Raw genomic sequence first — 72,089 nt, forward strand, 5'->3', positions numbered from 1 at the left:
CTCTTCATACACAGGAAAGCACTAAAGTAATTTTCAGTTATTTTTGTCTCATTTATCCCCTTTAATATTTACTATAAATACATGTAAGCATACCAAAATATACTTAATACCCTTGTTCCCCCTCACCACCCTTTACATTTCTTTTTATGAAAGTAATAGAGTTTGTTATATTAACACTTATCTAGTATGCAAATAATATTTTTAGTAATAAACATTTCTTGACCTTTGCCATATCATTAAACTACCCAGATGCTTAATTATGTGCCACACACACACACACAGACACACACACATGCACGCATAGTGGATTTTGAGTATTGTAATATCTATTTGGGGTAATTTTGAGATTTTTGTATACAATAAAAGTTTTACCATTTCCAATGAATGAACTGAACAAGTGATGGTATTCCTTAGTTGGCCCACTACTCAATTTACTTATTGGAATTTAAAGCATTGTATTCATTAATTTATTTCGTGTTTACTCAATGAAATTAATTTCTGAAAGTTATATTGTAAACTGTCGAGGAACAAGGGTATGAGCTATCTGTTCTAATCTCATAATCAACATAACTCACTTTCTGGGTAGCTATACAGAACTAACGTCATACAAATATTTATGTTTCTTTTTATTGATAGTAATTTGTTTCTCATATACTATCATAATAAATGCTATGCTTGTAGTAGTAAGAATATTTGGTCTATATTATATCATAAATATTACCAAATTTTAATGTAAGGAATGTGGATAAATATAAATAAAAGACATAGTACTGGCAATTGTTGAGATTATGCATTTCCTAATTTTTAAAAGGTGCATTTCTTTTTTCCTAATTAAACAAAGGCTTACCCAAGGATATTTTCACTGGCCGTCCTCATAAGGATCCTGTGTTTTATTCACTGCACAACATAAGCCAAAATAAGTTTTTTATTCTTCATTCTAAAGAAGTACAAGAGATTATTCTATATAAGAGATCAAAAGGTTAACAAAAATTAATTTTTATAATTGTGTGTTTAAAGTTTCTCAAGGAATAAATGAGGCTGCTAATATTGTTAAATGCCTATGATAGATAACAAATCTGTTCTAATTTCACAAGTGAATAACCAAACCACTATCTTTAGTATGTTTATATTTAATTATTTTTTATTAATTTTATATATAATCATGAAGAAAGTGCAATTATTAAATATTAATTTTATATATGTATTGTCAGATTTTATATACTTGATGCTATTTTCCATTCTTAATATTATAAATAATTGCTACATAGTTACATATTTCTTATCTAATAATGTCTTAGAATATTTTTAAAAATTACTATTACATATAATATTTTTCTTTGCAACTGTGGTTATTATATGAGAATTTTTATAACATCTAATCTGCTTTTTTATATTAATGGTTTTTCTGTTAAATTTCTGCTAAATTTGTGATGTGTGGTAAGACAAACAGAAATAAACATATATGCTAATTTTTGAAATTAATTTAAAATTCTTTAGAAGCACAATCACAACCTCATCAATTATTTTAAAAAAAAAATGAACTGAGTTTATGGTTCATGCTCTATCAAAAAGAAAGGTTTTTTTTTTTTTTTTAACATAGTAACAAATCAATTAATTATGGCTCAGGTAAATGTCTGAATAAAATAGAACTTTTTCAACATGGCATTAAAAATGCTCTATTAGACCATAAAAAGAAATAATGAAGCAAGGAGAAATTAGCATTAGGCAGGGAATGGTGAACATTTATATATTGTTTAAAAATCTGAGATTAAATGAGATTCAATTAGCTTCTTTTAAATTATTATAGATATTTATTTTAAATAATTTTCCAGGGAAGACACTTCGGTCATTTATGTTCCCTTTAGTTATGTGAGGGGTGAGAGAGAGAAAGAGAGAATCAACTGTCTTCATAACTTTCGAATGGTGGTGCCTTTTATTTTTCAATCATCGAAGGATTTATCTTTATTTCCTGAATAAATTATTATTTAAATGAATATTTTATGGGTTCTAAATATTAATCATACTTTTTAGAATTGATTTACTGCAATGAATATGTTTATGAGATTAGATATCTTTATCTTGGGGTTGAAATGTATATTTTCATGTAAAAGTGTCATTAGGTATATTTGGAAGCAGTGTAGAATGACATAAGCACTTTGAAAAAATGATTTTTCTTGTTTGGAAAACATTTTTTTTAAAATGAGTTTCTCATAAAATAAAAATGTATAGATTTGATCACCCACAATTTTATTTCCAGGTATTCAACCCAAGAATAATAAAAATATATTTATTCAAAGGAATTGTATAATATGTTTATAACGGCTATTTACCTAATAGCCAAAAATGAAATAAATCAGTTGCCTGAGAGTTAATAAATAGATCAAAAAATTTATCTATTTATTTATACGATTTATTTATATAATTTATTATAACTCAAGAAAAACTAATGAATAAAATAGTGATATATACAACAAGATGAATCTTAAAATAATTTTGGTCAGGACAGGACAAATTAAACAAAGAATTACATAATCTGTGATTCAATTAAAATGAATTTTTAGAACATGTAAAACTAAGTTATGCTGATAGAAATCAGAGTAGTGATTGAATTGGAGTGAAGTTTTGGCTGAAAATGAACATGACAGAACTTAGTGATGAAGAGGAATTTTTCACTCAACTGGCTAACCTTGTAATCAGCTCTTTGTTCTGCTTCTGTAGTCATGCTTGCAGAAGCCAAAGGGCAGAGTGATCTTGAAATAAGCGTCTCACCCTCCTCTTTGATTGTTCTGTCTAGATAGCAGATGTATTGCCTTTGCTTGTTAACCCCTATAAAAATAAGGTTACCCCTGAGTGCTAGCTCTTCTGAAACCTCTGACATAATAAACCTGAGTTCTCCAACTCTCCAAGTGGTGCTTGATTTCTTGCTGGTATTGTTTCTGCAACAATGGGATGAGAGAAATGTTTTATATTTTAATGGTGATGAAGTTTACACTAATAGATACATAAGATAAAACTCATCAAACTCTTTCCTCGCTTTTTTCCTTTCTTCCTTTCTTTTTCCATCCTTCATAATTAGTCAGAAAGCTATTAAACATAAATAAGTGGGGAGGCATTCCAGTAAGATTCAGAGGTTGCTTATATGTGGAGGATTGAATGAATACATGAATAAACACAATGAAGAAAATTGGAGTCAAGCTTCACAGTTGAAGAAAAAACTTTCAAATATGGAAAGGGTGAATGCCAAAATGAATCCAAAGTATCATATTGAACTTTCAAGTATAGACATGCACTCACAGATATAGAAATAATTGTAGATAATAAAAACTATGTATGTTTGTGACCTATATATATAAATACACATACATATATTTCCCAACTTTATACATGCCCAGGACCTGGAACTAGCAAAACTCCAGTAGAAATAAAAATACATAGAACTCTGACTTTAGTCTATAAATAATTTCCACTAAAATGAACCACCTTTCCTTAGAAAAATACTTGATTGCAGAGCTAAGGCAGGGGAAGAACAAGCTAATTCTGGAAGATTTTGTTACACAAGAATGCAGAAAAGTGCCCAAAACATGAAGAAGCAATATCATAAGGAAGTCAGTTTAAAAGATACAACTGTCATTGGCTAAATTGAACACCTTAATGCCAAAATAAACAACAATAACAGTATGCATGTGTACATGCACATACACACAAGCATATGCATTATATTATATTCAATAAAATAAGATCCATAAGTCTACACTGATATACATAAATAAAAAAGGGAAAATAAAAATGTCTTTCTTACAGGATAATGTTTAGTAACAAATATACAAGAAACGAAATTAGGAAATTGCCCTTGACAACCACCATCATAGCAATTAAATTTAGTCAAGTAATATCAATGGATGCTAAAAGAGTAACTGGAACCCGTAGGAAAAATAGGGTATCTGCGTAAGCCCTACAAGTTTGTCCCAAACTATTTATATAAAAGAGAAAAGAGAAAAATTTACAATAAAGAATTTTTTTTGCTGATACCATCTCAAGTGATAAAATCAAATATCACAAATGATGGAACAAACTTATACTGCAAGTCACCTGTTAAGATGCAATAATTTAGAATACAGCAATACTCCTGTGATGTTTCTACCCAAAAGACATAATTTAAATATAATCATGAAGAAATATTAGATAGATCTAAATTAAAAAAGCATTGTATAAAAATACTATTCTGTAATCTTCAAAAATATGTAGGATATTAAATTCCAGAATGAGTGAAGAGTTGCTCTAGACTGACTGATATCTAAGTATATCATGTGAACTTAGATTGGCTCTTTTTGATGTAAAAGCTATTATTGGGATACGTATTTTTAATTATAAAACTAATTTTGAAAAAACTATATTTTGAGATAATTTTAGATGTATAGAAGAATTGCAAAAATTATACAGACTTCCCAGATATCAGACACCCAACTTCTTTAAATATAAACCTCTTACATAATAATAAAACAATTTTCCAAATTCAAATATTAATTTTGATAGAATACAAAATCCATTATTTAATTTGCCTTTGCATGGTATCATGTAAGTGAAACTGTGCAATATCCTCTTTTGAGTCTGTTTTGTTTTACTTACCAAAATGCATTTAAAATTTATTAGTGGTGTTGTGTGGATCCATAGCTGTTTCTTTTTGTTAATAGTATTCTATTGAATGGATGAACCACTATTTGTTTATCCATTCATAATTGAAGGACATCTTAGTTGTTTTAATTTTTGGCAATAATAAATGAAGCTACTAGATTCGTACATGTACAATTTCTGTTTAAACCAAAAAAAAAAAAAATGTCATTTCTCTTGAGTAGGCATCTTGGTGTGGGATTTCTCAGTTACATAATATCTATATTTTGGTTTATAAAAAATTTCCAAACTATTTTCTAAAGAGGGTGTGCCATTTTGCATTTCTTCCAGTAAGGTAAGGGAGATAGTTGCTCCACACTCTCACTAGCATTGGGTATTAGCAATTTTTAATTTGGGCTGTTCTGATAGGTGTATAGTGTTATCTCATTGTGGTTTTAACACTCGGTTCCTTCATGTTTAATTGTCGAGCATCTTTTCATATACCTATTTGCTACTTGTATACATTTTTTAAAAATCAAGCCTGCTTCTTAATTTTATTTATTTATTATATTTTTTAATTACACTTGACATATAATATTATATTAGTTTCTAATTATGACAATAATTAGACATTTATATACCTTATGAAGTGATTGTTTTTATACATCTAGTACTCATCTACAACATACACAGTTATTATAATATTATTGACTATATTTCTTATGCTATAATTTATATTCCATAACCATTTTCGTAATTACCAATTTCTACTTCTTAAGCCTTACTCCTTTTCCACTTATCTCCTTAAGCTCCCTCCCATCTGGCAACCATCAAAATGTACTCTTTATTTATGAGTTTGTTTCTGTTTTTTTTTTTTTATTGTTCAATTTGTTCTTTAGATTCCATATGTAAGTAAAATCATACGATGTTTGTTTTCCTCTATCTGACACTCCTTTCAGCACGATACTGTCTAAGTCCACCCAAGTTGTTGCAAATGGTGAGATTTCATTTCTTTTTTAAAGGCTGAGTAATATTATATTGTATATACATATCCTCCTCTTTATCCATTCATCCACTGATAGACACCTAGGTTGCTTCTATATGTTGGCTATCAAAATAACACTGCAATGAATATAAGGATGCACATGTGTTTTGGGTTTGTTCGAATAAATATCCAGAAGTAGAATTACTGGGTCTGTCTTTGTTTTTGTTATAGCCTTTGTTTTAAAGTCCATTTTGTCTGGTATAAGTATTGTCACCCCAGCTTTTTTGTTTGTTTTGCATTTTCATGGAATATCACTTTATTTTCAGTCTATGTGTATCTTTCAATCTGAAGTGAGTCTCTGGTAAGCAATTTATGTAAGGGTCTTGTGTTTGTATCCATTCAGTCACCCTATCTTTTGACTGATACATTTAAACAATTTACATTTCAAATAATTGGTGATAAAGGCAGAATTATTGCCATTTTATTATTCATATTTTGATTTTATCCTCTTCCTCCTCCTCTTCCTCTCTCTCCCCTTTCCCTCCTCTTCTCCTCCTCTTCCACTTTCTCCTCCTCTTCCTCTTCCTCCTTCTTTTTCTTCTTTCTTCAAGAAGTCCCTTGAACATTTTTTTAATACCAGTTTGGTATTAGTGAACTCATTTACTTTTTTCTGGTGTGTAAAGCTCTTTATCTGTCCGTCCTTCAATCCTAAATGATAGCTTTACTGAGTAGAGTAATTTCGGTTGTAAGTTTTTACTTTTCATCACTTTGAATATTTTGTGCCAATCCTTCATGGCCTGCAAAGTTTCTGTTAAGAAATTAGCTGGAAGCCTCATAGGAGCTTCCTTGTAGGCAACTAACTGCTTTTCTCTTGCTGCTTTAAAGATTTTTGTATTTGTCTTTAACCTTTGGCACTTTAATGATGATGTGTCTTGGTGTGGGCCTTTTTGAGTTCATCTTGTTTGGGACTCTCTGTGCTTTCTAGGCCTGTATTTCTGTTTTCTTCACCAGAATAGGAAGTTTTCTATCATTATTTCTTGAAATAGGTTTTTAATTCCTTGCTCTCTCTCTTCTCTTTCTAATATCCCTATGATGTAAATGTTGGTATGCTTGATATTATCCCAGAGGCCCATTAAACTATCATAATTTTTTTTTATTCTTTGTTCTTTTAGCTGTTTTGATTGTTTTCTGCTAGCTTATTTTCTAAATTCCCGATTTGATCATCTGTTTTATCTAATCTACTGCTGATTACCTCTAATGTATTTTTTATTTCAGCTATATTCTTTATTTCTGACTGGTTCTCTTTTTATGTTTTCTATCTCAATTTTTTTATTTTCTCTCTCTTGACATTTTCACTGAGATCATTGAGTATCCTTACAACCAGTGTTTCAAATTCTGCATCTATAGATTGCTTATCTCCATTTTGTTCAGTTCTCTTTCTGCTACTTATTCTGTCTTTTCAGTTGGGACATATTTCTTTGTCTAACTATTCCTGCTGACTGTCTGTGTTTCTTTCTATGTATTAAGTAGAGTTACTATGTCTCCTAGTTTTAGTAGAGTAGTCTTATGTAGCAGGTATTCTCTGGGGCCCAGTGATACAGTCTCCCTTGTCACCTGAGCCTGGTGCTCCAGGTGTATGCCATGTGTGGATTGAATGTGCTATCCTGTTGTAGTTGAGCCTTGGTTGCTTTTTACATGTAAATAAGAAGAATTGACCCTCAGGCTGACTGGATGATGACTGTCCAAGACTACAGTGAAAGGGATATGGCACAAGGTCTGATCCTACAGAGAAAGATTCACTTTAGAGGAGCTCTAGTGCCTGCTCATCTGCCTTTTGGATGTGCCATCTGTGGAGGCAGCCAGGTGGTACTCTGATGTGATCTGAGGCTAGCTGCCAAGTGTGTTCTTTTGGGGGCCTCTTGGGGAGAGCTCTGTTGCAGGCGAGGTTAGTTATTACCTGTTCTCTGCCAGAGGCCACTTTGTATGAACTATAGAGTGATCTGCTGTGGGTTGCTGCTTGTGCTAGACTTGGAGGTGCCTGGGAGAGGTTAAGCTCCAAACTGAGATGGGCTGATGTTGTTACCAGGCTTGGGGCTGCTCAGCAAGGTATAGGACATACTGAGGCCAGATGCTGCTTATTTTGGGTTTGTGAGCCTTTGAGAGATTTTAGGAAAGCCCACAGCAAGATCCAAGACAGTTTATTTGCATGAGAGTGGCTTGGTTGGACCCACAAGTTAGGTGAGCCAGTCTCAGGGAATCACTAGAGTAGGGATAACAGTGTTAGCCACTTTGATGGAGACTCAGATATGGTGCCACCTGCCTCTGCACATCGGGATTGGAGAGGGCTCAACAAAAGAACAATAGCTTCTGCCAGCACTTCTGTTTGGGAGAAAGCTGCCCCTCCAGTCCATGTCCTGAGCCAGACAATTCAGTTCTTCCCCATATGTCCCCAGCACCCCTCAAGCTGCTGCCACAGCACTAGAGCTCAGAGTGAATGAATCCATTAGCAAGTAAAGGGCACAGGACCTTTAAGAGAAATACCTATGACTTTAGTTGCTCTCCATCTCATGCAGCCACAGTCTTCACAGTGGCATAAAAGACCATGAAATATAAAACTCGAACAGTTAATAAAAATAGAAGACAGATGGCCAACAGAAAATGAAAAGATATCCAATTTTATGCCTGTTTAAAATGTCTGTAACACTTACTAGATTAACAAATACTTCAAAGTTTAAGAAAATTCAATAATGTGAGGGTTTGGATAAATAAATACTCATATAATATTGGTGAATATAATATGGACATAATTTATGACCAGTTGCCATTAGATTTGTAAGCATCTTTTTGTTTTACATTTTTTCTCCTAGTTTTTGTTTTGATAATGGCATTTTTTCTAATGAAGATATCTTTATTTCAGTCTCATCAAAATCATCAGACTTTAATTTTTTATTTTGTTTTAATTTAATAGTGAATTATAAAAATATTTTCCAGTGCCCAATATTTTCAATTATAAGAATCTTTTAAATTTAAATTATGATTGTGGATTCTGTCATTTATTCAGAATTCTTATTTAGCAAAACCAATAATACTTTTTATTTTCTATATCAATCTTTTTCTACCATATGATTTTTTTCTTATTTTTAATTCCATTGCTCATGTACTTTTCACTGTATCTTTAGTGATTTGATTTTCATAAAGTATTGATAATAGTTTCATTGCTTCCAGAAATAGAGAACAGAGATCTAATTGGTCTTACTTATTGAAAATGAATTCAATAAGATTTTGGTTGTCTGTGTATCTATATCTTTTATAGATAGATAGATAGATAGATAGATAGATAGATAGATAGATAGACAGATACATACACATATTTTATAGATATATAAAATTCCTCAGTCATCAGTTGTACATGTACTTAATGTGACCAAGTTGAGCCAGACTGCTCTTAAAGATAAATACAGTAGCAAGTCACCAGATGATCAACTTCTCAATATTCCAGCAAGACTTATCATTATCTAATTTGACAAGTTTAATGTGATATCAAATTATTTTCATGACCATTTATCTGATTATTAATAAGTTCCAAAATATATTCATATCCTTCTTAGTTTAGAATTTTTTCTGTACATTGCCATTCTGTATATTTCCTATTTGGATTGCTATCTTTTTCTAGTTGATTAGTTATCAGTTATCAATATATTTTAGAATCTAAATAGTAATCTATATGCTTAATAGTGACCATTATCAGTTTTATGCATTCTTTCATCTTTTACATTTTCCATTATATCTTAATTGAACCTTCATCATTCTTTTGTGTTTGTTTGTTTTGCTTCATGGTTAGTACTTTCAAAATCCTATTTAAGAAATTCTTCATAGTATCTTAGTAACAATGACAGTCTTTAATATATCTGTTTTTTGACTTTCTAGTTTTACTTTTCATTAAGTGTTTAAACCATCTGGAGTACATTTTTCTATGTGGAGTTAACTAGAGATCCAAGTTTATTTTTCTTCATGAAATGAATCAATTTTTTCAATTTTCCCTAATCAACAATATGTTTTTTACACATGCATTTGTAATTACATCTTTATAATGCAGTAAGTTTTTATATATTATATAGGAGTATATGTTATATAAGAATATGACTCTAAGGAACAATAGTAAGAGGTACTTGGAAAAGCTGGAAATCCAAAGAAAAGGAGGTAGGAAATAAATGTCTATGAATAACTACTCAGACCAAACCAGTTTCCATTAATTCCTAGCTTGCTTAGGGCATTGATTCTGACCTTATAATATTCCTGTTGCCTCAGATTACTAAAATAACAAATCAAAAGTAAAAAAAAAAAAATAGTGGTATTTAAAATGTTTCTTCAAAAATATTCTCTCTCTTTCTCTCAATCAAGTTCTGTAGACATCAGTTTCCCGTACACACTGACCCTAGAGAAAATTTAGTCTTCCTACAGATTTCTCAAATTGGTTATATTTGTTACCATTTATATTTATTTACTAGTTTTCGCATTTCCCTTTAGCTACCTAGCTACTCCAGGTTTTTTTTTTTTTTTTTTTTCCTCTCAGCTGATTGAGTTGGCTATTGATTTGGCATGACCAGAATTTCATCAATGGTCTCTTTATATATTTCACTTCCTCTAAAGTCTCCCAAACCATTGTATCACCCACCCTTCTATCTGTAGCCAAGGAGTTTCTCTTCTAAGTTTATAGAAAACCACCTTTCGTGATCCTTGTTTTTGGTAGACTTAGGCTTTTGGAAACAAATGTCTTCTAGGATCATTCTCTGAGATACGCAATCACAGAGTTAAATGGGAAATAGAAAAAAATGGGAAAAAGCTAACATTAAAAATATGACATTTTCTACATGTATATTAATGAGAATTAAGATGAATCTATACACCACGTTATGACAACTTCCACTTCAAAATATATTTATGTAATGCTCTATAAGTTACAAAATGCTTTTAAATTCATAGACTCATGGAAGGGTAGACTAGTAAAGTACATTCACTTGACTAATGTTCATATGTATGAAATGCAGTCAACATCTCACAATGTGAGACCAGTTGTATGATCCTCCAGTTTTTCCTTTCACACACAGTTAGCTTTCTTTATTATCAACATTTTTCAACTAACTCTCCACCTATGGCTCTACTGCTTAAGGAATTCTTCATGTTAAGTAACCAAAGTGCCTGCTTTTCCCTTATCACACATTATTTTACTGAGCTACCAATTATTGTACCCTGAGGAAAGAAAAACTAATTTTATTATTAGCATAGGCACAACACAACTAGGAAGTTAAATCTACTACAGAAAATCACTTCACATAAGTTCTCTTAAAATTAACTGTACTTTTAGATTATTCATGCCCTTACTTTGCAATAGCATGGATAAGTGAAAGTTGATGAAATTTCTAAATTGAGTTCTTCAGAACAGCAAACTGGAAAGTTTCCAGCAAGTTAACATTTTTCTTGATTGAAGATCAAATCATTTATTTTAAGGAATAGTCTCTTCACAGAATCACCCCAGAGCATTTGAACTGGGGGTTTGAACATCAAAGTTTGAAGTTTCTCATCTCACCAACTCCCACATCGAAGCTAGGGTCAAATATGTTGAAGTTATGAAACAATATACACTAAACTAAACCAAAAAAAAATGTTAAAGTGGAAATTGTAAGAAAGTCAAGCAAAGTAATCCTTTTTTTCCCACTTGCAGACTTTTAAACTTTAGAAGAAATAATGTCTTCTGAAATCTTTTTATTTTGTTACATAATCACCATTAAAAAAATCTAATGTTCTTTTTAGTGGCTATATTTATTTGATCATTTTGATGAAATTATATGAATTATTTTAAAATTTTGACTTGCAATATTGAAAAGACTGGTTTATTGATTGACTAGAAAAATTGATTGCATATTTTGAGTCTATATAGGCAATCAGATTTTAATGCTTTTTATTGGCTCTTCTGGTATTTCATAATACACATGTTTATTACATAATCTGCCTCCTTTTTTTTTTCAACATTTTAGTTCCCAAAGAATTTCGATAACCCAAATAATGTGTGTATTCTTTTGCCTTCTTGATAATAAACCCTAAATGCAACTTCTTGTTTGTTGATTTCCTAGTGGAGTCCATCTAATGGTCCAACTCCCTGGAAAGACATTTACTATCACTCTAGCAGGTAGATTTATGACTAGTTCTTGAGGATATTTTTCCGGAAATTTCTGCCAGTGGAATGCTAGTGACTTTACTACCCCTCAGTATACAAGATTGTGCTTCTCCAACAAGGTCTGGATCTACCCTTGGGCAGTCTTCTTCTGTGGGTGTTCTATCTTTGTCTTAGGGGCAGTAACTACACTTATATATGGTGTTCTTGTGCTCTTTAGAGTTCTCTCTTACTAACCAATTCCCCATTACTCTAATCTTCTGATATAGTTAATAATCATTCTTCATATTAAACTCTCCAAATTGCTGTGTGATTTTTATGTCCTGATTGAATTCTGATTAATACACCAGGAGATGATGACAGAGTGAAGTTGAATTCTAACTTTATGTTGATTGCTTACAAATAAAGATACTCACCTTAAAAATAACAAATGCTAATAAAATTTATTTTGGAAAATACAATCTCACAGAAAAATGATAGAACAAAATGGAGAAGGAAGGAATGGATGTCTATGTTCTCAATCAATCTAATAAATATACAGGTGGTCCAAAATTAACGACGATGATCAAAAACATGAGGAAATTCATATAGGTAAAGACTAGTCATTTATTTTTAAGATATATTCTCTTTACAATCTTATCTCGGACTATTTAAACTATATATCAAGAGCTCCAAAATATATGAATTTATAAGAGCAAAACTTAAACTTTGAAACTAAAAATACAGAGTTGAGAAAATACTGGTTACTAAATTTTCCCCTTTTCTACCTTTACTATATATGACATAAATAAATGTGAAAATTTTCACTAAAGATAATTTCAGAAAATTCCAAGAATTTATCAAGCAATTTTTTTATGTGTATAATAGCTTCACGTTTTTTGGATAATGTCAGATAATCTTGGATATGTAGTAAGAACAGATGGTAATGTAAAAAAAAGATACACTCCTATCTTCTTAAGTATAATCTTCAATTAATTTAACATATATGCAAATAATTAATATTGGTATTTCATTTAAAAGCAGTTATGGAAAAAATTGTGATCACCTCAAAAATTGCAACTACAAATACATACCACTATTAGGTATAATTTTTATATGTCTTCAAATTTATATTAAACTGCCAAGCAATCATAAGCCATGTAAATAGAAAATCTACAAATAAAGTTTGAAATAACCATAAGATAGTTTATTTGGTGGGATCTGAACTTAAGAAGAAAATCAAAGATTATATTTAATTTTACTTGAATTGTTAAAATCAGGTGATTTACAGCTAATACAAAACTAAAGTCTCATAAATAATTGAAAACTCCAATTCCAATAACTTCTCTTCAGTAAAAATGACAACTTTAAAAAAATAAGCAGATGTTTAAAAAATTTTTTTGGATAATTTCTAAATTGAAGATTTCCAAAAAGATTTCAAGACAATCCAATCTAAAAACTTATTCGTAAGTTAGTCCCATTGCCTTTAGATATACACTTTACTTAAATGGTCTGATGTACTATTTCACCTTAAATAATTTCCTGGCAATTAATATATAAAAATCTATAAAACAGAATATAATAGGCAATAGTGTTATCAATTTTGGTCCAAGATATTATAATTTCATTTTACAAAACAAATATATTGAAGTAGTTCTTACTATTCAGGCATTGTCTGGTATTTTAATTTTGCCCAGTTCCTCTTTAAAGGTGCCATTTGACCCACACCTGTGGCAAAGCCTAATTTTATCTTCTAGTCTTACTTTTCGCCTTGGGATACATTATGGAATTTAATTGCTGGCACCCTTCTTACTAATCTAACTGAAGTACAATTATGGTTTTGATAAATGCGCTTTTGTTTCCAATATGAACTTTGGCCATTCTTTTTAAGTAAATTTACTTCTATATTTTGGTTTTCTTCACAAGGACAGGTGGCCGAGCTTTCTTCAGAAAACTTCTCTTTTGAGGAACTCCTGCTGCCTGCTTCAGTGCCTCAAACATTATATTGAGTCCTCTTTGAAATTCCTAACGGTAACTCCTTTCCTTTGTAGGGTCTGTGATGCATTGAGTTACTGCCCAGATACAATGCTCAGTATGCTTCCTGGGTCTTCCTCCAACGAGAGAACAGAAGTTGCTTAGAAACCATCTATCATCAACCCCTAAACTACATACATTTTAGTATGTTGGTTCAACAGTTAGTATCAGTACCTCCCAGGATATTATTTACTTTTAAAATATGGAGTTTTAACAATGTAGCCATAGACTTGGTTTAATTAACTTTATCAGAGGGCAATTGATTAGTAAGGTTAGTAACAGATCAAGTCATTAAAAATGGCCCACTTACTTTTAGAATAGGCAACATCTATCTAAATAATCACTACTTTTTCAGGGTTTATTTTTTTCTAAGAACAAATTTAGGAACACATTTCGAAGAGGTACATGTATTTAAGAATCTGTAATTATTTAAACTTTATAGTTATAAATTAACATTAATTACTACTGATGGAATTTAACTGTTGCATATTATCCAAGAACAACTCAGAGTCTGATGCAGTCTTCAAAGAGTCCAATTCACTGTTAGTTTTTCTACTCTGTGTAATGATGTTTCAATATTAATGTGATTGTTTGGCTTTGTAAATTCTACTGGCCACTATGTTCTAACAAGTTTAATAGAACTCTTCCTAGAAAAAACTTCTCCAAACAATGTGGTTTCAGTGAGGATTATCCAATTGCCATCTCCTACTCTAATCACCAGGATGAACACATGGTGCAAGGGTCAAATAAAATTCTATTATTTTCATATAGATTATGTTGATATGAGTATGGACTTGCTGGAAAGCTTATCTCACTTATTATTCTTTTTATAGTTTAAGTTCATTTAAGTTTGGTTTCTGTCATTTATAATAAAAAAAAAACTTAATTGATGTAATATCTAGCACTTATTATCACCACTTCAATGTCAATAATCTTTGTTTCCACTATATCCTCTTTCATATTCTTACAGAATCTATTAATGTTAATATCATTGAGGGGTAATTGGTTTTAGTGCAGAACTGACAGGAGGTGGGTATATAATAGCAGGATATGAGCATTATACCTCTCAAGTGTGTTTCAGAAAGAGAAGCAGGTAGGAGTGTGACTCAGATTCACTGTAAGGTGGCAAAGTCCCTAGATGCACAGATAATTTAAAGAAATTTTAGGAAACACCATAGGCATAAGAAAAAGAGAGAAAACTATAGACAAGGGGATGATAAAAGTTTTTAATTACTCTTCCCTAAGCAAGAGGAAAAAACAGACAATATTCATTAATAATCAGTGATAAGCAAGGAACCACTAAAGAGATGATATATGATTATCTAGTCCCACTATATTTCCAGGTTGGTGGTTTTGCTAGGAGCAATATGTGCAAATATCATAAATAAAGGATCCTTTTTTAATCCCTCTCATGATTATAGTGGTTCCTAACACAGTAAAGATTAAGCATAACTGAAACTCTTTATATGTTATTATTCTGATTTGCTACACTGCTGTCATTGACAGTTTGTTGGCCACCTTGAAGAGTTAGTAAGTTGTGTAAGTATAAACCATCTTCGTATTATGTCACATATACAGGTATTTAAGGTATGTTATAAAATTAGGTATATTAGATAAAATTATATGACTTTATGACAATAAAATTACTGATGGCATTTCTTGAGTAGGTAAAACTATTGTATATTTAAGTGACATTCCTGGATTTTGGCAGTATTGCTTTTAAAACATACTTTTCTTCGAAACGTTCAATATATCTTTTATATTGGTTTTGTAAGTAATTAATATTGCTACATAGAAATGTTATATATTGTTGTGCCAAATTAACATATTCTACCATCTATCTGAAATTACATTTCATGTTTTTATTTTAATTTACATGACAATAAAATTATGTATATGGTTACTGGGAGGGAATAATAAATAGGGCCTAAAATAACTTGTATTTTTAGTAAGAATAATGTTTCCTAATAACTTCAGTTCTTGAGTATTTTCTTGATAAGTACTTATGATTTAATGCTAAAATTATTTACTAAGATGTAAAAAGTGGTTAAAGCAAGTAAGCAAATGCTGAAGCATATAGACTTCATTAAGATTATTTTGATTATTCCCTTAAGATACATCTGCTCTTTAATACTGTCTTGTTATTTTTGTTAGACACTAAAAACATATCTTTCATTTGCTTGTTACCATGTGTTAATTAATATTTTTCTTAGAATTGAAAAAAATTGAAGTGTAAAAATATTTAATAAAAATTGTCATAGGAAATATGAACCTAATAATTTGTATATTTACTCAATTAATTTTTAAATATCTGTGAAAAAAATTTTTGAAAATACACTAAAAGAAAATAGAAAAATGATTGATAAGGATGATTTTAGGGACTATACTTTTTATTAGTTAATTATAGAAAAATGATTTAACTCAAATGTACCTGTCATCTGAAGTCAACACAGAACCACAGGATATATGGGATTTATCATCTCACTTGTGCCGTGGGTCAGGAGTCCAGCACATTTTAGCCGGGTCCTCTGTTCAGGATCTGACAAGGCTGAAATCAAAGTATTGCCCGGGTGAATGTGTCCTCAACTGGAGTTTTAACTATGAAAGTTCTCCTTTCAAAACTGCCTCAGATTGTTGACAGAATATATTTTCTTGCAATAATACGATTGGCATTCCCATTTCTCAGTTATTGTAAGCAGGAGACCTCCCTGTTTCTAGAGATCATGCTCAGGTCTTGTCACATGGCCCCCTTCATAGGCCCTCTCACATTTAAATATCTTCCCTTAGTTAGGGGTCCAGTAGCTTTTAAAGGCTCACCTGATTAGATAAAGCCTACCCAGAATAATCTCTTTTTTTTCATTAACTCAAAGTCAACTGATTGGGGATGTTAATGATGTCTATAAATCTCTTCATTTTCAAAATGAGATAATAATTCAAGTTGTGTATATGAAGGGATAGGAATCTTAGAAGCCTTATTGAAATTCTGCATGGTTTTGCTGGTAGAATGTGAATGGCTAGGGGAATCTAAACTAAAAGCTGAATGAAATACAGATAACCTTATTTCTTCATCACAAAGAATTATATGCAGTAATTTTGGAACCCTAGAATATATTTAATATTTTAAATTATATTTCCCCTTACTCTTGTTCAATGCAGTCAATTTGCCTTCATTTCTTAAGGTATACAGGTATCCGAAGTCTTACTTCACAACCAGTAACCCCTTTACTGAAAATAGGATATACTGTATCATTATGTGCTTAATCGCTGAAGTAAACACCCTGCATTAGAGGACCAAGAATATTTCTCTACTTTGTTCTGATATTCCTTCTGAAAAGAAGTATATATTTGGCTAAGATAATAAAAATAATAATATGCAGTTTCATATTCTTTGACTTTGCCCACAAAATATTCTACCTCTTGGTACTCATTCATTAAATCTTCAAAAATATTTGATGAGATATTATCTTTACCTCTTTATCAAATTATTATTTATGTAATGTGCAGAGAAACTTGAAAATTTTAATTATTTACTAATATAGAGATGGTTATTACTCCTCTTTTATGCACATTTTCCTACAAATGTCTACTACAAGTTGAATGTGCCTATCTCTGACACACATGTGATTTTTAACAGTAATAAAATCATAATACACTAATTGATTTTTTAAATGAATAATATAATCAATTATTAAATATGCATTATATTACAGGCACTATTCTAGCTATTCAGGATAGAGTAGTGAACAGGAAAAAAAGAAAGAAAAAAGAGAACAATTCCAAACAGCATGGATCTTACTTTAAATTGAATGGAAAAAAAGGAAACAACAAAATAAATGTTTAACAAATAGTCGTGAAGAGTTGTAGAGACAATAAAGTAAATTAAATCAAACTATGTAATCAGTCACTCAAGCTTTATTAGATAGAATTCAAAATATTTAGTCTTTGTTTAAATTTCTTCCCAAAATCTGGATAGTTTAAATAATTGAGATACTGGCTTCTTTTAAGCTAGAAGAAAATTACTCATAAAATATTGATCTAATGATATGAATTTCATCATATTTGGAATGTTTTCCATAATGATTGGTCTATGTAAATTTCCTAGTTCTCCTTGTGTATATTTTAATATCTTATATTTTGTTAGGAAGCAACAAACTTCTGAAATTGGGTTTTTGAGTTTATCACCTGTAGTAGGCACTTGAAAATGGCTCCCAATGATCTCTCAACTACTATTTCACGATCTTGTATAATCACCATCCCTTGAATGTGAACAGGACCTAATGTCTTTCTCCTAAAGATTAGAATAAGACAAAAGTGATTGGATGTCACTACTAATATTTGGATATTAAAAAAAAAAAAAGTCTTTAATCCATCACACTCTCTCTCTCTCCCTCTCTTCTTGCTTGTTCTTGCTAATGAAGCATGCATCCATGTTATGAGCTGCCCCATGGAGAGTCCCATTGTTACTGCTGGAGTGATGTGAAATCATCATCACCCAGCAGCGTGGTGGTATGGTATTTGTTTTGTGGTATTCCTCAGTTCCTTCCCAATGACACAGCAAGGAATTACAGGCCCACAAGATTTAGAAAAAGTAAAATTTATTGAAAGTACATTTTAGAAGGTGGTGGACTGTACTAAGAAAGGCTGTAGCCCTGTGGAATTTGGGAGGTGAAGAGATAAAATAGTACACTCTAAGGGAAGAGTGGGTTTTCAGCAAAGAAAGTTGTAACAATGCAAAAATGGGAAGGTGTTTATATCTGGGTTGTGATAAAAAGTTCCTTAGACGATCTATATGAGGTCACCTTGACTGACAGTTAGCTGCTACATAAGACATTGTATACTGTGCATGTGCTTACCTCAAATTCAGTCTGTTACAATTAGATTCATGAACTTCCAGGGACAGTCATAATTTTATAATGATAGCGCAATGAGGTTGAAGTTTTGGCAGGTTAGAGTAGTACCCTCTGCGTATGCATTTGTAGCTGGTTTAGCTAGCAGCTTTTATGGATTTTGTGCTCTAGGATTTGGGGTAATTTATAACCCTAAAAGGGAAGGATTTCTGGGAGATCCTTAAGGAAGGTCTTCAAGGGAGGCTTCTATGGTCACTGAGCTGGGCCTTCACTCCAGTCCCTCATGCCTGAGTAACTACCTAACTGAGGAAGGACACTATTGCCAGCCAGCAAGGAGCTAAGGCTCTCATTCCAACATGCGAGAAACTCTATCATAATGTGTGATTGAGCATGGAAATAATCCTACCTCAGCTGAGTCTTGATAGAATTGCAGCCCTAGTATAAACATTCTTTGCAGCTTTGTGAGACTCCAAGCCAGAGAAGAGAACAAAATCACATGTGGATTCCCGATATAGAAACTGCGAAATAATAAATGTTGTTGTTTTAAATCACTGTTTTGGGGAAATTTGTTATGTAACAATAAAAAACAACAAGCATTTTGTTGTTTTAATCTCTACTGATTGCGTGTTTTTATTCCCTCTATAACTACTAATCTATGAATTTTGTTTCCTTTTTCCTCAGGCAACTTCAGAGGTGTTTCTAGTCTAGTTCTTTCTTTTTCTTTTTTTAGCATTTTGAAAAAATGAGATTTCAGATTTATCTATTTATATGTTATTTATTTATAATATCACTTATTAAATTAGTATATCTACTAAAAGATTAAGGCATAAAACAAATTTCTACTTCGTGGGAATTGTAAGATTTACTTTCACAAAGTTCACAGCTTATTTTTCTGTTTATCCCATGAACATAAAATCAAAAGTTATATCCTTTAATACTTGAAAGAATAATTCTAATTATATCTAACCAAACTGAATTTCTTTAATTTTATTAGTCTATAACCTCACTGTCTACTAGATATTTCTTATTGTTAAAAAGATAAATTACCCTTCTTGCCATAAGTTCATTCATACCAAATTTTCCTTGCATCTCCAATACATTTTTCTTTCTGTATTTAGTTATAGTAGAGTTTGATGCTGTTAGTATATTTAACTTTTATCATTACCTAATGTAATTCTTTATCCTATTTGTAATGTTATCATGAATTTCATCTGTTTAATATTTATTCACCCATTCTTAATTTTTATATTAGTTATCTCAGCAAACATGGCTTAAACAACAGAAATTTATCTCACTATCCATGCCTCTGATAAATCCAAGATCAAAATGCTGACTGATTTTGTCCCTGGTGCAAGCTCTCTCAGTTTTGCAGACTGATGATTTTCACTATGTCCTCACATCCTCACAGGACCTGTCTGGGTTCATGAAAGGAGTGAAGGAGAGAGAGATAAAGGAAAAGAGAGAAGGAAGAGGTAGAAGAATACCTTCCTCTTCTTATAAAGACACTAATTTCATCATTAGGGACTCGCCTTCATCACCTAATCTAACTCTAATTATCTCCTAAAATTTCCATATGCAACTACCATCATGTTGGGCAATAAGCTTCAAAATATGAATTTTGGATGAACACCATTCAGTCCATAAAAATTTCTAAACTTTTTTCAACACATTGTTTTAAACATATTTCTAATTTGCAATTCAATCTATCTCTTTTTTAATAGAAATATCATTAACCTTTAAAAATAGATATATGATTTAATAATTGCATTTTAGATTTTTCAGAAGAGTTTATATGGTCTTCAATAAAAAGAGTGGAACAACAAGAGTGAAAAGAAAAGGCAAGTCCCAATAATCCTGCACAAGTGGTTTAGTGCCATCTGGCCAAACAATACAATATCTTACTTTCTAATTCTTTATGTAGCCACTTATTCTCTTTACTGACTCTGTTGACTCCTGGAGCTACAAATATTTCCACTGAGTATCCATATATAGAGAAATTTTATAAAACTTTTCAAATTCTGCTCTGTTTACATGATCTCTTCTATAAAAGTTATACTTTAATAAAAAAAATTTCAACTTTGTTTTCATTAAGCTAATTTTTTTGCAGTATAACTAAATGATATATTCTGTTTCATTTCGCTTTTAAAAAGAATGGCGCTATTATTATGACTTACTAAATTATCAATATTTTCTCAAAAATATTTATTATGGAAAATTTCAAACATAAAGTTTCATGGGAAAATTACATGAGCGTCGACATAAATGTCGAAATCTGTACAGAATTTTTATATGAGTTTGAGTTTGTTTGAGCCAAACTGATGACAGTGCCAGGAAGCAAAATCTCATATGCTCCGAAGAATGACAGTGGGGGTTTCTTTTATGCATTTGGAATTATGGAGGAAACATAAGGAAGATTATATGAAAGTGGGAGAAAGCAAGGCAGGAATTGAATTACAGAATAGTGTGTTTATCTAGATGCACAAAAAGAGTAGACAAGGCTTGCTTAAGGCAAAGAAATTATATGCTTAACCCAGCTAAGAATTTATGCGTGCTCCCTGCAATAAAGTTGATGCTTGCCTTTCATTCTCATATTGGCTCCTTGTGCATTCTTTAAACTGGGCAACTCACCACCGAAGCCTTCCCTTCTTTATCAGCTTGGCGCTGACAGTACTTGATTGGTATAGTTCTACATTAAATTATAAATTAAATATCAGAAATCTCTTGTCTCTGTTAAAACTTTGAACTTACTCATTGTAATCATTTAAACTCTTAGAGACTTAGTTTATCTGCTCTCAATCTAGAAATGATGTCTTCCTTATTTGATTAATTTATTTAACACTGACAAGATAATTGATTAAGATATTATCAGTATATTCAAGAGCAGAAATGTGAGAATCAAATGATATAAAGTATATATAAAATCAAACAATAAACTTTGACTAATATGTAAATGTAAGACATTTGTTATTACATGCATATCTTTTCAAAAATAAGTTAAAATATTAAGATGAATTAAGTTATACACTACAATAGTAGTCAGATAAAATTGGAGCCAACAGAGACCGATACTAATATATAACAATAGATTTTATTAGATTATTTTCATCATTTAGATATAAAAGTAAGTTGTAATGAAGATAGTATCTTCTCATCTGAAAAGTAACAATGAACTGGAAATTATATAAAATTTGATTTACAGTATTCAGATGTAGCTGACATGCTTAAAGGAAAGAATGTTTCTCTAGGACAAGGGTTAAAATACCATGGCCTATAGGCAAAATTTGTCCTGATGCTTTTGTATGTCCTGAGAGCTAACCAAGGTTTTAACGGTTTTAAATGTTGAAAAACCATTTGAAAAAAATAATCTTTCATGACACTTGAAAATTATGTGAAACACAATTTTCAATGTTATTATGATCTGAATTGTGAGCTCTCACATTCTTAAGTTGAAGGTTTAATCCCCAGTACTTCACTCAGTATGTGACTGTATTTCAATACGGGATCTTTAAAGAGGTGATTAAGTTCAAATGAGATCCTTAAGGTTGGCTCTAATCCAATCTAGTCAGTTTCCTTATAAGAAGAGAAAATTTGGGTACACGGAGACACCAACCATGTGGATATGGGCACATATAGAGGACCATACTAGGGCACAGAGAAGAGGCCACCTACAAGCTAAGTAGAAAGGCCTCAGAAGAAACCAAATCTGCCGATATCTTGATTTTGGACTTCTAGCCTCCAAAACTGTCAGAAAATAAATTTCTGATGTCTAAACTTTCCAATATGTGTGGCACTTTGTTATAGTACCCCTAGAAAACTAGTACGAGTGTCTAGAAATAAAAATAAAATAAAATAAAAATAAACAGCCATGCTTATTTGTTTATGTTTCTTCTCTGTGGCTGCCTCCATACTCCTAAGGCACAGTTATAACTGTGACAGAAATCAGATGGCCTGCAAATGTAAAATATTTACTATCTAGTCTTTTGCAGAAAATGTTTGCCAATTCCTGGTGCAGAGATTGGGAAAAATTTATACTACATCAGAAAGATTTATATAATGCTGTGATTTTGAAATGACTTTCAAATGTTTTAAATATTAACTAGGGAAATGCTACGTAATAGTAACTTTTTCTCTGTTTCTGTAGCATGAGAGGTAAAAAAGAGAAGCTCTAAATAAGTTAGTGTTACAGTACTTTAGCTGCACATGTATAAAATAAATCCTTAATCAAAGGTATCATTACAGATAATAGTGACAAACTGATTATTGCTTTCATGGTAAAACTGTAAAATAAGCTGTATAAATAATGATCCAGAAAATAATCTTCATTCTGAGATATCTGGAATCATTAAGTCATATACCATATTGATGATAATTGTCAAAGAAAGATACAAGTGAATCCAAAGGAAATATTTTAATAGAAGACTAAGAATAAGATGTCTAGTTGGATACATTAGATTAAGTTGTGTTAATTATCGTGAAGAGTTAATGACAACAGCAACAACACTGGTGTTGCTATCAAGTGGTTTTTATTTTCTTGAGAATTGGAGGAAGCAGGAAAAAATACTGTGAGAAAATATCAATCTGACTTTTCTGTTAAAATTTAGGGAAATAATATACCTCAAGGGACACAGTAGGTGTGAAGAGTTACAAATACCTAAGCTTTCCAAAGAGAAAAGACTCTCTGAGTCCCAAGGGAGGGAGGTGAATGATGCAAGGGAGCTTCCTTGCCAAAAGTTGTTGGATTGGGTTTCTGCAGCTTTATTCAGTACAAAAACAAATTGTAGGAAGTAACCTAGGTCTCCCAGCAACACAGACACACAAGAGGATGCGAGGTTCCATTCCATGAACTCACACAATTAAATTCTCTCAACAGTTGTGTTCTTATTCAGCATGAAAGGTACAAAGGAAAACAAATGAACTGGTCTAGCATCATTATATTATTGTATTTTATAAATGGATGACCCTACTATGTGCCAGGTGCTCTCACTGAATCTGCAATAGAGAGAGGTATGAAGCAGGATCCTTGTGCTTTTATACAAAATAGACTTGCAGAGGTTAAAGTGTTTATACCCAATACATTTGCTAATGTAACCATTTTAAAAAATAAAAATCATAACATTTTAGTTTGATAAAAGTACTATGTATAAGATAAATTGTTTAATAATTTTTCAAGAATTATAGAAAAGCAAACAAAATATGTTTAACCCATAAAAAGTCTAAATGGACACTCTTCTTTAGAAAAGTTCTAATTCCTACTTGAGAACTATCAAGAATACAGTTATTCAGAATTGCCTACTGAAAGATGAAAGCTAAAAGGAAGCTACCAAATTTTTGATTCAACTTGTCAGATGCTCCAGATTTTTTACAGATAGATGTTCAGCATGCATGTGGGAGGAGAAAAGTGCCATATGCATTATATTTAGATTTTTTTCCATGTAGAAGAATTATAATTTGATAGGCACATTGTATATAATTTTATTTTCATAAATGTGCTCTCTATAGATTCATCGGCTAGAAGCTAGAATGTGTGAGACATATACATTATACAAAATGGAAAATGAGACTTGAATAATGATAATTTTTTAAATGTAAAATTGGTGGTCAAAATTAACTTCTCACTTTGAATGTCATAAATTCTGTGTATTTTAGCATCTCTATTCAAAGCAAATTATGTTTTAAGACTGAAGTAATATCCATCAGATTTCATTTTTTATAATTAAGCAAATTTAATGTATTTACAGAAAATTTTCTTGGGAATTTATGTTTCAGGTGCTGCAGTAGATACGGTTCTCTACCTTTGCATCCTTGGCTGACAGAAGGTTGACAGTGACTGAAAGTCACTGTTTTCTAATATCGCGCTCTTGTTTTTCTTGTGATAATTAGTCTTTTTTTTTCTGATAAATCATAACATTTTTCACTACTTCTGACTCAGGATATTTGTTAGTTGTTTCCACAATAAGATTAAAGGTCAGATTTACCCGGAATAGAACCTATTCTTGTATTCTTAAGGTTCATTCAAATAAGGTTCATATTCAGATGAAAGAGCCCTAACCCATCTTCGCTGCTATATTTCCTAAGGTAGCAAAATTTACCAGTTCCTCATCTTTTTAGGCACCAAAACCAAGAGCAATTAGTAAAACAACAACAACAACAACAACAACAACAAACAACAATAAAAATCAGGTGTTGTTTAACTTACCTGTTCTTATTTTAGAACTGTTTTTCAGTTAATTTCATTTATCTATTTCATATCTGCCATCATTTAGGCATTTTTAATCACATTGCCACTTTTATTTGCTAATATAGATGATATTAACAAAACTTTTAATAATAATCCTAATAAGACCTCCAATAGAAAAACCTGAAATTTCATCCAGTGTGTATTGCATGTGATTAAAAGAATGAAGATAAAAGAAGGAAGGTAGGAAAGAAAGCAAGTAGAAAGAAAGAATAAATCAGGTAAATGGGAAGTAAGGATAAGGCAGCAAAGGACAAAAAAAGAAAAGAATGAGAAAGTTTAATGTTAGAGAAAATCTAACAATTCTCACAGAAGTAGGGTTTATTTGAATTAAGATTCAAGAAGAACATAAACAATATTAAATGGATGACTATAAGTGAGGCTGATATAGATTAACCTATCGAAAATATACATTGAAACATGTTTATGTTTACTTACATAAAATCTAAAAAATGTATATTCATCTCAGATGGATAGTCTAATAGTTTAAATGCATGTGAATCTTGAATTGTTTAAAATATTATTTACCCATTTTAACACTTAGATATATTTATTTTCTAATTTGTTACCTATATATAATCATGTATTTTATATTGTAAAGTCATTCTTTCCCTCCTTCTCTCCTTCCTCCTCCTTCCTTACCTTCCTCCCTTCTTCCTTCCTTCCTTCCTTCTTTCCTTCCTTCCTTCCTTTCTTTCTTCCTTCATGTTTCCTTCCTACCTTCCTTCCTTCATATTTTCTTCCTTCCTTCTTTCCTTCTTTCTTCTCTTCCTTTCTTCCTTTCTCCTTTCCAACCTTTCTTTTTTTCTATCCATCTTTCTCACACTCTCTCTCTTTTTCTTTTTTTAAATCTACTTCTCCTTTAAATCCTTTTTTAAAATCCTTATTTTAAATCCACTTCTCTCTTCTTCTTCTTCTTTTTTAAATCCACTTCTCTTTTATTCTCCCCTACATAAGATCATAGGATTCATAATGGGACCTACAGAAATTGCTTGGAGAACTATTAATAATAAAAAAGAGGATATTAACTGATATAATTCTTTAAAATGTCTCCTATAATTATAAATTCAGATGTAATTGTCTACATTATAGTAGCAATAAGATTACAAAACTTTCAAATATTAAACAGAAACATGGTAGATATTTCCTGGGTATTAAAACATTAATATAATGTGCTACTATATAATATAAATAAAAGCTGTAGATTTTGTTTTTAATGTAGGGATTTCTAAATCATTCTCTGGACAAAAACAAAAGAACAAAAATGTTTTCTTCATATTCCACTATCATTCAGGTTTACACCTTAGGGAAATCGAAACATTATTAATCATTGCCAAGTTCCGTTTTCACTGTGTTGGCAGAAGAAAAATTCAGGCTTTGCCTATGTAATTTTATAGTTTACAGGCCTTTGCTTTGCTCTAGGTCTACACAATGGAATAGACATTTTTCTTCCTTTTTCCTCAGGCACTATATTTCATGAAAAAATCATTTTTTTCCATCCTTCATCTCTAAGTACTCTTTGTAAGAAAAACAGACAAAAGGAAGTGACCTTGAGTCCATTTAAATGACTAGTCATGAACTATTGGCTTGCTGTTTTCTGCTTTCACTGTGATTGTCACACTTATACTGATTCTTACATATGAATTGGGCTACTATCTTCTACTGTGTTTCACTCATATCATTTAGGTCCTCCAGAAAGCCTTCAGTCAGCTGGCTATTAATGAAGTAGGTTGCGTTCAAACATCCTTAAAAGAGTGAGTCCGAAAGTCTTAAATTTTCAAACATTAAATAAAAACATCGGAATGAGCACATTTCTGTTCTTAAAAAAAAAAAAGAAAAGAAAAGAAAAAGAAAAAGAAAGAAAAGAAAATGCAATAAACCATAAAACCTTAAGTTAGGAAGTTATCATCATAATGCATCACTGTGATTACAATTATGAGTTCAGGAATACCTAACTATGCTCAATACATGGGGGGAGGATCTGTAGTATGACATTTGTGAAAAAAATTAAATATATACAAAATGATATTGAAATAATACTAATGTAAATTCTTAACATGTAATATACACTCTTTAGCATTCCTGGGTCACTGTCAAAAAGTAAAAATATTATAATAATGCCAATTATTTTAGAAAAATAAACTTTCATCTATGAAAAAGGATAAATTCTATTAGTTAAAACTTACCAATATAAATTTCAGAGAGAAAAATGTAAAGAAACTTTGTCAAACTTTTAGAAAGTTGCAGTGAGATATCTAGAGAATTTGAGACTGGTTGATAATTCTTAGGCTGAAATAAAACTACTCCTAATATCCTTTCCTTTTCTTCTTAGGATATGTTGTATCATTATTATAAAACATAAAGACCAAAAATATTTCACTTTGTTTCAGAATCTTAGTTTCAATATTATGATGTAGAATTAGTAGACCATTTATTCACAGGTTTTTCTAGCTTCTCAAATAGTTATACATGTGGACTTCATGGTATGACCATCAAATTATGAGAAGACATTGACGTCTCCTTTGATGCTCTCTGTATCACTCTGTTCTAATCCTGACACAAGTTAGCTCCACCCTTCTCCAGGCCAACTCTATTCTCCCTGTTCCCTTTATAATCATCTATAAATTTCAATGGACACACCACTTTATTTTCTTCTTCTTGACATATTATATATCATAGATTTTCAAGAAATATATTTAATATTTATGATCCTCCATGACCTGTATGGAAGGATAGAGGGATAAAGCCAAGGACCCCAACATGGTCCACAAGGTCCATCGTGAACCAGCACCAGTTTATCTACTCTGTCTCTTCTACCACCATTCTCACCACCCACTCAAATGTCTCCAATATTAAGTCCTTATAAGTTGGTATTTTGGGTTTATATCCAAAAGATGTGCATATTCTTCTTCTTTTAATAGAAAAGCCTCGTGATTTCAGCTTGGCCTCTTTTTCATCATAGAATTCTTCCTAAGTTTTCAAGTTTAGCATCTTGTCCTTCTTCGGGTTCCCACAACATCTTATAGTGGTTCTTCCTTATCACATCTACTAAGATATTTAATTGTAAGTCATTATCACCAGTGAGACATGTGTTTCCTGAGTATACTAACTGTGATGTTTTTCACCATTTACCCAAACATTTAGCCTACTCTTGGATCATATTTCTCTAGTTTATTTCTCATGATACTGTATCCACCATGCTTGTCTGGATGGCTTCCTCTCTCCATATCACTCTCTTCTAATCCTTCTAGCTCCACCCCTCTCCAGGCCAACTTCATTCTCCCTGTTCCCTTTATAGCCATCTGTAGATTTTAACAGACCCCTCACCCTTATTTTCCTCTTCTTGATATGTTTAGGATCCTAAATTTTCAATGAATAATCTCGATTAAGATCATGAAAAACAAACACGCAAAGAAAAATCCATAAAGTAACAGAATCATAAAGTGTTAGAAGGGAATCTCAGAGTGTTACATTCAATACCAAAACCAAAAGCTACAAAACAAAAAACAAAAACTATAAAGAATAATTCAAATAAATAAGCCATACCCTCTATGAAGTATTTCTACACATTCTTTTATCAAATAAGTACATAAAGTAAAATATATACACACACACACACACACACACACACACACACACACACACGGAACTAAAACATTATAGAAGTTAACATATTCATATCCCAGAGTCATTATTTGAATTTTTATCAGTATATTCTACAGGCCATGCTATTTATATGAAGAATGATAGAAAGGCAGAGAACTGTTTTAATACAGGTAGAAATTTTGTTGTTAGTGAACAGCTGAGAAGTGAAAGCTGCACACAGATCATTCTTTGGAGGAGTTCAGTGATAAAAAAGAAGAAGATGGAATAAGAGTAGTAGAGTTGATTGTCATTCTATATTTTTTATATAGTAATAAAAAGTCAGGGTAAAGAGAGGAGAATATAAAAGATTTAGAAAGCAAGAGAATGAAAAAATGAGAGGGAGAAAAATAGGCAGAGGAAAGTGAAGAAATAATACTTTTTAACCTCATTTTTTGATGAACTTTTTAGGAGACTCGAAAAAAAATCTAGGAAGAGTGAAAGAAGACAGATGAAGAAAGCTGCAGAATAATTTAGAAATAAGAAAGTGTTAATGATGATCTTCTGTATGTAACAAATGAGGTTTTCTGCTTTCTGAGAAGGATTAGGAGGGAATTTGAGATCCTGAAAAGTTGTACAAGTTTTAGACCATAGATCTTAGGCCATGAGGAATCCTGTGGATGGAAAACACTTTTATACTTTGATTAAACCACACATCACAAACTCTTTGGACAGGGAATTTTGTTTGTTTGTTTGTTTGTTTATATAAAATGAGTCTCTCTCTCTCTCTCTCTCTCTCCCTTTTCCTTCTCCATTCTTCACCTTCCTCTCCTACCCCCTCAGAAAAAATCAGTAGCTTATGACATGCATAATGAAAAATATTGGTATCAATATTTAATTGTGATTTTTTGTATTAGCATTACATTATATTTATAAGATGAATTAGAAAGCATTTTCTATATTCTAGAACAGTTGAGAAATATTGAAATTATCTCTATATTGAAGATTTGTTATCATTCATTTTAAGAATACCTGAGCCTGAAGATTTTTGTAGACATGGCTTCAAGACATAGATTCTGCCCAAGATATAGGAGAGGATTTCGCTTCCTTAGCTCAGGTTAATAAGCTAAAAATGATACATGACCAGTCCAGTAATTTATACTCCAGCCTCACCAACAGCCCTATTTGAGGGTCTTAAATTTTGTCAAGTTTTGCAATTTATTTTAACTTTTTGGCTTACCAGTACTGATTACTTTGTTTTGGTAACTTAATTTTCTTAGAAAATTATCTTCATTTATATCTTCTAATTTATTCCCTTACAGTTAAACATTGTAATTACATTCTAAAAAGTTCTCATATCTTTGTTATTTATTCCTTTTTTTAATGTGCTTTTTCTCTTTTTTACTGAGTCAAAGGTAGCATTTTTAAATTGACTTGGTATTTGAAAGAACAAATCCTTTGTTTTATGCATAAATTCTCTTACTTTTATGCTTAATTAATTTATAATTACTTCCCTAATTACTGATAGATTATAATATTTTTGTTTTAATAACTTAATTCATTATGTTTCAAATTTATAAATACAATGATGTCTGTTCGGGAATGATATTTTTAATATATTGTGTTGTGTTACATTATATTACATTACATTAATTATATTAATTAAATTATATTATGTTATAGTATATTGCATTGTATTATGTTATACTATAGTATGGCTTTGATGACATACCATAATATTTGAAATGCTCTATTTTTATTTAGTCAGGTCTCTATGGCATTTAATTTTTTCTAGAAACAAAAAATACATTTCTTAGTGAATCTTTAATACGTTTAAGTAATTTACTTTTAGTATTTTTTCTATGTCAATTCAATTTTTGTTGTGTTTTCAGAGTCTAATCTTGACATATTTTTTCACAGTTTACATGGAGATTATTTTTTATTTATTTTTTAACATGATTAACTAACAGAAATATTAGATAAATATTTTTTAAATGTATTTAGTAGCCACCAGATATATGTACACCACACGCCTATTTAATGAAAATTCTTAGTTCTATTATCCTTAACTTTATTTTTATTATCTTGCTTTAATTGACTCCTGGTTAATAAAAGTCATATAATCTCTCAATCTAATTGGTCTCTATAATTTTACATGAAAATTTTATTCAATATATTCTTATATTTCCAAACTAAATATTTTAATGGATAGAAATTTTTAACAACGATGTTTTTTTTTCTGTCATAGTTAATGTCTTTTCAGAATTTGATCTTGTCATTAATATTGTCATATTAGCTTTGCTTTATTTTTCTATCTGCTCCCTTATATGGCCAACATATAAGGTGTGATGATCAAGCAAAGCTAACTTTAGCAATCTACTGCGGCAATAAAGAAAATCACTTTGATATTCTCTACGGTGTGTTAGAGAGAACACAAGGGAAAAGTTAGAGGAGGCTATAGGAATTTTGAATTCAGGGACAAGCAATGTAAAATGAGTCTTTCATTGTAGGAAATTAATTGGGATTAGGTGAAGTCTGTGTCCCAGAGAGGCAAAGTCGAAGCAAATTTTGGTCAAATTCTTGATCAGATAAATGAAGTTTGTCTCAGAGAACAAACTTATGTTCTGAATAGACAGCTATTAGCTCAGAAAAGCTAAGTATATACCTGCATGCACTGATTGGCAAGAATTTCCCGAAGCAGTGAAATCACTTCCTAAGAATTTCTTGGAGCAAATAGTTGTCATATTGATGCAGGTGGTCTCAGTTCTCACACAAATCATTTCAGTTATGATAATGCAAGGAATTTCCATTTATCTTTGACTAAGTTTTGACTTTTAAATATTCTGTATAATTTCTTTTTGTAGATTGACTGTAAACTGCATATTGTTAGATCTATTTTTTTTAATATTCTTTATTCTGTTTCTTAAGCATATATTTCTATCCTTGTGTCAATAGTATGTGTGTGTGTGTTTTTTTTTTTTCTACTGCAAATTTTTACATTTAAATCTGTGATCCTTTTTAAGTTAAATGTTCTATACAATGTTAGGTAAAGGTAAAATTTATGTTTTTTTTAAATATGAATTTTCAATCCTCTCAACATTTTTGGAATTTGAAAGAGACCACGTTTTTACAACTTGGTGAAAATCAATTGACCTTATATAGGTAGGTCTATTTTGGGTTTTCTATTTTTTTCTCAATTATCTATATGTCTTTCCTTATGTCAATAACCTATTATCAAAAGTATAGCTTTAGAGTATACACACACACACACACACACACACACACACACACACACATATATATATATAGTCATTTTGTTTTAGCTCAGCTTATCCCTTTCAGTATTTTCTGTAATACAGGCCTTGTAGTGGAGAATTCCCTCCATTTTTGTGTGTCTGGAAAGTCTTAATTTCTCCTTAATATCTAAAGGAGAACTTAGTTGGATACATTATTCCGGGCTGGTAGTTACTTTCACTTAATAGTTTAAATATTTGATTCCATTCCTTTCTTGTTCGTAAGGTTTGTGCTGAGAAGTCCAAGGATAATCTAATGGGTTTACCTTTATAAGTCACTATATTTTTCTCTCTGGCTGCCCTGAAAATTCTATCTTTGTCATTAAGTTTTGAATAATTTTAATGCAATGTGTCTTGTTGAAGGTCTTTTGGGGTTGAGATAATTGGGTGTTCTGTTGACTTCTTGAATACCAAGCTCCAGTTCACTCCTTAGATTTGAGAAATTCTTGTTCACTATTTGTCTCAAAATGCTTTCTAGTTCCTGCTCCTTTTTCTTGCCTTTTATAATGCTCATTATTCTTATGTCTCCTCTCCTGATAGTATCAGCTAGTTCTTATATTTTCCTTTCATTATTTTTTATTCTTCAATTTCTTCTTTCTTCTGATGCATTTCTGTCTTTAATATCACTGATCTTTTATTCCATTTGGTCAACTCAGTTTCTGAAACTTGCTATTTCATTTTTCAACTCTTGCAGTGTTGTTGTTGTTGTTGTTTTTGTCGTTGTTTATTTTCCAGAAGATTTATTGTGTTCTTTTTAGGGTTCCAATCTTCTTGCTCTACTCATATAGTTGGTTTTTCAATTCCTGAAATTTTTGATATGACTCATTTTGGAACTCACTGAGTTTTTTCAGAAGTACCATATTGAATTCTCTGTCATTTAACTTGCATATTTCTATGTCTGTACACTTATTTTTCTCTTTCTTTCTGAGATACCTTATAACCTTGGTCTTTCTTGGCATTTAATGGACTATTTCTCTGCCTACCATTAATGCGAATGTATGCTCCTTGTTTCCAGCAAGAAGATTTATTATATAAAGGTCTAGCCTGTTGCAAAAAAAAAAAAAAAAAAAAAAGTGCTTTTCTTTTTGTTTCCAGAAAGTGGCATCTGAGCCTTTTAGATCCCTGCTTCATATAAAGGTTTAAAAATGCCTTTTTATTTTCCGATAGATATTTAATTATGTTTGCCACCCTCAGTTTCAGTCCCTGTCAGTGTTAGCAACAGTTTCATTAGCATTTGCTCGGATTCCCCTGGGGGTCCGAGGTGATCAGTCTTGGAGGGTATGGGAAAAGAGACCCTCTGGACTAGGGGTTAGGGACTGCAGCTCAGGCTTGGTTTTGCTACCACTGTTGGTAGAAATCAACTGTTGTTTCTCTGCTGCTTCTCTGCTTTCTATCCTGATGACTGGACCCTGCGCCAGCCGGCCACAGGGAGCTTATAACTTTCCCCGGCAGGGCTATTTAGAGAACTTGCCGCATAAACTCGCCACTCTTTCTCCCCTCCCCATCCTCTTACAGGGAGCTCCAGCAGCTGCGAAAGGCAGCTTCTTAATTTCTCCCAGTCCACCACCTGACATCCAGGGTTTTGACCTGTGGTAGCTGTTATGCACAGATCCTTTGCTCAGGTGTGCTGGTGTGCAGTTTGGATGTTTTTTGTTGTTCTAGATGTTCAACTTATTGTTATTTCAAGGAGAGAGATGTGGGGACATCTCTCACTTCACCCTGTTTTTAAAGATCTCCCAAACCTTTTTTTCTTGACAATAATTGCTGCTATTCTAGATTTTGTGATTTTCCATATACATTTGAGAACCAGATTGTCAACTTTTACCTCCTCCCTCACATAAAAATCCATCCTGCTGGGTTTTCACTAGGTTAGCATTTAATTTAAAAATCAAATTGTTGAAAATTTTTTTAATAACATGGTGTTTTCTCATTCATAATATGGTATATCTCTCCATTTTTTAGCTCTTTGATTTCTTTCAGCAATGTCTGTAGTTTTCAATGGATAGTGTGCATATTTTGTTAAACTTAAGAAAAACTTCTAAATAATTTATGTATAAATAGTAGTGTTCTTTAACTTCAATTTTCAATTATTTGTTATTATATAGAATTACACTTTATTTTGGAACACTGTAAAAATTAGCTAAATATACTTACTAGCCTTTCTGTAAATTCCTTGGATTTTTATGCCATTTTATAATGAAGAAAGTTACTTCTTCATTCCAGCCAGTATTCCATTGATTTTTTTTTTATGTCAGTTCACTAGCTAGGATGAATAGGATATTGCTAATTAAAAGTGAAGAAAAAACATATTTATTCTTGATAATTGGTAAACGTTTCAGACTTTCACTATTTAGTATAATGCTAGCAGTAGGTTTTTATTTTTTATACATGTACTTTTTCAGATTGAGAAATTTTTATTCGATTTTGAGTATTTTCTTATAAATGGGTATTGAACTCTTTCAAAAGAATGTTTTTTCTGCATTTACAAAATGTTAAAATGGTACTTTTTAAATATGTTAATGTTGTAAATCACATTGATTGTTTTTGCACTTTTAAACTGCATTTCTCAACTAAACTCTGTTGAGATGTATATACTACACTTTTTTAAAACCACTGAATTCCACTTGTTGACATTTTAAGGTGCCCTGGGTCTCTAATTCATGGGAAATAATGGACTGCATTTTTCTTTTTTTGTATTGTCATGTCTGCTTTTGTAATCAACATTGGCCTCATAAAATGAGTTGGGACATGTTATCACCTCTCATTCTGGGGAAAAGATTGGGAAGAATTTACACAATATTCTCCTTAAATGTTAGCTGGATGTTTTTAAATATGAATTCAATTTTTAAGTGGATATATGGTTGCTCAGATTATCAATTTCTTCTGTAGTTTGTTACATTGTTATGTATATTATTATATTGATAATTTTGCCTTTCAAATAATGTTTATATCAACCTTATTGAATTTATCAGCATAAAATTTTTTCACGATATTCCTTTATCATTCATATAATGCCTGTAGCTTTTATAGTGTTGTCCCCTTTTCTCTACCATTAGTTTCCTCTTTTTTTCTGGATTAGTTTGTTTATATTTTAATCAATTTTATTGATATTGCAAAAAAAAGCTTTCAAATTGTTTATTTTTTGCTCTGCTTTCTTTCATTTTTTCCAATTCTTATATTTACTAATTTATTTTTTTCTGCTGGCTTTGAGTTCAATTTGCTTTTTTTCCTCATTTCTAAAAGGGAATCTTAGATCATCAATTTTAGACTTACCAACTTTCTAATAGAAATGATCAAAGCTATAAATTTTGCTTTAGATACTTTTAACTGCATCTCACAATTTTTTTTTTCATTTTCAGTTTAAAATATTTTCAAACTTTCATTAGTATTTTTTCTTGGATGCATGGATTATTTTTAAGTTTATTGATTAACTTTTAATATGTAGGGATTTTCCAGATAGCTTCCTGTTATTGATTTATTTTGTAATTCTGTTCTGTTAAGAGACTATATCTATTATGTGATGTTTTTCCATTTGCATTTACTGAGACTTGATTTATGGCCCAGACTACAGTTTATCTTGGTAAATATTCCATCTGCACTTGGGGAAAAATGTGTGTTATATTACTGTTGATTGCAGTAAGGACAAGTGTTTCTAGTCTTCTAAACTTTACTGATTTTCTGTCTTATTTTTCAATTAATTATTATTGTGAGGGAAGTTCTGTCTGAGTTTTCCATCTCACTGGGGCCATAAAATTGCTTCAGGCAGTAAGTAACATGTTACAATTATAGGACTTAAACCTCTTTTTATTCCTCCCTTTTCTCCGGTGTAAAGTTTTTCAGATGTTGCCTAGATTTCTATTTTAGTTTCTATTACTCAATCATTGACAGAAAATAAAAATGTTTACTTCTTTTGTTAAAAAATTTTCTCTCCCTTTTTTCTTTAGTAGGATATGCATATACAATTTTTAACATTGTTTTTCACAAGAATGAATTTAAAACTTTCCAGGAAGACTGCTTTAAAGACTATTGTTCTTTCCTGTGTATTTGTTTAAAAATTAGTAATATATTTGTTATCTTATTATTCATATTCAATGACACTGAAATGATATTTAAATAAAAATATAGCTTATAAATAGAACCATCATCTCAATGCATTAAAAAAATCTGAATTCAGAATGCACCCTTATATTTTCCTCTGTCCTCTAGTGAAGCTAACAGAGAAATTTTTCAGCAGTAGAGTATAATTAGCAAATCAATGGGTTAATTTAAAGATATGCAATTTTCGATAATAATGAGAGTTAATATTTCTTATGGGAACTGACTTAAACTGGGTTATGAAGAGGTATGAATACTTGAAATAGATTAATTATCTTTCAAATTTGGGATATTAAGATTGAATAAAATGCTTTTTAAAAACTCTATTAAAATTATATCTTTCTGTGTGTAATTCAGGTCATAGATCTCATTTTTTTTCCTCTTTCTTTTTCCTCCTTAACTTCATATTTTAAACCATTTAACTATAAACCATAGAATGGAAATGATAGTTTATGAGACTCTTGCTAATGACAGTGAAAATATATTAGTGGTTTTATGTACCTTGATACAGATAGATTGGGAATTCTTGAACAAGCAAATGTTCTTCAGAAGCAGTCTCATTTTTTACATAGACATATTTTTCTTTACCAATTATTTTGTAGATTCAAATTTTAAACATAATCTGCACTAGCATAAAACTTAACTTATTTTAGTAATATACAGCCTCAGTTGCTCAATAAACTTTCAGATTAGGCTTTCAACTTGAAAATTTTATCAGCCTTGAGCTGTTTACATACTAACATGAAAAAATGAATAGTAACTCATTTATTTGTTATGGTTTCCCCTTTTTTGTACCTATCTACTACTGTAACATCTGTACCTGTACAATTTGTACTTGGAAAGTGGGTAAATGGCTGACTTCCAAAACTTCCTGCCAATATAAATTAATATGTACCATTGGAGGTACCCACAAGTGGTATAAGAATGCAGTCTCTTGGGTTGTTTTTATGGAAAAAGCTTGAAGCAAAACTGAATAATTCTGGCTCCCATACAGCAGACATTAAAACACTTGTGCCTTTAGTGTTGTCCCTGATGATATGTACCAATTTACTTAAAATTATTTTAGTTTCAATTTTAAAAAGAATGAGAATGAGAAAAAAAGGCATTCAATGTGCAAATATATTTACATGTACTTTTGTGCACAAGTGTATGCAGAATATCTCTATTTATCTACCTACTACCTATCTCCACATAAAGAGTCTTAGTGATATAGTTAAAATCTTTCATAAAGACAAATTCACTCTAAGGAAAAATTAACATATATCTGATTAATGTATATTAAGATATAATTTTAAAACTGTTTTTCTTTAAACAATGTTTTCTTCTTACATGGTAAATTACTATATTAATATTAGCTTTCTTATATTTCATAGAAACTTATATTTTAGAAATATAAATATTTATCCATAAATATATTTTTTCTACAGGTGAAGATATGGTAATATATGTTTCAGAATCATGAGTTAATTTTGGATATTAAAATGATTCTCAAAATATTTTAAACAAATGAACAAATAATCACTGTTCCCCAAAAATCTCATGACATGGAGAGACTCAACTTCATAAATCATTTTTAAAAAATCGTTTCTTTAAAAAGGGGGTTTTGTGGAACACACACATGGAAATTTCAAAACTCATAACTTTTAAAATGTTTTTAAGAAAAGAAGAGGCTTGAGAACCTCTTAGAAAATGGCTATAGTTCAACAGTGTCAAAATATAATTTTAATTGTTTGCATATAACATTTTTTCGTAAAGTAGCACCTTCCTAGTAATATAGTTTGTGTATTACTAGAAGTACAGAGGAGTATAATAAACTTCCTCCTTACTACTTAAATTTCTTCTTAAATCACACAAAATTTTATTAAGCTAATGGAATATCACCTTACCTGATTTAAATACATAGGATAGAATAACAAACAAAACAATTTTATTATTGATTGATTTAGATAGAAAGATATTTTCCGTAATTATTTCAGGATATTTTTATTTTAGAAGTTCGTCACCCTAACATAGACATCTTATCCTCTTCATTGTATTATATACTTGCCAAAGATGTATTCGACTACTCAATAATGTTTATTCATTTTATTTTCACAAAAGTGAAAATAAACTAATGATACCTTATTTTCAGGATTCCAAAAGCTTCTTGGCTGACAATTCTCTATTCTTTGTATTCTTCTTCTTCATATACATACTTTTACAAGACATGTTTCAAGGTCATTGCTAGTATCAGGACTGAACTGGAAAATCAATAAAACTGCAAATAAAGCATTACTTACACATTGTGAGCAACATGGCATTATTGTGAATAGATTTATTTTTATGTAATTATTTAAGTGAAAAAATAAATTGCTATTTTGTTTCACAAACACTAGCTTATTTTGTATATGAAATTCCATCTGCTCTATATTTAAAAAAATATTATAGTTGCCTAAATTCAGTATTTATTTCTTCTAACAAGGAATTAAAAAAAGGGATCTTTGGAAAGTAAACATATAAAATAAGTTGTAGTGTCCTTATCTCCCTATTCATTCCATATTATTGATGATACCACTCCCTAACATCATAAAGGATAAATTGAGATGTAATTATGAGACCTATGACTTGTCTTTTCTAGTGATTAAAATAACACTAAAAGCACAAAATGTAGAAGCCAGTATATTGTTTTGAGTTTTGCTCATTAGTTTAATCAATATTTAATAGTTCCTAATTAGTTACATCAGATCAATTAGATATTTATTGTTTGCCTACTCTGATGTAGACATCTTCCAAGAGCTGATAATAATGAAGTCTTTTATTTTATTGAGAGAAGCAGATCCAAATAAAGAGATACCTGATGTATCAGGTGATAAAGACTAGCGGGCAAAAAAAAAAAAAAAAAGCATTTATGAGACCTGAATGTATGTATTTTAGGCAGCAAAATATGTAGCAGATATGTAAGAAAAATTAGTTCTAAAAAAAAGAGACAGAACTAATGCAAAGGCTCTGTATTAGTTTCTTGAGGTTGCTGTAAAAAATACCTACAAACTGAATGATTTAAAATAGCAGAAATTTATTATCTCACAGTTTTAGAGGCCGCACTTCCTCTGGAGACACTAGTGGAGAATCCTTTACCCCTTCTAGATCCTGGTGACACCATGTATTCCTTGGCTTGTAACTGTATAACTCCAATCTCTTTCCTCTACCTTCATATTGACTTCTCTTTCTGTTTTCTTTGTATATCTCTTGAATGGACACTTTCAGTTGGTTTTAGAAACTACCCAGATAATCCAGGATGATTCCTCCTTGAGATCCTTAATTTCATTACATCCGCAAAGATACCTTTTCTAAATAAAGTCACATTCATAGGTTCCAAGAATTAGGGGTAGTCATTGACTTTTGGGAGGCCGACATTCAACCCACTATGAGCTTCAAGGCAAAGATACACTTAGGATATTCAACAAAGAATTCCATTATGCTACATTAGTATGACGATCAAGTAAAAATATTACCAGGGGCAGAGTTGATGGATTGAATTTTAACTTCCAAAAGAAATGTTGAGGTCCTCATGCTCACATGCTGTGAAGAGACCTTATTTGGAAATGAAGGTCTCTTCAAGTAATCAAGTTAAGATGAGGTCATTATCATGAGTTCTAATTCAGTATAAATGGAGTCTCTATAAAAAGAGGTTATTTGGACATAGACACAGACATTTGCAGAGAGAAGACAATATGAAAATGGCTATGTCATGAGGGAAACCAAAATTGAACTGATTTACCTGAAAACCAAAGAAAGTTAAAGATTGCTGGTTACCTCCAGAAGCTAGAGAGTGGCAAGAAAGAATTCTACCCAGGGTCTCAGAGGAAGGTTGACACCTTGATTTTATCCTTCAAACTTCAGAATTGTGAGACAAAAAGTTTCTGTTATTTTAAGCCACCCAGTTTGTGATACTTTGTTACAGTAGCCCTAGCAAACCGATATAGGCATTTATTTATTTCAGGTATTAAGGGCAGATTGGGCTTTGAAGATCATGTGTGTCCGTCCATCAGAGACTAGACTAGGTTCAGCCACATGTAATAGAAAATTCAATAGGAACTTAATTTATTTTTTAAATATATATTTTTTAAAAATTTTATTACATAACAAGAAGACTGTGGCTATTATGATGGTGTTAGGTAGCTAGTCAAACATAAACAACAGGGGAAAAAAGGAATGGAAGCCCAGCCTAAACACACCCCAAAGAACACCAAAGAACACCCTGTTGGTAGAGAATCCCTTCTGCATCCCCAGAGACAAAGAACAAGAGGGCCATAATCTACAGCTAGTTTAATATGGCCACAGACGCCTGCGCAGGAAGTACTACCCTAACCTGCCATAACCTGAGCCTCATTATACTGTCATTATAATAACATATTTATGCCTGGAAGTTCGTGAATCTAATTATATAGACTGAATTCTGGGTAAGTGCATGCACACAGGCAACATGTTATACAGCAGCCAAGTGTCAATCAAAACGACCTCATGTTTCAATCACAGAAATGCCTTTGAAACCACCTACCATGGCCCAAAGATAGTTCAGATATTTCAACTTCTGGGTTGTTATAGCTTTCTTCACTGAAACCATATTCTTTCTGGAGCATGCTCTGCCTTTATAAAAGATAGTTATAATAAATCTTTTCTAAATCTCACTGACGTATGATTCTTTGCTGTGTCAATGAGGAAGAACTGGGTAAAACTGCTAATTACACTTCTGCGTCATTGTCACCTCTCCTCCCCTGACACCGTCAATGGTAACAATGAGTCCAGTTTTTCATCAAATAATCATTGCCATTCTAGTCTTCTTCTACATTATCCAAAAAGAGTGGTCTCTATCTTTATAAGATAGAGTTTAAAAATACACTCACATTCCAGTACATCCAAGTGAGGAAAAATGTAAGACAACAAAGGAGTGCCAGCTAAACCTACTACAATTATAGAAACAGTCTTGAAACTACCATAAAAATTTTTGCTTACATATTTTGGCCTCTAAGTTATCTCACTGTAAGGCATGGAATGAGATAACCACAGTATTGCTTCAAATAAAATCAAAATTCTATTATTGAAGAGAGTAGAATTGGCAAAAAAAAATGAATATCAGGTAATCTCTGATAAACATTAGAAATCATTTCAGATGATTTTAAAGAGAAGGTGTCAAATACTGACCTATATTTTAAAAAGTTTTTTGTGCTTGCATTATTGACAATAGGTCAAAAAAAAAAAAAAAGATAAGAACATGGAGACCATTTAGGATATTTAGGTAAGAGGTGATAATGGTTGACACTAAGATGACAGCAGTATATTTAAGAAAAAGTGATAATTTTTTATATATTTCTAATAAAGTTGACATGATTTTATCATGGTTTGAATTTGGGGGGTTTGCTATAAAGAAAATCAAGGATGATTACAAGGTATTTCTCCTGAGAAACCAGAAGATGGAAGTTGCCACTTGCTGAGATGAAAAATAAAGTTTAATTGTAGAAGACAAGAGTTACGTTTTGCAATGTTGTTTGAAACACTCACTATTCTTATCAACATAAATATCTAATATAAAGAAGAGTTTATGAGTCTGAAGATCAAAAATAGATGAGGGTTGGAGAGCTATATTTAAGAATCATTATATAATCAAAAATTTTTTTCTTATCTCTTTTGCAAATACATTAATATAATAAAACGAACATCAATTTTGCAGAAATTCAAGTATAAAAGTTTAAGTTACATTATTGTCATTAGTATTTTAGTTATAATTGTTTCAACATTATGCACCGAGCTATGCATATAAGATAGATTATTGAGTAGTATACATACATAAATTTGTTTTTTAAACTATGTTAACTTACTGTTGTCACAATATTCTTAAAACATATAGTGTACAGTAGAAAGCACAAAACTCTTTGAAAACTAAATCGGAAAATGTTATTTGAAAACTTTTGTATTAAAATGTGTTTAAATCTGATATTGTAAAAGCCAGATTATATTATATAATCAAAGACCTTTATTTAATTTGAAAATAATATCACATTTTTCTTCACTCTCATTTTTATGACTACTGTTCTCTATTACTTTTCATTTTGAATTGTGTTTGGGAGTTGGCTTTCTTTGTTTAAGTGGTTATGTTTATCTTTCTGGCATTTTGGTATGTTGCTAATTTTCAAGAAGTTAAGGTCTTTACAAGTTATCCTAGAAACTACAAAAATCTCTTCTGCCATTTTGGATTTTCTTCTTAGTAGGAGGATTGAAGGTTAGGATTTCTTTGCAGCTCAGGGCAGTTGATCCTCAGTAGGAACAAATGCTTACAGCGACCATAAAACTTGCAAAGATTATTGTCTGTACTCAAATATACCTATTCATAAGAAAACAAAGAATCTGAATGCTACAGATAGCTACAGGGATTTAAGCATTTTTTCTCTTTTTTTAATAAACATAATTGGTAGCCACAACTATGAAGCTATAGAGGGAGTATTATTAAGGAGAGTCCTTAATGAACATTTTATTTTTAATTTATTTCCAATGAAATAAAAGCTTATTATAATAAAAGTCAGTCAAAAAATACTCATGAATATTGTATTATGTACTGCACCATTAAAATATATATTTTTTTATCTGAATAGTTTTGGGTTATTCTATTTAAATTAAATTTAAAATTAAGTAAGTTATTTTAATATAAAATCTGGATGAACCTTAGAAATTCTATATAAGTGAACATTAGTTCTAAATAAATGTGTGTTCATTTTACATATAACAGAAAGTTTTTCTATTGTTTAAATAATGCATCATTTCAAAACAATAATTTTAAGATATGTGTTTTATGATAATGCTTTAACAGATTGTTTGGTGTCATGGAATAAAAATGTCAAAGAAGTCAAGTGACTTGTGAGTTATGAATATAAAGCAGGACAGGTAGTGCAGGAGCACCCCTCCTTTTTTCAGTATATGGCTCCAGAAATCTTCCCCTTCTTTAGACTCCCTGTCTTAGCCCCAGCATGGGGAATAACCATAAACTGGTCTTTTCCAGCCTAGACTCCATCTTGGCTAAAGCATGAACTTGGGCTAATTATAATATCATTATAATCTCATCTGCATTGCAAAAACTACAGCTCTTAATGCACTTGAGGCCATGACAATTCCAGAAACATCATAAGAGGAAGAAAAAGAGGGAGCCCAAGCTCCCTGCCTATTAGGAGGAGATAACAAGGCTATGATCATCACCATGTTTTCCCCAGGCTCTATCTCCAGGGAAAACAAAAAGTTCATAACCAGCCATGTTGGTGTGATGGTGTGACTCTCTCTCTGTCTTTCTCTGTTTCTCTCTGTCTCCTTGTTTGTCTGTCTGTCTGCCTGTCTATCTCTCTATCTCTCTTTCTTTTGTAATTCCTCATTCCCGGCCTCAAATGTGTACTTTCAGTTTAATAAACTTTGTGCTTTCCTGCTTGCTATTTGCCTTCCCTTTCAATTCTTTCTGATGGAATAAAGCAAGAATCTGGTCACTGGACCCTCAAGCTCTCCAGCTGTTCCTCTTACCCTTGAATGCTTTCCTGCGGAATAAGACAAGAACCTTTACAGCAGCAAGTACACAGTTTAAATTGTCCCAATAGTTCCTTAATAATGTGGAACATTAAGAATAATATATTGTTATAAGCAGAATTGTACCCCTCTCAAATTTGTATGCTGAAGTCCTAATCAATGTATCTCAGAATGTGACTATTTAGAGATAGAGCTTTTAAGGAGTTACATTTAAAAAACATTTTTGATTACTGTTGCTTTGTAGTATACTTTGAAAGACAGAGTGATGCCTCCAGTCTCATTCTTTTTTCTCAGGATGACTTTGGCAATTCAGGGTCTTTTGTGCTTCCATATGAATCTGATGATTTTTTGTTCTATTTCTTTAAAAATTGCCAGTGAGATTTTGATGGGGATTGAATTAAATCTGTATAATACTTTGAGTAATATGGTCTTTTTAACTATATTGATTCTTCCAATCCAAGGACACAGAACATATTTCCATTTCTTTGTATCTTCTTCGATTTCTTTTAATAGGGTCTTATAGTTCTCATTATAAAGGTACTTCAAACGGCCTGGTATTAGAAGCAAAATAGACACACAGACAAGTGCAACAGAATCAAGAATCTAGAATTAAACCTATATTTTTGTGGGCAAATAATTTTTGACAAAGAAGCCAAAAACAAACAGTGGAAAAAGGAATGCCTCTTCAATAAATGCTGCTGAGAAACCTGGAAAGTCACCTGCAAAAGAATGAAACTAAACTGTGTCTATCACCACACACCAAAATTAACTCAAAATGGCTTAAAGACCTGAATATAAGACCTGAAACAATAAAATGCACAGAAGAAAACATACAAACAAAACTCAAGGACCTTGGACTTAAAGAGGATTTTATGAATTTGACCTCAAAGGCAAGGGAAGTAAAAGCTAATAAATAAATAGAATTACATCAAACTTAAAAGCTCAGCAAAAGAAATCATCTACAAGGTAAAGAGACAACCATCTCAATGGGAAAATATATTTGCAAGCAACATCTCTGATAAGGGCCTAATATCCAAAATATACAAAGAACTCATATGACTCTAAGAACAGAAAACAAACAATCCAATCAAAAAATGGGCAGAGGACCTAAACAGACACTTCTCCCTAGAGGACATACAAATGGCCAACGAACATATGAAAAGATGGTCAACATTGCTAGCTATGAAGAAAATGAAAATCAAAACCACAATAAGATACCATCTCATACCTGTTAGAATAGCTATAATCAACAAGACAAGTAATAACAAATGCTGGAGAGGATGCAGAGAAAAAGGAACCCTCATACACTGTTTGTGGGACTGCAAATTGTTACAGACACTATGGAAAACAATATGGAGGTCCCTCCCAAAATTAAGAATTGATCTACCATATAATCCAGCAATCCCTCTACTGGGTATTTACCCCAAAGATTTGAAAACCCATATCCAAAAAGATATTTGCACACTGATGTTCATAGCAGCATTATTCATAGTGTCCAGGATATGAAAGCGATAAAAGTTTCCTATGATAGATAATTGGCTAAAGAAGTGGTGGCACATATACAATGAAATATTACTCAGCTGTAAGACAAGAAGAAATATGCGATTTGCAACAACATGGATGGACCTTGAGATAATCAAGCTAAGCAAAATAAGCCAGACAGAAAAAGTAGAAAATCACATGTGGGATATAAACCTAAAAGCAACAAATGAACAGGACAAACAGATTCAGGGATATGAACAATAGACTAGTGATTACCAGAGGGAAGGGGGTGAGAAAGGAGGGGAAAGGTAGACAGGGTAAAGGGGGTCAAATATATAATAGTTGAAGGAAACTGGACTTTGGGTGGTAATCACACAATAGAATATATAGAAGTCGAACTATAATGTCCACCTAAAAATTATATATTTGTATTAACTAATGTTACTCCAATAAACTGAGTAAAAAGATTAAAAAATTTAAAAAAAAAACATTTTTAGTCGTTGTCAAGCACTATAGTGGAAAATCTTTTGCTTTCTTGAAAGATTAGTGTTTTTTTTTTTTTATAGTCATTCTACTCTTAAATTAATACTGTTATATAAGATTTTCATGCTCGTCATATATTTTTTTTAAAAAATTAATCATCTTTTAAATTCGCCATTTTCAATGTAGGCAATATCCTGTTATGGTAACATATTTGTAATCTACTGAATCCTTCTTTTACCTTAGATTGGTTTTCTTTAAGTTTATATAGTAAATGACTATATTTACAGATTTTGAAAAATAAATACACATACAGAAATAATGAAAGTGAGACCAAAAGGCTAGAGTTCTCATCTCGTACAGTAACTAGGTACATTTTATTAGGCCAATCTGCAACCTCTTCAGATCAAGACAAACACAAACCTAGTCACTAGTAGTCATGTTATCATAAATTAAAATAATGAGAATGCTTTACAACATCAGTTTAACAAATACTAAAATTATGGTGACTACTACTTAGCATTGCAGGGAAAACAAAATTCTCATATATTGCTTTTGAAAGAGTGAATTATAAAAGTCATTTTGAAAAGCAATGTGGTAATTACTTATTAAATTTTACATGTTAACATCAACACCAATCGTTCAAGAAGAAACTGATAATAGTCCTATAACTTTCAAATTAAACTCATAGTTAAAAACATTCCATTAAAAAAATATCACACTCAGATGTGATATGTTAATGAGGTTATTGGTCTATAATTTTATTTCTAGTAATATAATTATCTTATTTAAGTATTCAAATAATGCTATTTTTGAGAGCATTTGAGATCTTGCTTCCTGACATCATTTTGCATTAGCTTGGCTCAAATACTGTTCTTAAAAAAAAAAAAAAAAAAAAAAAATCTGGTCTCTTAAAAACTGTTGGGAAGTGTATCTTCCCTTTCTGTTTTCTGGAAGAGTTTCTACAGCATAGGTGTTATATTTTGAATACTTATATAAATAAACAGTAAAGACAACAGCATTGAAATATTTATTTATAATGCTGTTCATTTTTTTTTTTTTTAAATTTTGTTCCATGGTCAAACAATGGTCAAATTTCTAGGCAAGCTTACAAACCATGAAAAGGTCAGAAGCATCTTAACTTAAACGGGCATGAAGACCATATTCAAAAGCTTTTTAAATAAAATAAATTTTTGGCAAAAAAAAAAAATTATTCTAAACGAATTTGTCAGCTGTCAGTGTCACTAATATACTGTGAACACTTTTTTCAATGTAAATCCATGGTGTACGAATCAAATAAAATTTACTTTATACCAAACATTTCCATCTGTGGAGAATCCTTCAATCTTCTGCGTTGATCACAGAGACTTTTCTCACAGGTATTCTAAATCATCTTGGTTATCCTGTTTCACTTTTATCTCCCCTTTGGCTCTCTAGTTCAAGCTTCTAGTGCTGATGAGGTTGTAGGAGTAGCAAAGGCTGCAAGGGTTACAATAACTGCAGCAGGAGCAGCCATAATCTTTTCCTCCTTTTGTTTTCTTGTGCACTGGGCGACATACCGGACAGGGATGGAAGTTGCTGGGGATCCGGAGATCCTGAGACATTTCTGCAGGATGAAACCCTCCTTACAGACTGAGGGGCTGCTCAGGCTGCCATACTTTGTCTTTTTTTAGTTCTGGAACTCTGGCCCTAGGGCTTGGAGATGCAGACTGCCTTCTCTGTGGTTTGTGGCTGCAGTTCCTGCTACTCTTCTTAGGACTGTGGTGAGTAGGGAAAAAGGGGTGAGGGGGGCTTAAGGTGGTCTGAGTAGCTTCATGGGTGGTGAGGGCAATTACCATTTGTTTGATTGTGCTGACAGAGCCCCCTGGGTAAATTCACTCAGGGATGAAGACCCATTCTTATGCATTAATGATAGTGAAGACAAATGTTTTTCAGTGACTGGGAAGCTTGTTGAGAGGCAGAGAATGGAAGTCTCTACTTTTCAGCAGTGCAGATGGTGATGTCTTTAGGAGCAGGGCTGAGAGGTGTTCTTCTCGTCTTGAGATGAAGAAGGAGAATATCCCCTCTGTGTTCTGGAAGAGTGTTTTTCTTTCTTTCTTTCTTTCTTTCTTTCTTTCTTTCTTTCTTTCTTTCTTTCTTTCTTTCTTTCTTTCTTTCTTTCTTTCTTTCTTTTTGCGGGGGGTGGGGAAAGTGACATGTTTTTTGAGGAGGCGTCAAAGAGGAGGAAGAAGAAGGGGAGGAAAAAAGAGGTCTCCCTCTGAATCGTAAAGAGAGCAACTGCTTCTCTATCTACAGAGAAGAAAAATTTTCTGGTGCTTTCATGAAGAGGCACCCAGAGAAGGGGACTGTGTCCACAGCCTGCCTACCTCATTCTAATTTACACGGCACCTCCTGAGTTACAAGTATTTAGAAAGAGGAGGAGCCAGAGTCAGATAATAACTGCTGATTCTTGTAGTACTTGTAGTTTTGCTGGCTAAATTGATGTCTCAGATGTAGTGAATGTGCTTCTTGCATTTCTGTTTCTCTTTCTCCAGTTCGCGTAACTCTACTTTTCTAGATTTAGGTGCTGGTCAAGGCAACTCTCTTTTCTCAGAGCCTTTAATTTTTGTCATTTTACTTGAAGTTCTCTCTGGGGAAACAGAAACACTTCTTTTTCTTGTACAGTTGGCCTGGACTATACAGTGTTGAGGAACAAGTGAGTTGCAGGAAGTGACCACCACTGCCTTCTTGGACAATTTACTGATGGAGGTGACCTACTAGTTTCTCCAGGGGAACTGGATGCTCTCTTGAGAGGTTCCTTTGGTGGAAATGAGGATGATGAACTACTTCCAGACAGCGATACTGATGAGTCCCTTTTTGTCTCATTAAACACTATTCTTGTTATACCCTGGTAGAGGAGACATTTGTCTTTGGTGGAGTTCTCCTTTGAGGAATGATTACCTACTTAGGCTAACTCTTGCATGGCTATGATCTTCACCAGACTCTACAGTGCTGGCTCAGTGGATTATGAGGAGAGTTAGAAGGTGTTTCTGACCTCTATTTGGAATGTGACCAAATATGTCTTCTCTTTGTCTTTTTCTTTTTGGAACTTTTTAACTACCTGGAGAAAGTTCTCTAGACTCTGATGCAAGTTCAGGTTTGACAACTTTTAGGATGTCACTAGTAGAGGTGGCCTCTTACACTGAACGTTCTTTACCTTTCGCTGCAGATTTTAGGAGTCCTGTAGTCTTCTCCATTTCAAGAAGGAGGGAAAGACTCTCCAGGTCTTGATTTTGTGAAAAGGAAATAGAGAATGACTGCACAGTCTTTCTCTCCTGACAGGAGAAATGTGTCTTCTAGGGGAAAGTAATCTAGATAAGTAGATGTCTTCTTCGACTTCTAGAGTTCTATATTTTTCTATTTTGCTTTCTTTTTCTTCCTATCTCTCTTTGTCTTCATCTTGCTTTTTTATAGATGCCAAATTTCTTATATAATCAATCTCTCTTATGTATTCTTTGAGTTCTAGGAAAACAATGAATTTCAGTCATATTTTCTTTTGCATATAATAGCAGAGACCATAAATTTCATAAATTTCTTACTTTTTTATTTTTTTCATTCTCGTTAGTTTGATTTGAATTATTTTGGGGTCTGGAATCTTTACTTCCAGCTAGTTGAATATAAACTCAACACAGTATCATTTTAAAACCTAAGGATTTCTTTTATTCAATTTTTTATCCAAGGCTCTATAATCTCCAAATTTACTTTTCTCATTATTGCTCCTGAGGCCTCTCTCCTTGGCTTTCAGACAGCCATCTTCTTGCTGGGACTTCATATGGTCTTTTTCTCTCTGTAACTACACTCCTGATCTCTCTTCTTCTTCTTATAAGGAATACCAGTATTATTGATTTGGGGCTCCACCCTTATGATTTAATTTAACATAATTAAATCTATAAAGGCCCTATTCCAAATACAGGCATATAAGGGGGTAGATTTCAATCTATTAAGGGGGTTATAATTCAATCTATACATAGAGAAATTAAGGTAGAATACAAACATGTTTCAAATTAATAACCATGTTTCAAATTAATAGCTGTACTGAAGAAGGTAGAGATGTAAAACTAACTTATGTAACTTTGAAAAGCAGTATTTTGGCTGGGTAGCACTAAACTACAGATGAAAGGAACTCTACCCAAATACTACATACTATAAATATTTAATAGTTTTTTTGTCACAAGTGTATGAGTTATAATTCTAAAAGTCTTTTATTTGTATATTAGTTTTAACAAATAGATATATTTTAGGTAATTAAATGAAAATTCAGTTTCTCATTATTGAAAAAATAAGTTTTCCAGTGTTAAATGTAAGAACTCATCTATCTTCTGTCTCTATGTATCAGCCTGTAGAAATGGTTAGATAGATAGTTAGATAGATAGATGGATGGATGGATGGATGGATGGATGGATGGATAGATAGATAGATAGATAGATAAAGGAATATTTGTCTTATTATGATTTGCTTTATTGTGCTTCACAGATATTGTGTTTTATTGTTTGTTTTTTGTTTTGTTTTGTTTTTACAAATTAAAGTTTCATGGCAACCCTGTGTCTAGTAAGGAAGTCAGTGCCATTTTTACATCATATTTTTACTTTGTGTCTGTCTCACATATTGCTAATTCTTACAATATTCCAAACTTTTTCATTATTATTATATCTGTTATGGTAACCTTTGTTCCAAGATATTTGATGTTACTATTGTAATTTTTTGGGGACACCGCACACTGCACCCATATAAGACAGTAAACTTAATCTGTAAATGTTCTGTATGTTCTAACTGCTCCACTGACTGACCATTCCCCTGTCTCTCTCCCCTTTTCTTAGGTCTTCTTATTACCTGAAGCACAACAATATTGAAAGTAAGTCAATTAATAACTTTACAGTGGCCTCTAAGTGTTTGTGAGAAAAGAAGAGTAACACATCTCTCACTTTAAATCAAAAGCTAGAAATGATTATGCTTAGTGAGGAAGATATGTAAAAAGCCCATAAAGGCCATAAGCTAAGCCTCTTGGGCTAAATGTCTAGCCAAATTGTGCATGCGAAGGAAATGTACTTGAAGAGAGTTTAAAGTGCTACTTTAGTGAACACACAAATAGTAAGAAACCAAAACAATCTTGTCAATGGAGAAAGTTTTAGTGGTCTGGATAGAAGACCAATTAGCCACAACATTTCTTCCAGCCTAAAAGCCGTGTTTTCAATTCTTTGAAGGTTGAAAGAGGTGAAGAAGCTGCAGAAGTTTAAATCTAGCAGAGGTTGATTCATGAGATTTAAAGAAAGAAGCTGTCTGCTTAAATACAAAAGTGAAAGCTTAAGCAGCAAGTGCTAATGTAGAAGCTGCAGCAAGTTATACAGAAGATCTAGCTAATTAATGAAGGTGGGTACGATAAACAGATTTTTAATGTAGATGACACAGCTTATATTGGAGATAGATGCCATCTAGGACTTTCCTTGCTGTATAGAAAAGTCAGTGGCTGACTGCAAAGCTTTAAAGGACAGGCTGACTCTCTTGTTAGGGCCTAAAGCAGCTGATGCCTTTAAGTTGAAGCCAATACTCATTTATCATTCCAAAAATTCTAAGGCTCTTAGACATTATTCAAAATCTACTCTATCATGCTCTATAAATGGAACAATGAAGGCTGAATGATAGCACATCTGTTTACAACATGCTTTACTGAATATTTTAGGCTCACTGTTGAGACTGACTGCATAGAAAAAAAGATCCTTTTCAAAATATTACTGCTCATTGACACTGAACCTGGTCACCCTCTTGGGTGGGTGTTGTTTTCATGTCTGCTAACACAACATCCATTCTGAAACCCATGGATCAAGGAGCAATTTCAACTTTATAATCTTATTATTTAAGAAATACATTCTGTAAGGTTATAGCTGCCATGGATAGTGATGCCTCTGATGGATTTGGGCAAAGTAAGTTGAAAACCTATTTGAAACAATTTACCATTCTAGATAATATTAAGAACATTTGTGACTCATGGAGTGAGGTAAAAAGATCAACATTAACAAGGGCTTGGAAAAAGTTGATTCCATCCCTCATGGATAACTTTGAAGAGTTTAAGACTTCGGTGAAAGAAATTATTACAGATGTAGTAGAAATAGCAAGAGAACTAGAACTAGAAATGGGACTTAAAGATGTGACCAAATTGCTGCAACCTCATGATTAAATTTTAGAGGATAAAAAGTTGCTTATTATGGATGAGCAAAGAAAGTGGTTTCTTGAGATGGAATCTACTCCTGGTGAAGATATTATGAAGATTGTTGAAATGACAACAACATATTTAAAATATTACATAAATTTAGTTGATAAAGAAGCAGCATCAGAGTTTGAGAGGATTGACTCCAATTTTTAAAGATGTTCTATTGTGGGTAAACTGCTATCAAACAACATTGTATACTACAGAGAAATCATTAATGAAAGGAATAAATCAATTCAGCAAACGTCATTGTTGTCTTATTTTAAGAAATTTCCATAGGTACCCCAGCCATCAGCAACCACCATGCTGATCAGTCAGCAGCTATCAACATCAAGCCAAGACCCTCCCAAAGCAAAAAGAAAATGATTCACATAAGGATCAAATGATGGTTATAAATTTTTAACAATATAGTATTTTTAATTAAAATATATGTATTATTTAAATATAATGCTATTATACATTTAATAAACTATAGTATAATGTAAACATAGCTTTTAGATACACTGGGAAACCAAAAAATTATTGTGACTCACTCCATTGTGATATTCATTTTAGTGCAGTGGTCTGAAAGAGAACCCATATATCTATGAGGTATGCCTCAATAGATATATAGATATATATCTTCAGGTAAATAGATAGATACATAAATATAAATGTATACTCATCTGTATATTGAGAAACTCTAGAAACAATGACATCCTTATAGCAATGAGCACAAGCACATTTATTGCATTGATTTTGGTCCCTAAATGCCATTCTCTAAGTAAAGAAAGAAGTACTGCTTGGAGAAATGATTGATTCTAGGGCTGGGGCAGGAAAAATAAAGTTGAGCTTAGATAAAAAAAAATAAGGAAGTACATAGATAGATAGATGATAGATAGACAGATGATAGATAGATGGTAGATAGATATCGATATAGATATAGATATAGTTATAGACCTAGATGTAGTCATATACATAAATATATTCATAGACATAGCTATGTATGCATGCTGAAAGGTCATAGAGATATTCTGAAAGTTATCAATGGTGAAAGCTGATACTATTACTACTACTACTACTACTACTACTACTACTAATACTACTATTACTAATAATAATGTGGCAAGTTCTAAAAGCAAATAAATATGTATGAGTCCATATTTATATAGATAAATATATAAATTATATAAAAAATTACTGAGAACATGGCATAGCTCTTAGAGAAAATTCTCAATGAATTATATAGAAAGAATGAGAGAAATAAAAAATTACCATTAGAACACCACAGAAATAATTCAGGATAGAAAATTTACAATAAATACTAAAACTAGTTGTCAAAAGTTTAAAGAGAAATAGATAATTGTATAGAAGCTCCTCAATATACTTACTGATTACAAAGCAAAAATAAATTTGCAGTGGAACAATCTCAAAACATATCTTTAATTATATGATCAAGATGAGTGTCAGATATATCATTAGGTACCTCTGATATGATTCACTGAGTAGGGTAAATGCTGTATGTTATTCTTGAAAAAAAATTATACCCTTAATCTAATAATGAGATAGCTACAATCAAACCTGAAGAGCACTCTAGACCAGTATAGGTCCATAGCCTGTTAGAAATCTGGCCCCATAGTAGGATGTGAGTAGTAGGCAAGCAAGCAAAGCTTCATCTTTATTTGCAGTGGCTCCCTAGTGCTAGCATCACTCCCTCAGCTCCAACTCAGATCATCAGGAATTAAATTCTCATAGGGATACCAGTCCTTGAACCAAAAAGATTGGAGATTGCAGCTCTAGACAATATCTGACTAGCATTCTTCAAAAGTGTCAAGATCATGAAAGACAAAAGAAGACAGAGGGACTGTTACAGATAGGAGGAAGCTAAGGAGACATGATAGCTAAATGAAGTTTTGGATCCTAGATTGGACTCTGGAGAAGAAATGGAATATTAATAGAAGGTCTGTTGAATTCTAAATAAGATCTATAGTTTAATTATTGCATGGTGCTAATATTAATTTATTAGTTTTAATAATCATACTATAATTAATCAAGGTGTTAATATTAAGAGAAAGTGAGTGAAGTGGGTACAGGAAATATCTGTACTATTTGGTATCTTTTCTGTATATACATGATTATTTCAAAAAAAAAAGATTGGACATAAGAATCATAAGTTTAAATTTAATTTTTTGCTCTGGAATTTACTTACAATTTCACATTAATTATAATGTGACATTTTCTTAGTCTTAGTGCCATCATAGTTTATATCTAGATATGCAATAACTAAAATTGTTCATGTGTAATTTTCAGTTGCATTTATTACATTTTTGGATATCTACTTTGATTATTTTCTGTTTCTTAAAGTTCTGTGATAAATTTTATTTAAAACTATAATGCAATTTAGAAAAAACTAACATATGAGAATACATAATACTATTAAGTAGGGGAAATTGGAGTACTCTGTTAGTGACTTTTTCCACTTCTTTTTAAATATGGATAAAAAAGGAAGCTTAAGCTTTGATGCCTTGGTGACATGACTCGTGGACCTTGTTAGCACTGCTTGCTGCAGAAGGAGTAATAGGAGTAATTGTCTAATTGGCATTGTTTCCCAAGAAGTCATTATGTACTCAGCATAGCATGTGTCGTTTCAATATGACAATAATTAGATCACCTCAGCCACTGCATGGATGTGCGAGCTAGTTTAATGCATTGATGAATACCTAAGTTTTACAACTCTAGGGAATGTTACCTGAGGTATCTTTTCAATGAGTGATTTTAATACACACTAATTTGATATGTTTCCTACTTCCCCCTGGCTCATAATTTTTTTTTTTAAATGCTGTGGCTGTTCTATTCTAATTAAAAATTCAACAAAATGTGTTCTTTCTCAAAGAGTCTCTTCCTTATGTGACTTAGGATAACTTAGACTTTATTTATTGTTTTAGTGATTGCAGTGGTGGCAGTAGTGCTGAACAATAAAAAAATATAGAGAGTACTTAAATATAGAGAGCACATTCTAGTTAACTTTATAAAGTCGCATGATTAAAAATCACTTTTAGGCAATTATAATGAATTCTTCCTTTAACCTACGATGTCAGTATTCAAAATAGTCTCAATTATCACATCAGCCAATGTTTAATACACTTATAGAATAACTTTAAAAAGCCACTTGTATTAATCAGATATGAAGATAACTAGGGAAAAAATGGTTGCACAGATGTATTGCTTTGATTAATAAAATGTAATTAAGTGATGGTAAATGAGATTTTTCTTCTGAATATTAGTAACAGGAACAAAGTAAATTTAAAGAAGCAAATTAATGCTATTAGTATCTCCTCAGCATACAGTTAAAAGAACACAATTTGCAGAATTATGGGCACATGATACATATTGTTTGTATTTCTTTTAAAATTATTTCTTTAATAAGTCAAAGTATAGCAGAATCCATTATGTCATCTTTAGATTACTAACAAGTTATAATATTTGTCTATTGAGACTTTCAGATGAATGGTGTATATATTATTATCATTCTTATTATAAAAGATAATCTGGACCCTGACTAAAATAAAATGATACATTGAAAAAAATCAGACTCACATAGGAAACTTTCCTATAATATTAATAAAATTATTCAAAATTTTTGTGGTCTAAAATGAATTCTAATCTTTCGAAAGTCTTATATCTTTGAAAATACTGTAGAAAAATTACATTTCTGGGCAATTGGAACAAGCTTAATTACAGAACATTCAACAAAAACAATGTCTCTTTCTTCATAAATTGTTCTAAATACTTATATTAAAATAATTTAAACTTATGATCCACTATTTTTTAATTTTAATAAAGTTAACATTCATAAGTTTATAATAAATTATCCATTTCAGAGGAAAGAAATCTCAAATTTCTCATAGTGCTGTTTTCTCTTATTAAAAAACACATTGTGTTAGACTTTCACATACTATTTGAATGATGTATTGGTAAAAGTGCTCTAAGTCCTTGCTTCTCAAGGGAAAGTTCAAGGACCTGTAGCAATCACATCACTTGGAAGCTTGTTAGAAATGTGGAATCTTGGGTCCTGCCTCAGACCTTTTGGATTATAAATTGACAAATACTAGTCTAAGAAACCGATGTTCTAATTTGGCTATTTATTGGAAATGTTGAGAACATTAAAAACATTAAAATTTAAAAAAAGGAAAGAAAAGAAAAAGCTATTTCGACCCCAGAAATTCTTATGTATTAGGCATACAGTACAACTTATGCATGGATTTTCAAAAGCTTCCAGGTGATTCTAATACACAGCAAAGTTTGAGAAACACTGTTCTAATAAGATCCATAATAAATCGACAATAGGTAATGTGTTGACAGATGCGACCACCCCCAACCAAAGTCAATTATATCAATAGTTATTTTTATTTATATTAAAAAGGAATTAACTTATTTCAAGTTTTTCTTTTAAAACAATTCTTATAAAGTTGTATATAACTCAAAGGATCACAAATTAGATAATACTGTTATTTCATGAAGTTTTTTTAAAAGATGATTATGAATATATTTGTAATTGAAAATTTCATTTTAATTACATTAATAAAATAAATGCTTTCTGTCTATGATTTTGCAGTTTTCTCAATAATGTTTTAAATGCCTTTTGTCTTTAATCTGATTTCCAAATATAAGTACTATTTTGAAATTAAGAACACAGCACTTATTTATTTTTGATTATTTAAATATTTGCTTATGCTAGAGTTAATGGTTATTTCCAGAATTGAAACAGCAAATTACTGGGAAGCTCATATGTTGTTCTTCATTACTCTACACAGTGCACTTAAACTTTCTTCCCTATGAAAAGTGATGATTTTAATCTATACTAGGCACTTTTAATAGAATTTCATTTGTCTCAAATATTCTTCCTTTAGGGCAGAAGGATTACTCTATTTTGGGTAGCACTGATTTATAAATGACTATTTAATAGGTATTAGTAGTGATTATTGTTATACAGTGCTTTTCCTGGTGAAATATAAGCATGTATTATATGAAATAATATAGCTGAACTACCTGATAATTAGAATCAACAAATCTGTATGATAATTTATAATTTATTCCTGATGACTCCAATAAATATGTAAATAATATGTCTCTGCTTTTGTTTTAATAAGAACCATGCAGTAGTATATCTTTGAATAATTCTCTTTCACTATACCTTTAATTTACATTTGTCCTTGTGTAAATTATGAATTTTCTAGAGATTGTGATAATGAGAAGGTAAATAAGGGAGGAGAAATTAATTATAAAACATAGAGACTATATTTATTACCTATAACTAGCTAATTCACATCTTAATTAAAAAGTAAATATATTAATTTTAATTTGGTAAGTAATATATTGTATCAATTTACAATGTCAATTGATATTTTATTACCTTTAATCTGATAAAAGTCATTTTTCTATTATCTAGACAAATCCTAATTGCTGTATAATTATCTATATACTATTGAGATATTTAGAAAGTGTTTAAATATGCATGAAACTCTATGAAGAGAAATCTTTAAACCTTTACTGTTTTAAAAAAAGCAAAGGTCATTTTTGGGGCTAGGAAAATATTGCTCTTACCCCTTTAGTTCTTCTGGTAGGTCGAATAATTTAAACAGCAACAGATTAACAGGAGAATATCAAATTTTTAATGCATACACATAGAGAATTCACATTAGCATAAAAATTCCAAGGATAGTGAGGTAACCTGTAATTTTATGAGAACAGTATAGGACATTTTGGTTGAGAAAAAGGGGACTGAAATTTATAATTAGTTGAGGAATAGCAGAATACACATGACAGGCAAATTCTTGCTAGACAGCTCAGAAACAATGGGACACAAGTAATCTGCAAAACATGCTTGAGGTCTTCCTAATTAACACAAGAGTGAAAATGCTTAAGGTGATTATGCTAAGGTTCCCCTCCTGAAGCAGGCATTTTTCCATCTGAATTTCTATAAGAAAAAAGGGAAGTAAAAAATTATTTCTGAATTTATAGGACTTTAATTGATTTCAATTAGAAATAATCTGCATGCCAGCATAGCACTTTTAGGGGATACTCACTCTTGACTCTCAAATCATTTCCATAGTCCATTCCACCCTATTAGCCATACATTTGAGACTAGAATTCCTCATGCGTATGTTAATGCCCACTGTTGACTGGGAGTCAGTAAATCAGCCCAAATTGACTGAACATTAATATTCATCTAGGCATCAGAAGTTCTGCACTTAAGTGACAAACACAATTAGAAATCCTGATAGATGATTGAAGAAGGTGTGGTAATATATATAATGGAATATTACTCAGCTATAAGAAGAGATGAAATACTGCCATTTGAGACAACATGTGTGGACCTTGAGATAATCATGCTAAGCAAAATAAGCCAGACTGAAAAAATTGAAGATCACTTGATATCACTTATATGTGGGATATAAACCTAAAAGCAACAAATGAACAAGACAGAGACTCAAAGACATGGACAATGGACTAGCAGTTACCAGAAGGTAGGGGGTGGGGAAAGAGGGAAGAGGTAGACAGAGTAAAAGGGGTCAAATATAGGGGAGTAGGGGGAGGATGAAGTGGGTAAAGGGGATCAAATATATGGTAGCTGAAGGAAACTGGACTTTGAGTGGTAATCACGCAATAGAATATATAGATGTTGAATTATAATGTACACCTGAAAATTACATAATTGTATTAACCAATGTTACTCCTATAAACTTAATTTTTAAAAAAAAGATTAATGAAACAATTTCTTAAAGAGAAAGTAGAATTAAGTATGTACATAAAATACTATTGATGAAGATGATCATGCTAAGTGAAATAAACCCTACAGAAAAAGTTGAAAATCACATGATATCACTTATGTGTAGGATATAAATCTAAAAGCACCAAACATATAGGATAAACAGAGACTCATGGACATGATCAATAGACTAGTGCTTATCAGAGGGTGGGGAGGGGTAGGGGGAAGGTAGATGGGGTAAAAAGGGTCAAATATGTGATGACAAATAGAAATCTAACTATTGGAGGTGAACACACAATGCAAATATATATATGCCTTACTTTTAAAATATTCAGAAACTTACTGAATTTCATTAACCAATGTTACCATAAAAACATAAATAAATAAATAAATACATACATACATACATACATACAAATTCTGAGTTTTAGATTCTGATTAATCCATATATATGATAAAAAATAATTATAGGTGGAATTTTGATGTGTTTTTAATAAAAAATACCTCAAAAGTTATATATTAATATTTTATGATATATAAAGTTTCACCTTTGTTTCACTTTTTATAAAATTAGTGAAATTAATTATGTCTGCTATATTCCTATATAATCCCTACAGGATTTTTTTCTGTAAGAGAAAAAAATAGACAAGCATTTTCCCCTCAAAAAAGACTATTTAAAAAGCGCTCTTTGAAGAAATGTCTTACGTCAGAAACATGAAAAATGGCACAGTAATAAAATAACAGTATAATATTTATATAAAAGCTGAATTTCAGGGAGAACACGGAGTATAATTATAAGCACTTACTTAGGAATTTGAATTAATTCTGTACCTAAAATACCAACAGCATTAGCTGTAGAGATACCCATTGCAAGTTTGGTTTCTTCTACTTGGAATTTAATAAAATCACTCTCATCCATTTCTTAAAATGGTACGCACTAATTAAATACTATAAAGCATCTTGCAAATAAAATGCTACATACATTCCTAATAAGGCTAATAATGTTTATAGTGGTGCTAGCTGTTGAAATACAACAAATATACATAATTAATGGTAGTTGAAGTTTACCTACAGCTTTTCCATCTGCTTTATTAAAATACAATTTCCAAATTCTTAAAAAGAGTATTTTTACTTTAAGAGTCAAGATTTTCTCCACATCCATTCTAAAATACATGTGTATTTTATCGTACTTCTAGTTTCAAGAAAATACCCAAAGGGAATTTTTTATGAGAAACACATTTAGAAATAACATCTTTAACTCTTATCTAATCATGTTTGTATATGTGTTGTTTTAATACCTTATTTAAAAATTATAATAGCAATAGTTTATTTAACGTGATTTGTGTCACCAACTTTATGTAAACCTCTATAGCAAATATTAAACATTCTATCCCACAAGTAATATTCAAAATAGAGCTGTGAGATAAGATTGTTAATACCTAAATTTTATAAATTAGGAAGCTAAGGGTAAATTAGGTATTAATACAGAGATAAATTTTAAAAATCAGAGGAAACAACTCAATCATGCAAACCCTCCAAAATGCAGGGGTAAACAGTTTTATAGTGTAACATCAACAAAAATAAATAAATGAATAAACAAACCAACAAATAAAATGGATATAAACATGGATTATGCACTTTGAAAAATCGAATTGTGTGATTTAACATGATTTGGGTGATGTTATTCATAACACCGCAACCAATATTCTGATGCTAAGAGGTTCAGCTAGCATTATATAGAATACTTTCACTATAGGTTTAAAATTGAAGAGAATAAAAACAGATGTGTTAAGTATATGGTGGTGAAACAATTAAAAGCCTCAAAAATCAAATATATCTTTGTCTATATGAAACAGATTCCAGAAGACATTCATTAAGATCCAGGAGAACACATATCCCAGGAGTGACACTCAGCTCCCGATCCCTTATTCTTTTGTGTTTCAGAAAAACGGACAGGAAACAAAATTTTGCCTTAAACTCAAGCTTAACATTAGAAAATAAACTGATCTTAATCAAGTGGGAAGAGCGTCAAGAATACAACCACAGAAAATCAGAGTAAAGTTGACAGAGCTGTCATCAAAATTAAACATATGAGACACTAAAAATTATTAGTAATTATGGATGCCCTCCTGTAAAACAATGAAAAAAAAGTGCAGCATGAAATGAAGGACTCGACCTGTTAAGAAAACATAATCCTCAGATAATAAGTACATATCACAGTATAATAATTAACATAGATAATAGTTTGTATAAACTTAATAAAAATATGGAGACAATAAACAAGAGCTAAAATCTAGATAGAACGAACTACAAATAGTTGAGAAAAATAATTCAGAAAAATAACCAATGCTTATGTTGTAAATATGTAAGAAACATCTAAAGACATAGGGAGCTAAAAAATAGAACTATGGCATGGAGAAATAATTCAAAATAAATCCTACTGAATATAAAGGAAAAAGTCAAAGAACAAAACAATTAATGAGGGGACAATAGTTCTAAATGGCAATGATTATTTACCATAAGAATAATTGCTATTGTCGAAGTGGATAGCTGAAGAGAGTAGAAAGGGTTGAGAGTAAGAACACAAAAAAGTATAAGTTCTAGTAATCAGAGGAAGAATAAAATATGTAGACTACAAGGACACAGCATATATAAGGTAAAAATGAAAACAATTACCATCAATACACACTTGTGTCAATTATTATACTTCACACATGAAGAAAGAAATTTTCAGAAACTTTTAGGAAAAAAAGATTTCACCCACAAGGAGAAAGATTAGGTAAACTTATTAGGTAAAAGCTATTGTAGAAAAAATGTGGACATTGGGGTTTTAGATATTTGGCTTTAATATTCTTACATTTTAACTAATTGTTTTGTTTTTAAGTATTATCAATTTGTCACTCTATAAAATTTAGATGTATACTCCAAATCCTGATTAAAAAAAAGAAGTCATTCCATACATTTTGTATCCTACTATAAACATTTTATTAATATGAAGGTATCGTTTCATATATAACTTACAATAGCCTGCTCTTTTCATATATTAATTTTTTTCTATAATTTTTGTTTGTTGGGTACTCGTTTCTGTTATAAAGTTATTGCAAGGCATAGAAAAAGAAAATGTCATGCCCTCAAGAAACTTGCATTGTGAAGAAATGAGAAAACAGACATAATATATAAATTATAAACATGTTAGAATTTGATATGTTTAGTGGAGGGAGTAAAATAAAAAACAGTGCAGGAAATGCAGAGTGGTGATGATGGAATACTGGCTTGATGTTTTAGAAGAGGTTCTTGGGTAGGCATCTCTGAAATTTGAGCGAAGTATTGGATGATGCTGCAGGGGTAGTCATGTCAACATCTGAGGGAAAAACTCTGGGGTAAAGGATAAACAGGCAAAAATATCCTGAGGCATACTATGCCTGGCATTCAAAAAAAAAGTAAAGAAGCCAGTGTTTGTAGCAAAGTGAGAAAAGGAGAAAATAATAGAAAATAAAGAGATAAAACTGGGAACAGGAATTGTACTATTAATAAAAAATGGGGTGCCATTAGAATTCTGAGCAGAACAGAAACATTGTCTGCCTTCTATTTTGAAAGGATCATTACAGTTGCTGTGTTAAGAATATATTCGGCGGGGGGGGGGGGAATTTGGGAGCAGCAAAGCAGTTTGAAGGCTAAAATAATAATCTGGAAGAGGAAGAAATGGTTACTCTGACCCGAAAGGTGGCAGTGAATAAATAAGATTTTGAATCTAACGGTACACTCACTCAAACTCTCTCTCTCTCTCTCTCTCTGTCTCTCTGTCTCTCTCTCACACACACACACAACACATACACACACACACACACACGATATACTTTATTGAGGTAAACTTTATGCACAATAAGATGTAGTCATTTTAAGCGTATTGTTTAGTGAACTTCAAAAACATATACCTCTGTGTAGTCAACAAAATCAAGATATAATATACTTCTTTCACCCCCACAGTTCCTGTTATGCACTTTTGCAGTCAGTCTACTCCACTATGCACAAGCCTCATCAGCCACTAATTTGCTTTCTGTCATAATTTTTATATGTTTTATAATTTCATATAATGGGATCTTACAGTATTGTAATTTTGAAATCTCATTTCTTTTGCTCAGCATAACATTTTGGGATCCAATCATTGTTGTACATACCAATAGTTTGTTCCTTTTTATTGTTGAGTGGCACCTGATTTACGTATATACTATAATTTGTTTATCCAGTCAATAATTAATAGACTTTTGGGTTATTTCTAATTTTGTGTTATGAATAAATCTTCTATGGACATTCAAATCTAAATATTTTTGTGAAAATCTACTTTCATTTCTTTTGCATAAATATGTATAAATAAAATGGATAGATCATATCTTAGATGTCTGTTTTATTTTTTAAAGAAATTGTTCTCCAAAGTGATTGTATCATTTTATATTCCTACAAGCAATGTATGAAAATTGCAGTTGCTTAAATCCTTGCTAAAACATCTTGTTTTCTAGCATTTTTTTTTCTAGTGGGTTGAAGTGGAATCTCATTGTGATTTTAATTTTTGCTTCTTGATGACTAGTTATGTTGAATATCTTTTCCTGAGCTTATTGTCATTTTTAAATCGTCTGTACTAATTATTTGCTCAATCATTTCTTTTTATTATTAAGATTTAGGAATTCTTCACGTTCTCCGGATTTTGTTATTTATCATGAATTGATAAATAAGAGATATCCATTGTCATCCAGAGTTTAGACTTATCAATATATAACACATAGACACACATTAGAGATACTGCAGGTTCAGTATCAGACTACTGCAATATAGTGCGTACGGCAGTAAAGCAAGTTGTAATGTTTTTGCTGGTGAGGGGTCTTGCCCTTAGTTTGTAAAAAAAAAAAAAAAAAAAAAAAGGAAACATCAATCAAAAGCACTAAAATGACACACAATAAAATGAGATATACATATATTTAAAGTCATGGGACCAAAAGAGATATCAACAATAAGCTTATTATTATAAAGGAGAGGAGATCCAAATAGATTCAAGCACTGGGGTATACTAGCAATAACATTTGTAAAGAGGAAAAGAAGTCAGTGGAGAAAGCAGAATAAGAAGTCCATAGGATAGGACAAAAAACCAGGGGAACATGTGGTTTCCTGAAAGGATGGTGATGAAAACATATTAAGAATGAGTATTCATCAGCTATGTTAAATGTTGCTAATGAGTCAAAATAAGCCATGGACAGAAAACTTACCAATAATAATAGAGGTCTTTGGTGACTTTAACAGGAATAGTTTCTATGTGGTTACAGGGTCAAAAACATAATTGGTATGAAATTAAAGAGGAAAAGATGACTAATGAATTAATAAAACTAAGCGGTGATCATCACTTTGCTGATATCACAGAAAAGATCCAGTCACGGATTTGGAACTCATAAAAGATGTTCAAAAAAACATTTGTAAATAGTCCTGAAAAAAAAAAAATCGAACCTGAATCTAGAAAGTGTTAAGAAACACCATAGGGTTGTTACATTGAAAAAGGAGATTGCAAGAAAAATAACTAAGTTTTGAAAATAAGTAGATGGAAAGAAAAAATATGATAAAGCCTGAACTTATAGATCAAATAGACATAATACATTTACATTCAATTACAACATGATTAATTTATTGAATATCTGTTCGGTCAGACAAAAAGAAACAAATTTATGGGAAATTTAAGAATTTTTAATACTTATTGACCTTCCACTATTATTAAGGAAGTAATTTTTTCTTTGTTTTGAAATGTGAATTTTTTGAAAAGTCTGTCCTTTAAAGAGACATCTTGAAATGTTTATAGATAGATAGTTATACCTTGAAACTGCTTTATAATAATTTAAAATGACAGAAACAAGTGGAGATATAGACAAAATATTTTATGAATTAATAATATCAATGATGGTGAGTAATGTATACATGTGGGTTTATTTTATAATTCTCTCTACATTTGTATATATTTGATAATGTTCATAATAAAAAAGATTAAAAAGCTCCATTAATTTTTGATTATTAATAAATTATTTAAATTATTAAAAGAAAAGAGAATGAATGGAAGAGTGGTATCAGAGACAGCAAGCATCATGACTTCTAAAGAATTATATATATAAAAAAAAACAGTGAAACCTCAATAATATCCTATAAGATGAGAGAGATGATATCTTGCTTCTATGCTGACAGGAATGAGTTGGAAAAATTAACACAGAGCAAAGAGAAGATGCTTGTTGATCTGAGTACATATGAACTCCTTATTTGAAATCTGTTGTCCAAGCAGAGTAGTTGTCTTTTGACTAACACAAAGTGTTCATCTTTTTTATCTAGAGAGAGGTGGATATGGTTATATGTGCTGGGGGCAGGGACATATCGTAATGAGAATTTGAGCAAGTTATCTTCTGCTTTAAAATGAAATAAGAAATAAGGTCACCAGAGAAGATGTTGCAGGATTGAGAAGAAAGAAGAATATCTTAAAGAGTCATCTAGAAGAGTGGAAAAGAGAGCAACTGGAAAAATGTAGTGTGCCTGCCAGACAGCATGAAATGCTCACTTGAGATTTATGGTCAAGAATTTGAGATGAAATCAGTTAGCATAGTTTTGAATCATTTTGTCCATGATAACCAACATACATATAATCTGTATCTCTAATGAGCTTTCCAGATTATAACCAGCATCTTATTTTTTTTAAGTTAAATTTATTGGAGTAATATTGATTACTAATATTACGTAATTCTCAGGTGCACAAGATTATAATTCAGTATCTTTGTACTCTGTTGAGTACTCACCATCTGAAATCTGATTTTTTTCCATTGCCATATATTTGACCTCCATTACACTTTGCCCTTCCACACCCTTTTCCCCCTCTGGTAACTACCATTCCATTTTCTGTATCTACAAGTTTGTTCTGTTGTTTGTTTTTTATGCTAAGTGGAAAAACTTGGACAGAAAAGGACAAAAATCATAAGATTTTACTCACATATGGAATATAAAACAAAAAGTAACAAATTAACTGAGTCTTTTTATTATAAATATATATCTGATAATGATCTTCCCATAATGAATGGTTTTCTTTTGTTTTTAAGATGAAGGAAAATCATTTAACATGACAAATATGGTAATATATAATTGAGTCTTCACTTATTTCTCCAGTCTACTTCAGCCTCTCCCAAGCTGTCTTTATTCTGCTTTCAAAAAGCCTCTTTACTTTCTCTGTCCAAATAATAGTTTCTCAGAAATATGTATAATTAAATGAATAAAGAAAATTGCCGATTAATGGATATTTAGTAACTATTAGTCATTTAGATTGTGTAAAGTAGTTTCCTAAGCCCAAATTCTGGGAAATGTTATATCTTTTAGACCAGAGACAATAGTTTATTTATTTTTTTACTTCAATTATCTAGTAAGGTACCTAAATATTTGTCCAGGTGATTAACCTAACAATGTATCTTAGAGATAGTTCCGGATTGGTATATAGACTTCTTCATTTTTCTTTATTTTATTCCTTTTTAATGAAAAGCTACATACTTTACATTTATGGATGCAACACAATTTAATTCATCCCTCACTAAGAGGGTCTCTGATCTTTGGGCAGTCTTCAATTTGTCACTTAGATGTTTGTTAAAATAAAGACATCTTTTCCTAATTTAGAAATCCATCCCCCTGCCACTTGAGTCTGTAACTCATATTTCTTACATTTTGGGACTGCAGGGAGAGAAAAAAAAAAAGAGGAAAAAAAATGACCACCTTAAATCTCATTGTTCACATGCGAAATTTACCCCTTGATGAATTTTATTTGTGAATAGATAATGGAGATAATGGAAAGTTGTTATTTATGTAATGCTTTTACCAAGATTTAGTTAGTTTAAGTTGTTTATAATAACTAAACATAATTTATGAATTTGAGGGAGGGCATAGCACACTTGGAAATGTCACTACTGTGTAATTTTTTGGAGTTAAAACAAGATCTTTTATGACTAAAAAGCTCCCTTTGGGTAAATGATGCCCCACATTCCTTTCTTAAAGTCTAAAAATGTCAGAATATATCTAAATTCAGTTAAAAAGAATAATAGGAGCCATTTATGAAGTCTTAAACTTCTTCATGACTTGACAGTGTCTAGTGATTATATAAATTTTCTCCATTTTTAGTAGGTTTAATACTGGGAAAAATGTTTGATTCTTCTGAGTTAAATTTAGCAAGCTATTGTTTTGTTAACAGAGTGGCACTGTGTGAATGAATGTCTTTCAGACTCACAGTTCATAAATGTCTAAGTCACTTTCGGTCAAGAACAGGAATAAGATGAAAAAACAAGATGATAATTTGATACCCCAATGGTATCAATCACCCTTAATTTGAAATGTAAAAGCCTTGAGGCTAGTTATTGGGGCCAGTGTGACCAATGGAACTTAGAAAAATTAGTCTTAACCTAATGGGAACTAACTAAATAGATGGACATGGAATATGTTGCTGGACAGAAGGGAATTTTGCAAAAAAATTCAATTTTCTACCTGTTAGCGGTTAAGGTAAAAACTGGATGTCTAGGAGAAGCTTTCTTAACAAAATAAACAAAGAAAGCTCAATTCAGAACACTGATTACTCTAAAAGTATATAAGAATGATGACTATGTTCAGGTGACCATGGAATCCCAAGAGTACTCTGTTAAAGAATTAAGGTTCTTTTTCATAGAAGACTGGCAAACTATTTTGGCATAGATGCATAAATTCTTGGAATTAACTATAAGATGGGGTGAGAGTCACTACTTCCAGAAAACCCTGAATGGGGGAAATTCTTTAGGTTGACAAATAGTCTTCAAGTAAACTTGTAGGATCAGATATTTCTAGATAGTGACTATTAACTTGTTATAGCTGGTAAATTTGAGGTAGAACTTACATTAGGATCCTTTGCAAGAGACACTAAAATGAAAAACAGCCTTGAACAACAGCTTCAATGTAGTGAAGAAGTTTTGTAGTTCAAAACTTCCTGCTAAAGCAGAAAATAAAGGTGATAGGAAAAGTCCCCAACATAGGCATGCACAGAAGGACTGCTGATGTGACCTAGAATTCACCTTTGCTTCATTATATGCTCATTATAATAAATTAGCATTGCAGTTAAGATTGTACCCATCATGTATCTGACAACATGACAGTTCCGAAGAGCCCAAACATGGTAAGAAAAGGGTGTCTCCGTAATTATGGAGAAAAAAAAACACCTCTTTCCATGAGGTTACCACCCAAAATCATGAATATTCTATGCCTTAGTTACATTAATGCATAAAATCCCCAAGCCCACCATGGATGGGGCAGCTCTCCCTTGAGCCTGCCCACTCTTCCATTTGAGTATGTATGTACTTTTGCTTGGCAGAAGTCTTTGAGCTGACCATTTTTGGTAACTTCGTCTCCCTTCTGAAAGTGAGTGTACTTTGTCTTCAAGGCTGATCACTTTTGGAGACCTTTTCTTCCTTCTACAATTGTACTTTCCCTTTTAATAAAGCTAGCTCACATACCATTAATTCCTGGGTATCTGCCTTCAATTTTTTTGTTGACCAGGCACCGAGAACCGAGGTCCAGGAGTTCCAGGACTTCTTAGAACAAGTAACAAATGTAGGTTTTTGACAGTTCTATTTTAGGGGTAACTGCCCGATCTTCTTTTGAAATAATAGAAATGTTATAAATGCCGGCAATTCTAAACTGTCTTTATGTTGATAAATTTAATTTAATGTCATTGACAGAGACTATGATATGTGTTATAGTATGACAAAGGATTCCCCAATCTTCTGTGCCTTATGAAATCTTATTCTTGTAGTCTGGTGACTATTTAAAAGGCAGTGACTGACTTGCTTCGCAAGCCATGAGTTTCATATTAAGAAGATACCGGCCATGCAAAAAAAAAAAAAAAAAAAAAAAAAAAAAAAAGAAAGCTGCATAATGAGAGGAAATAAAGAAGAAAATGTTAAGGGATACCTGGCACAACCAGGTTGAATTATTTAGATGGCTTTTAAAGAGTATGATAAAAACAAAGACATTTGACAGGACTGTCATTAAGGAGTTAATAGCTCATTATCAACATAGTATGGGTATAAAGTTAAATAACTCCACCCACCTCTTACTTTGCCACATCTAATATTCTCTCTTTATTCTAGTCTAAAGAAATTAAAATCCAAATATGAGGTTCATGATTTGTGATAAAATATATTGAAAAGGCAAAAATTTAGGGAGGAGGATTTTAAATTTACACTATAAAATTAAGTAAAAGTAAAAGGCCCAGATTTGCCTCTCCAACCCCTGGGTGGAGATCTTAAGATATATTCAAAGAACTGTTTGATATATCCAGGGACTGGTATGCAACATATTTTAGATTTTCTAGATACAGAAGTTCAATATAACACACCCGATGGATACAGATGGCACTCTGATAGGCTTTAAGACTATACTGGGAGATAATGGAGATGTGTGATAGAGGAAATTAAAATGAAGTTTGAATAAAAAATTGTTAAGATGGACTGGAGAGATTAGTCATTAGTCACACAGAATTTAGACTTCACCTGAGTGAATAATTTGGGTGAATATTGTGTGTGAAAAAGCATGTTTCCCTTACTCTTTCCACAGACTAAATCTATTCTTCAATCAGTTACTTAGTCAAGCTAAATATTGGACTTGTCCTTTCTCTCCTCTATAGCAAAAGTTAAGCAGTAGAGTATTCAAGGAAGGCAATGAGAGACTGCTATTTTGATTAAGGAAATGGTTGAAGAGGGGGTGTTAATCCCCCCTGACGTCCTTTTTATCAGTCCTGTTTGGCCAGTATGTAATACAGATATTTCCTAAAGGTTAACAATAGACTAACAGAATTAAACAAGGTAATTCTTTAGATTGAATCAGCTGAGGTAGTCTCCACAAGAAGAGTAAAAACTCAGCTGGGATAGCAGATCCCAAGGCTAATGCTCTCATTTCCATACAAATCTGGAGTCCATCTAGCACAAAGGTAGGGTTGCCAGATTTAGCAAATAAGACAAGAAAAAAGTTCCATTTAAATTTAAACTTTAGATTAAATAAACAAACAAAAGAGACATTTTTTGTATAGTACATTTTAGATATTGTATGTGATAAATAATGCATTTTATCTGGTAACTCTACATGACATTATTCTGTATACAGTTATTGTTTTGCTGCAGGGATATTTCGTATTGATGTAATCTAGTGAGGAAAGACTTGAACTGGTAACCACTTAAAGTATGCTAATGTGCTTTGCTGATGAAACATGACTTGCCTTCTCTGAGGAAGAAGCATAGGAAGAGTTAAGAACTATAGTCACTGGTACTACAAATAGAGACTAACTGAAAAATCAAAGTGTCAGTCCAGTTATAAAATTCTTGGGAGTTCTGTACTCAACGGCTGCTTGTGCAGCTGCTTTTCACAACCTATTAAATAAATACTTACTACTTTGTTATAGGATGTTTATATAAACTGCCCCAACCATAAAATGCCATCAGATGATTCAGAAGCCAGAAATACCTAATGTGACTGGGGTTATATGAGATATTCAATTCAAATAAAGAAGCCCAGCCAGGATTACTCATAAGACGGAAGTAGTATGTTATTGGGCATACTAAGCAGGAACAATTCAAAGAAATCCACCTTGTTCATGAGCAGATTAATTCACTGCCCATAGGACTGGCTATAGAGCACTGCAAGGACTTTTCTGCTCCTATTGCTACATAAGCTGAACAATACGATTCTCTTGAACTGAGCAAAAACAACTTCCCAATTCTTGGTTGAGGATTTTATTGTTAGCTGGAAATCATCTGCAATATACTCTGCAGATGGTAAAATCTTAGTGACAGAAGGTCAGAACTGAGAGTTGTTTATTTCATAGTAGAAGAGAAGTTAGGCTTGGGGGAGCCTAGGCCACTATTTGAATATTTGCAGACTCTTGGGCAGTAGCTAGCGGCCTTACAATATGGACAGACAAATGGAATCCTAGATTATTGGACAATAAAAACACCATCCTATGAGGTTCTCAGTAATGAAAGTTTCTGTGGGGATTTACAAAGAGAATTAAAGTGGTTCATATAGACAACTGTGTGTGTGTGTGTGTGTGTGTGTGTGTGTGTGTGTGTCTAAGCACACCTATGTACATCCAAATAAGTTTATATAAATACACAAGACACATTATATATGTCATTATATTTAACAGCTCCTATTTCTAAATGTGCTGTAGAATGTATCATCACTTTACCTCCTGTAGGCAAATTAAGGTTAATTGTAACTGCAACTCCTTCAGCATCAATAGGGACAGTACTGTGATTTATTTGTTTGTTTGTTTGTTTGTTTATTTTACCAGTCATCCCATTGATATCAATCTCAAGTGGGTCTAATAAAAAGTGTTAGCTTTATCTATTGTCTGACCTATGAGTAAGGAGTACAGCTGGGCAAAGGGAGAAAATCTGAGCAAGGAGAGAAGAATATGGATCAAAGAGGTAATACTTGGAAATAAAGGCGACCTTGAAAACAGGAGGGATACTCATAAGTGAGTCAGAGTACGGGGAATTAAGTCAATCATGCATTTTCTTGATAGTCTGTCAGATCTAAAGAAAATAACTTTGTTCACTATTTCTTTCAGATTTGATACTGTCTATTGGATGATGCTAAGAAAAAAAAAAAATTAAAAATCCCATGGAGACCTGTGATTTCCACATAAGGAAAATTAAATGTCTATTGATTTATAAAGTCTGCCTAAATATTACACTTGGACTATTTGGGAAAAGAAAATTATGTTGTGCATCCTGATTACTCAACTTCCTGGTAGCCAAAAACAGTTGATTATCAGGTGTTGCTTTATAATGAGCTATATCCCATTCAGATTAGTTTTATAATATGTTGAGACAAATACTACCAGTGGATAACATAGGGAAGAGAACTCTGACCAGTAGAGCTTCTGTATTCTTTGAGGCCACAACATGCAATGATAACATTGTAATGGGGAAACCATTGCTGCCATGTGACTAATGTCAGTTTGCTTTCCTCTTCTGATTATACCAAATATGAATTTAGATAGAAAATATTTAAGGACATTGAAAATTTAATTAGAAGAGCATCAAGATAAGACTTTAGATGTTATTTAGTTGCTACATATTTGTGGGATAGAGATGTATTCGATGGCAGAATATATCCTATAACAGTCTTATGAGACACAAAATATTTTTAAGTGAACAAATCTCAATAATATTTAATGACAACATGTGTGATGGCTTGATAAACACAGGTTCTTATGTACCAGTGCTTAGCTATGCTATCTTCTGAGAGGATTTTAGAAGTTAGTCTAGGGATCTGAGTCAATCTGAAATAACATTTCAGGAAGCTCTTTATAATCATGTAAAAGATTTACTGATCCAAATAAAGCTTCTAATAGAAATTCTCTTCTAAGAAACTTTGGAGGAATTCAACCTGAGAAGAAAATAAAGTCAAAAGTAATTGGACTAATAAAATAATTGCTTTAAGATAACAATGCTGAGTGATAGCTCAAACTCTCACCAAAGAAAGACTGCTGGATATTTCAATCATTGTGGAACCCAATGTATTTTAAGCTCAGTGGCCAGGAGGATTTCTAGAAGACCAAGTTAGAGATATGCAGTTATTGTAAACTTAATTATCATAATTTTATGGCAAAGTTATGATAGAGTCCCACTTGACTGATAATTTGATTATCATTTCTAATGGCCTGGAGACCGTATGTAGAAAGCAACTTT

The 72,089-nt window shown here is 31.6% G+C and overlaps 1 pseudogene; it reads left to right on the forward strand.

Annotated features, from left to right (window-relative positions):
- The first annotated feature begins 18,197 nt into the window (after positions 1-18,197).
- On the forward strand, positions 18,198-51,938 carry LOC107510413 (annotated as a pseudogene).
- Positions 51,939-72,089: the final 20,151 nt, after the last annotated feature.

This window comes from Rousettus aegyptiacus, unplaced genomic scaffold (genome assembly GCF_014176215.1).
Source record: "Rousettus aegyptiacus isolate mRouAeg1 unplaced genomic scaffold, mRouAeg1.p scaffold_m13_p_4, whole genome shotgun sequence".
Taxonomy (NCBI): Eukaryota; Metazoa; Chordata; class Mammalia; order Chiroptera; family Pteropodidae; genus Rousettus; species Rousettus aegyptiacus.